This window comes from Protomyctophum parallelum (assembly GCF_964188405.1).
Source record: "Protomyctophum parallelum genome assembly, chromosome: 6".
In the NCBI taxonomy this organism is placed as follows: Eukaryota; Metazoa; Chordata; class Actinopteri; order Myctophiformes; family Myctophidae; genus Protomyctophum; species Protomyctophum parallelum.
Window position 1 is genome coordinate 47,018,812 of NC_139701.1, and position 72,089 is coordinate 47,090,900.

The following is a 72,089-nucleotide window of genomic DNA, read 5'->3' on the forward strand; positions in this document are numbered from 1 at the left end:
CACATGATGACTCATACAGGTGAAAAACCCTTTACATGTACAGTTTGTGGCAAAGGGTGTAGTCGAAAGGATCAACTAAAATTGCATATGAGGACTCATACCTGAAGCCCATGACCATTGGCCAAATGGTGGCGCTATAGCACTTAATTGAAAATGCAAACTTTGCACGTGCATAGCTCATGAACCGTTTGGCCGTTGGCAATGACACTTCGATACACATATGTGTCTCCTCATGCCGAACAACTTTCGTCTTCTGACTTTTGACCTCTGAACCTTTAGATCACCCACCATTTTGAATTGTATGAAAAACAGTTAAAATGTATCTCCTCCCACGATCTTTGATGGAAATGCACAAAAACGTCTACACTTATACAACCTATAGGCCTAGTTTTTATAAGCCAATGAAAATTGCTTTGTTTTGTGAAACTTCTTCTGCCCCTAATACCTACTGTACATCATACTGTAGCGTCATTTGCTTATGACACTTTACAGTATGGTAGAGGGTCATGGTAGAGGGTCATGCACTGAAAGGCTTTGGCCTTTCAGTGCTATTTGGCATGACCAGCGATTAGAATTTCTGCATCCCGCGTTGTTTAATAAAAAGCATCTTTATCCGAGCTGTTATTTTGCCATTGGCTTTCAACTACACGCCCCTATCGGTCGGGAGGAGGGTGGCACTCGGTGTGTTCGATATAGGTACGCTGACCGCCCTGCCAATACAGACTAATAGGCGAGTGCGCTCCCGGTGTGCAACTGTGGATTTCCCAAATGAACCCCGTTTGAAAAAAGTAGCCGGGGAGCTCGGACAAAAATGCTTTTTATTAAACAACGCGGGACGCAGCAATTCTAATCGCTGGCGCTGCTACTAACTAACACCCGTGGGATAAAAAGTGAGTACTTTATTTTTGAAATCTGAATGTTTATATATATGGAAATCTTGTAAATGCAGCGAACGCAAAAAAAACAGGGCAAAGTTTCTGCATGACTGTCATGATAATCATCATGGCAGTCATGTTCCAGGGCTAGGTTTTCAGGAGAGTTTTAAATGAGGATACTAATTTTGCACCTCTTAGGATAAAGACATCCCCAAAACCAGGACACACAATTATGATCAAAAACATTGAATAATGTTACTGTTTAAAATGCAGTCACTGATTGTCTCTGTGTGGCTCAGTCAGTAGAGCTCTTGCCTCCAGACCACAAGGTTGTGTGTTCAAATCCGAGTACCGACAACTCAGCTCGTCAGTCTTATTTGTTGTTATATTGTTCTCATTGCATATTGTCTCCTATCTTGGTCCCGCCTTATCGCTGCTTGCAGCTATATTCTTACTTTGTTTTTGTTTTGTCAGTAACTAATGTTACTCTTAAAAAAGGGTAGGCATAATCAGCTTTGGCTTCAGCCTACACCTCGATGTTGGGTGCAAAACCTGATCATGTAACACAACTGTCTTTTAAACATGAAACTGTAAAAGTAGGGGAGAGCCGCCACGGTAGTAACGTGTCATGGTTGCAACATGAACGTTATCTCTTGATTGGTCAACGCCATCATGACGCCATCGCGTCAGTATGTGTACAGCAACGTACTCTACGTGCCCAGGAAGTTTGAAGTGTTTACCTTCATCCTACGGGGAGTTATTGGTGAAAAACTGACTTTTCTCAAAAAGCGTAACATTTTACTATTTGTTTTGTTTGATGTTGGTGAATAAAAATCCACATGGATGTCTTCATGCCTTTGTTCTTCATTAGTTTGCATCGTGTTTAGACAGAATGCACGTTCATTCAGGTCAATAAGCAACGCCAAAGAACAACTTGCAAAAGTGGGCCATTTGTAACATGTTACAAATGGCCCACTTTCCATTCAATACCATTATATGTATGTAATATTTACATATTTGACATATTGGCCAATATTATATGTTCAGTCAGCTGTCTTTCATTACAGAGTGTATTCTAAATTAGTTTAGGGTTGTATAACATTGTACAACTCAATCAATCAAACGTTTGTTTAATCAATGTATTTTCCCATTGAACTGACTCAAACGCCCAAACTGGTACACCCGGTAGGCTACTATTTAATATTTCCCTTATGTTTGATACATTTTCTTATCACATCCATGGTATGAAAACAATGTTAAGGAGTTGCTTCAATTAAATATAATTGCTTTAAGCTGAAAACGATATGTTTAATGGTGTTTTTTAGCGTACATTTATCACGCATGCCGTTACAATTAATCCGATATGCGCAGCAAATGTAACACTGGAACAGCGCCCACGTTCGGTTTAATAACTCCCGACCTGTTTTATCAATGTAAAAACTTTAAGTGGTTTATGGTAGCAAACATGTGTAGGTCTGTTGCCTGAAAATATTACATGTGTAGATAAACGGATCTCTGAGTAAAAAAATGAAACGTGCAAAGTGTTACAACCTTGGCGGCTCTCCCCTACTGAAATAAACTATTCATTCATTCATGAATGTGCAAGCAGAGCGTGCACGTAATGTTATCAGTCAGGTGCTACGATGCGTATGTCCGGGGCCAGCATATGTTATGACGTCACCACTGCCATAACAGGCATAAGTAATCATTACCATACTTCAAAATACTGCTTTTTCTCCTCCAAAAGCAAGGTACGTAGCAAATAGCTAAACCTAATAATTCAATATTGCAAACGTTCTTTCACAGAGAGGCTGAGATTTGAAAGTTTGTAGCGGTCTACAGTACTTGCACGCTCTGCTTGCGCACTAGTAGGCCATTTATGGCCTACTTGTGTGCAAGAGCAAGTAGGCACTGGACAGAGTGCAGTTCTAGTTCATTCATACATCTCGTCATTGTTCAACTACAGTGAATATGTCAACACCAACTTTGATGAGGCAGTATTGCTTTGTTGAAAATATAGGGTTTTCTTAATTTCCTGAAATATATGAATATTTTTCATTTTCTGAAAAATTGGGGGCCTGGCGCCATGGGGGTGCCAGAGGGGGCTTCATGGCACTCTCAGTTGCAAATTCTGCCCCCTCAGTTTTAGGTTTCTATGTACAATATTGTTTATGATGTGTGCCCCTCGCCATTTTCAACTGCCTTGGAATGTGTTCTGAGGGCAAAGATTCAATTTCATTGGCCCTCGCGAGCGTCCAATCAGCAAGAGTGAGAGTGGCTAAGTTTCATATGCATAGTGTTTACTATATAATAATTTAGTTTATTTAGCACATACAGTTATTTAAAATAAAATAATAGACAATAGGCCTACATATCAATGAACAATAATACTGTGCAAGGAAAGGACGAAGCCGGCTGCCTTATTATTTGGAATCCTTAATTCCTGTATGGAAGAGGTCATTATTTAAACAGATTAAAAGTTGAATAAGAACAATACAAAAGACTACAAATTGACAAAGGGAGAAACTGTGCAATAGAGAAATAAGAAGACAGACACTGCACAAAAAGGGGCATAAAAAATTCAACAACACAAAATAAATGATAACACATCAAATTAAATCATGTAAACTACAGCAAGGAAGAAATAAGATATTGCTTTAGACGTTTCTTGAATATTGGCAAGGATAATGAAGACTTATAAGTGATGCATCTAGACGATTCCACAACTTTTGACAACTTTTGATTTAACAAATTTGATGAATGATTGATGTTTTTATGTATGACAAAAAGTTCATTAAAAATGAATACCAAACGAATCGCCCCTTTACCAACTCGTCCCCGCAAAATGTTTTAATGTAGTTAACAGTTCATTTAGTTATTTTAGTATTTCCCTCCCTCTCTGAAATCTGAAATTATCTTGTATACAGATTTATTTGATTGTATAGTAGTCGATCTCTATACTCTGTAAAATTAAGAAAGAATAACATAAGACAGAGACGGTGACTTCTTAATTTAAGTTAATTTAGGACCTTCTAGCAGTTAATTTCGTTTTATTAAACACATTTCTTCCATGTAGCCCATGTTGTGTAATGGCATCATCATGCTATTATGCCCATGGATATACAGAGTGAACTTAACAATGATAAATTAATATATTTTATATAATCACCAACATGAATTATGTTTGTTATTTACAGCTAGGTAGAGTAGTGTGGCGAGATGGAAAAGGGGCGACCGTACCTGTTATTTACAGCTATAGGTAGAGTAGTGAGGCGAGGTGGAAAAGGGGCGACCATACCTGTTATTTACAGCTATAGGTAGAGTATTGAGGCGAGATGGAAAAGGGGCGACCGTACCTGTTATTTACAGCTAGGTAGAGTAGTGGGGCGAGATGGAAAAGGGGCGACCATACCTGTTATTTACAGCTATAGGTAGAGTAGTGGGGCGAGATGGAAAAGGGGAGACCGTACCTGTTATTTACAGCTATAGGTAGAGTAGTGTGGAGAGATGTAAAAGGGGCGACCGTACCTGTTATTTACAGCTATAGGTAGAGTAGTGGGGTGAGATGGAAAAGGGGCGACCGTACCTGTTATTTACAGCTATAGGTAGAGTAGTGGGGCGAGATGGAAAAGGGGCGACCGTACCTGTTATTTACAGCTAGGTAGAGTAGTGGGGCGAGATGGAAAAGGGGCGACGGTACCTGTTATTTACAGCTATAGGTAGATTAGTGGGGCGAGATGGAAAAGGGGCGACCGTACCTGTTATTTACAGCTATAGGTAGAGTAGTGTGGCGAGATGGAAAAGGGGCGACCGTACCTGTTATTTACAGCTATAGGTAGAGTAGTGGGGTGAGATGGAAAAGGGGCGACCGTACCTGTTATTTACAGCTATAGGTAGAGTAGTGTGGCGAGATGGAAAAGGGGCGACCGTACCTGTTATTTACAGCTATAGGTAGAGTAGTGAGGCGAGGTGGAAAAGGGGCGACCATACCTGTTATTTACAGCTATAGGTAGAGTATTGAGGCGAGATGGAAAAGGGGCGACCGTACCTGTTATTTACAGCTAGGTAGAGTAGTGGGGCGAGATGGAAAAGGGGCGACCATACCTGTTATTTACAGCTATAGGTAGAGTAGTGGGGCGAGATGGAAAAGGGGAGACCGTACCTGTTATTTACAGCTATAGGTAGAGTAGTGTGGAGAGATGTAAAAGGGGCGACCGTACCTGTTATTTACAGCTATAGGTAGAGTAGTGGGGTGAGATGGAAAAGGGGCGACCGTACCTGTTATTTACAGCTAGGTAGAGTAGTGGGGCGAGATGGAAAAGGGGCGACCGTACCTGTTATTTACAGCTATAGGTAGAGTAGTGGGGCGAGATGGAAAAGTGGCGACCGTACCTGTTATTTACAGCTATAGGTAGAGTAGTGTGGCGAGATGGAAAAGGGGCGACCGTACCTGTTATTTACAGCTATAGGTAGAGTAGTGGGGTGAGATGGAAAAGGGGCGACCGTACCTGTTATTTACAGCTATAGGTAGAGTAGTGGGGCGAGATGGAAAAGGGGCGACCCGCGACCGTATGCATGTGCTGCTGTGAATTTTACACCTCTCCCGCTTAGCGGAGAGTGGGGTGTGGTAGAGGACATCTCCCCGAACGCGTGGGTATGTCCAGATAGTTGCCTCGCAGAACCGTCTTTTGTCCAGTGTCCATTCTGGGTCCGGAAACTGTACTTTTTTGAGCATTGACCCCAGTAGAAGGTCTGCTGCTGTGAATTTTACACCTCTCCCGCTTAGCGGAGAGTGGGTTGTGGTACAGGACATCTCCCCGAACGGTATGTCCAGATAGTTGCCTCGCGGAGCCGTCTTTTGTCCAGTGTCCATTCTGGGTCCGGAAACGGTACTTTTTTGAGCATTGACCCCAGTAGAAGGTCTGCTGCTGTGAATTTTACACCTCTCCCGCTTAGCGGAGAGTGGAGTGTGGTAGAGGACATCTCCCCGAACGCGTGCGTATGTCCAGATAGTTGCCTCGCGGAGCCGTCTTTTGTCCAGTGTCCATTCTGGGTCCGGAAACGGTACTTTTTTGAGCATTGACCCCAGTAGAAGGTTTGCTGCTGTGCATTTTACACCTCTCCCGCTTAGCGAAGAGTGGAGTGTGGTAGAGGACATCTCCCTGAACACGTGGGTATGTCCAGATAGTTGCCTCGCGGAGCCGTCTTTTGTCCAGTGTCCACTTTATAAAGTCCATGCACTCCAGTGAATAGCATTTATCCATTTAGATAACTTTATTATTATTATTATTATTATTATTATTATTATTATTATTATTATTATTATTATTATTATTTAATTACTTATTTTTACACAGAAACATAATGTGTGTCTTATAGCATCATTTAAATGCTTAATTTGTAGTTTTAATGTGCAAATTTTTTCAATACTCTAGAGGGTACTCTTATTTTGAAGAGATCGTCCACCGGAAGTCTTAAATTAGCTCACTAGATTAGCTCACTAGACAGTGCCCTTATCCTAGCTCACTGTACACTGGTCTACCCCCCTGCCTTCCCCCCCTTTGTCTCAGCGTTCATGTTTTCGTGACAGAGACAGATCTACAGCCACGTCCTAAACACTGCTACTGTATAATTACTTTGATAATAAGTCACCGAACTTCCTCCTTTGGAATATGTTCGTATGATGTAGTCTTTCAGGTAAGTGTCTTTGCTTCATACTAGTCTGTAAACACTATCATTGTGTTTGTATGACATTATAGTCCAGTGCGCTAGCAGCATCGGGCTATATTCATGCTAACGTTGCCTTGCTATAGCTAGCCTTTCAGGCCTCGGCCTGGTAGTGAATCAACAGCCCCGTTCAGCCTCTGTCAGCTCAGAGAAGAGGTTCCGTGGAAAGGTATCGGGAGAAACTGTTTACCTTCCAAACAGTGACGGGGGGGGGGGGGACCTTTTCACAGTATCGTACCCAAAAGTTAAATGTATTTCTAAAGAGCTACAGATGGTAAACTTGTGCCTCTTATCCTGAAGACCGGACGTCGTATAAATAAATAATAAACTGCCTAATAAACAGTAAACCCAGAGTTAACTTACAGGGAGTCCCGTCCCCCAAATAGTTGTGATGTTGGAACGTGAGCCGAATAGCTGATCTACAACTACAAGCTTACAACGAGGCATTTAGCAGACGCTCTTAATCCAGAGCGATTTACATTAAGCAAGAACAAAAAGCATGGGAATACATCACAAAAAAAGCATTCATCATGAAACATGCGTAAGCTAAGAAAGTAACAGTGGAATATCTATATAATGAAGCTATACATATAAACTATACATCTATACTACTATGCTATACATATGTACTATGACGTGCTATGACTACATACAATGCAATTATAGTGCTGTCTACATAACATGCTAAGTCTGTATCAAATGCTATCTAAGTCTACAGAAATGCTATCTAAGGGGCTAGGGTAAGTGCTGGCACACTGTGAGCTTGTAGATCAGCTATTTACGGTCATGAAATAACTAGATTTTCTATTCCTTTTCAAGGTTTAGAATATATCATGGGCCCTGGGAAAATTGTTGGATATGCATTGTTTTTGCCTATTGATTTTGTTAATTGATTGATTTAAATATGTATTAACAGTTTGCAGAATTACAGTACATTTCAAGCACAAACTCAATACAAAGACTGTTAACTGTGAGTGGACGACCCAATTAAGCATTACACTTGTCTACAAGAGGGTCCACCTTGTTCAATTCATCAAAACATTTAGAGACGTACAGATAGACACTTCTGTAAATAAACGTATAGGCTATAACATTACACAAAATATTATTTGTTTTTCACCAAACTGGCAGTGTGATTGCAGCCTATTGAGGCTAATGTTTGTATGTGACGACAAAATGGCAGATCTGCAAGCTCACACTGTGCTACAGCGTGGATAGGTGGTGTAGCAAAACATTTGGCACAACATTTGGAATATAATTATGGTATTTTATATTCTATGCATTGTTGTTGCTACACAGTAACACTGCCTGCCTTTGGGCATTACACATATAGGACTAAGATACACATTTTTGTGCTGAATGATTATTATATAGGCCTGGAAATTGGGTTAAATATTCTGGAAAAGGTGTGTGTGTGTGTGTGTGTGTGTGTGTGTGTGTGTGTGTGTGTGTGTGTGTGTGTGTGTGTGTGTGTGTGTGTGTGCGTGTGCGTGTGCGCGCGCGCACTTTGGACTTTTTTTACTGTAACATAGCTTAATAGGCCTATTCATAGTTTCCAGTTGGCTTTATAGTTTGGGCTTATTTCTGCTTCCTTTCTTATTTCTGCTTATTTGGGCTTCTGGCTTCCCGATCACGTTTCTTTGCTCCCGATCATTGTCTCCACCAGGCCGAAGGCATGGGGGGAGAGTATGTTTTGCACTCCGTCCGTCCGTGTGTCCGTCTGTCTGTGAACAGTTAATCTCCGGCACCGTTAACCCGGTCGATGCCAAACTTTGCACACACACTCCCTGGATACCAACCAATGAGCCTCTGTCCAAAAATGCCCAGAGCAGCCTGTTATAGCGCCACCAGGAGGCCGGCTTTTGAGAAACACATTTTTGATATTACTGCTCCAAGATTCTGTCCAAAAATCCCACAAATCGTTACACAGTATCTCTATAGTCATGTGTTCAAGACGGATCTGTCCGATATTTCATATTCCATCCTGATTGGCTAACATTGGCTTTCAAAGTTTGCAGGATTGGACCTTTGTAAACAAAAAGCCTCAAATCATGAACGCAGCATGCAATTTACGTGAAATCTTTCACAGACTTTCCTACTAGGCTGAGGAATTATATCCCACCCTTTTCACATTGGCCTGTTATAGCGCCACCAACAGGTGGATTCTTGCAAAACACATTTGGGAACAAAATGCCTCAAATCATCCAATCCAAATCAATGGCGTAAGAACAAAATATGGCACCCTTTTCACATTGGCCTATTATAGCGCCAACAGGAGGCCACAACCTGACCTGGCCTGGTGGAGACCTGTACCCCGAGGGGCACTTTTTCTAGTTTGATTTTGAGACAGATTTCAAGATTCCAATGTTTATATTGTTCTACAACACTTATGCCATGTGAGAAATGTATGTCACTCTAGTCTAGTCTGTTGCCTTTCAATTATTCAAAGGCAAAAATATGTGACCACCTTTTTTAGAACTAGGACTGTCGTTTTGGATTTTTCTTTGCATGTCATATGAAAGCAGGGAATCATAATTAGATTGAGTGCAACTACAGCGTATGGAACTGAAGTCAAAGTTAAAGCTCTTTGGGATTGGGAGCCTGGCATTCCGTGCCAAACCACTAGATGGGGCTGTTGTTTTCGCGCCAGATCAGTCTCTATCTTTTTAATTCTCTGTGGTGAACACCAATCTATGTAAAGCGGATAGAGGCGCTATGTAAATGCACCATTTACCATTTTATTTACCAATGTTGCCAGAATTAATTTGCAAGAGAAATAAGCAACCAAGTCTACAGAAACAAGCTCAAAAGAAATGACTATTGGGCCACATGAGCACTTATTTGACCTTATAGGCCTATAAGGGGGGGGGGGGGGAAGGTGACATTTGTTATTTTTTAACAACACTAATCTGGGTAAGGAGGGGTTCCATACATCCATTGACAAATGCATATTCACAGTGGCGTGCACAGACATTTAGAGGGGCAGGTGCTCAAGTGAAAAAAAGGGCACCTTGTACAGCGCATTTTGGGGCGGGAACACATTTTGGTGCTTTAGCTATTGAAAAATAGCAGATCTACAAGCTCATAGCGTGCCACCGAGTGGCGTGCTATGAGCTTGTAGGTCTGCTATTATCTTTTTTGATCGAAGAACCACTGACATAGAAACATAGCTATAGATTGTGGGGGGCCTAAATAATATAGTAGAAGCGTTTTATCAAGAATTGATCAATGTCACCGCATGGTCCACACACTACAAATAACCTTTTCTTTTTTCCCTTTTTTTTAAGAGCACATTGCCAAAAGGGCAGGGGGTGCTAGAGCACCCCCAAGTGTCTATCTGTGCACGCCACTGCATATTCATTCGGGAGTCCTTGTCTCCTTGACATGGGGTTATGAAAATGTTTGAGAACTACTAGTTAGGAAGCAAGTCCAAATAAGCAACTATATCCAGAGAAAAGTAAGCAGATCTACAAAAAACGTTTAGGTGATGAACAAAAAGATACGTACAGAAGAAGGAGAAGTAGTCTGCATACTTTTTGTAGCTCCCACAGGAAATGTATTCATTTGGTAACTAAAGGCTCATACATAGTCTGGATTTCCGGTGGTGAGGTGACCGCCGAACTACAACATGACGTCACTGAGGTGACCACCGAACGACAACATGACGTCACTGAGGTGACCACCGAACTACAACATGACGTCACTGAGCCGCGGTGAAGAGCAAACCACCGCCACCGCTCCAGCCCTTCACTCTGTTTTTACTCACCACCGCTCAACGTTATTTCAGCTCCGGTGGTCAGCTCACCACCGAAAATCCAGACTATGAATAGGCCTTTAGGATGACAACGTTTCGACCTCTTATGGGTCTTCTGATCCTTAACCCAATAAATACATTTCCTGTGGGAGCTACAACAAGTGTGCGGACTACTTCTCCTTCTCAAATAAGCAACTACACCTTGGAAACGAGTGTAGTTGGCATTTGCCCAAAGTCACTCATGATAAGCAGACTTATAATAAGCAGACCTGGCAACTAGAGCTGCAACTAACGATTATTTTCATAAGCGATTCATCTGCCGATGATTTAAACGATGAATCAATTAATCAGATTATGACACTTATTTAGCTATCACCTTAAAATATATTTTAGGTTATTTTAGACATGTTCTAAAACATATAATTCATTCAAAAATGTATTTGATTAGCTGCTGATTAGGCTGCTATTCAAAGACAAACTCAATTCAAGACAAACTAAATTTAATTTAATTAAAGCAACTCATGGTGTCTGATAAATTGCAAAAAACTAGTGATTAGTTTCCGATTCGATTACTAAATTAGTTGACAACTAATTGAATAATCGATTCGATTACGATTAAGCGATGAATCGTTGCAGCCCTACTGGCAACACTGCTGGCATGGATAGTCCCTACTGTGAATAATCTGATGTCAAGGTTGGGTTTGACATGTTTTTGTTCCTGTCCTGCTATCCCAACAGGACCAGGCCACCGCACATCGACTGTCAATATGGATAGCCAGACCCAGGCAGTCTCCTCCTGCCAGACCGATAGTTCATCAATGGATGAGAACCGAATAAGAGGTAAAATAAGAGAAAGACTGCTTCCGGTATCTACTGTATATCTTGATATCTATTTGCTTTGCAGGTGGCAGGTCTGTGTGCGTGCATGTAGGGCTGGGTATCTATACCAGTGTTGTTTTTGGCAGCAAATTTCAATTTTAGTTTTAGTCATAGTCTTTGGACTGAAACTTAATTTAGTTTTAGTCACATTTTAGTCACCTGGAATGTCTTAGTGTTAGTCTAGTTTTAGTCGACTAAATGTCATAAGATTTTAGTCGACTAAATCTATGGTTGATTTAGTCGACTAAAATGTATTTTGGCGGGCCTTGATGCCGTCGTAATGAGTGTTTTTACACTTGCTGATATTAGCCTGCGACGCGTTGTGAGCTTGTAGATCAGCTATTTTCAGCATGCAACCAAAGTGTAAAATGACTTATACTGGATCTCTTGTCCACTAGTCTCTTCCTAACATTTTAGTCTAGTTTTTATTTGTCGACGAAATTGTCAGTGTATTTAGTCTTAGTTTTAGTCATCGTAGCTTAGTTTTCATTTAGTTTCCATTCGTTTTTGTCAGTGAAAATAGGTAGTCGACGAACATCTTTCATCTTAGTTTTAGTCGACGAAAACAACACTGGTGGGAAGCCCTATTGAAATAGCAATGATTATATATAAATTATGCAAAATTATGATTTTCAGGGGGATCATTCCTCTTCAAAATGAAATAGAATAGAAGTGACATGACAATGTCATTGTCTTGCAAAATATGTCCTCCAACCACCTCAAGCTGAACCCAGACAAGACTGAGCTTCTCTTCTTCCCAGCTAAGTCCTGCCCTATGCGGGAGCTAACTATTTCCGTAGACAACGCCCTGGTAACGTCTGTCCCAACAGCCAGGAATCTTGGTGTTGTCCTGGACAGTCAGCTCTCGTTCAAAGCTCACATCACAGCTGTCACTCGATCATGTAGGTTCACACTCTATAACATACGACGAATTAGACCGTTCCTCACCCAGGAATCAGCCCAGCTCCTAATCCAGACAACAGTCTTGTCAAAACTCGACTATTGTAACTCCCTCCTTACTGGCCTACCAGCATGTGCACTTAAGCCTCTCCAGCTGATCCAAAATGCAGCAGCTCGCTTGGTCTTCAACCAGCCAAAATTCTCACATGTCTCCCCCCTGCTCCGCTCCCTCCACTGGCTCCCGGTCGCTGCCCGCACAGAATACAAAACTCTGATGCTGGCATTCAAAGCAACCAAAGGTATGGCTCCCCCATATCTTACAAGTATGATTGAACCCTACAAACCCTCCCGCGCACTCAGATCAGCCAACGCAGGGAAACTGGAAGTACCCTCACTAAAAACGCCGGGACAACGCTCCACACGTCCCAAACTCTTCTCCCTTCTGGCTCCAAAACTGTGGAATGCACTTCCCATTGCAGTCAGAACTGCAGCATCACTCCCAATCTTCCGCCGTAGCCTGAAAACCCACCTTTTCAGACTCCATCATGGCCCATAGCACTTACCCTAACCCCTTAGATAGCATTTCTGTTGGCTTAGATAGCATTTGACACAGACTTATAGCATGTTATGTAGACAGCACTATAATTGTATTGTATATAGTCATAGCACGCCATAGTACATATGTATAGCATAGTAGTGAATATGTATAGTTTATTATGTATAGTGTATGTATAGTTTCATCATATAGATATTCCACTGTTACCTTCTTAGCTTACGCATGTTTCATGATAAATGCTTTTATGTGATGTATTCCCATGCTTTTGTTCTTGCTTAAATGTAAGTCGCTCTGGATTAAGAGCGTCTGCTAAATGCCTAAATTGTAAATTGTAAATTGTATGTGGGAGTGGCCTATTTAGTAGCAGGGGCCTATTTCTTAAAATCAACGCCATACGTAACGATTGCAAGATTCAATCGGCGCCGAATTTGAATCACAATTAAGTCACACGGCATTCGACGGTATTTCTCCCAGCGGAATTCCTCGTGCCACCGCGGTGCAACTAATTGAATTCTCCAAGAATTGCACCTTTCTAGTTATGATTATTATATTTCCGTAGGTCGCAGATTACTATGAAAACCTGTCAGTCCGTCATGCCACCATATATGGCCGTCAGTCCGTTACGCCTCGTGACGCCACCATATATGGCCGTCAGTCCGTCAAAGGGATGGAGCTCGATAATGGATACCCGGGAAAAAAATCGAATAAACTTATTGAGTACCCGTTATCAATAAGCTTTTTAGGCTTATCAAGCCTGTTATCGAGCATAGCGGCCCATGACGTCATGTTTAAACAATCAAGACAAGAGGTGATCAAGAAATAAATGTAATTACCCACGCTGGCACAAACATGTGGGTCTAAAAGTGTATTGATACCTGCCAACCAGCACTGCCCGGGTAAACAAAATGACGCTACACATATTAACACCCTGAGCGGCATAAACGGAGGTTTCCGTTCTATCAAACGGTAACGCTCAACGCTCAGGACGGAGATTAATTACAGGATGGAACTTTATTGATATCGTAGCAGAGTGCAACGCTCCACAGGCTGGGAGTGCCTGTGGGGTAACATAATCAGGGATGTTGAAAAAAGTCGAAAATTGACTTGATCTTTCGTCTCGAGTCGATTTTTTTTTTTTTTTTTTGCAATGGCTTATTATAAAACACTAGCCCTTACCCGTTGTGAGATATTTGCCCCCCCTTGTGGCCGTGGGGGGTACTGCTCCCGGGTGCGTTTGTAATTGACTAATAAATTCATTAATAATCATTAATGTGTCAAATCGAAAAAAGGGCTTCGTTACGCCCTCCATATTCATATGGTCAATGCTTGTGTGAAAAGCAGGCAGTGAGGAGCTACGGCAGTCACAGTGACACACAGACAGACACACACGCAGACAGACATTGTTAGAATTATAGTATGATGATGATGATGATGATGATTATAAACGTTGCTGTTTCAAATGTTTTCTACTACTGAGCGCTGCGGAATAGACCCCATCGTCCAAGGTTGTGGGGTTGAGGGGGGGGTTGTATCTTAGCAACACTCTGTCCCATTGGTCGTGTGCTCGTGTCATGAGCCAATGGCTGCAGCTCTGAGCTTCCCAGACGCCAGGTTCACATCTCATTGGTCACACTCACAGACAGTGTTGCCGTGCCGTTTTATTATAAGTGACTTTGGGACTGTTTTACTGTAAAGTTGTTTGTAAAAAACTTGCAGGTTGCATTTTTTGGGGGGCTTGTGTAGTTGTTTATTTGGGCTTAGCCTTAGCCTTGTTTCTAAAGTGTAGTTGCTTATTTGGGCTTGTTTCATAATTGTTGTTTAAACCAGTGATTCCCACATATTTTCATGTCAAGGACCTGGCTCCATATTTGTCCAACTACAACCTAGATCTAGACCAGGAACCAGGAACCCCCATACAAGATTTGTGTTGTTGGTAAAATGTTTCAAAGAATTTTCCACATTATATAAAAGAAAATAATAATAATTCCATGATTGTTTTGAAAACAGCAGCTGAGCTTGTCGATCGGCTATTTTCAAATAGCCCATTAGTCGATTATTTTAGACCTGAATACTTATTTATCTCACGAATTGGCAACTCACACATGCCGTAAAGTAAATTGACAGCCACAGGTCTGCTCTGTTCTGAGCTGTGAGCGCTCTTCTCTTCTTGTTGTGAAGAAGAAAGCAGGACAGAGTTGTCAAACAAATCCTGCCGTCATTCATACTGTATTTATTCCCCGACCCGACATTAAAATACGGAACAACGTGCGTGCCGTATCAGCTCATTACGGGACTCGTGACAGGCTGCAGACATTGAGAGTTGTTGTTATTGGGCTTTGTTCATTGATGCAAATTCCAAACATAATAGATGCAGCTGCGGACGTTGTGTTGCTTAAAGGAATGCATAGTTGCGTTCAGAACAGAAAATAAATAAAAAAGAATGAAAAAGAAAATGGGAAAAAAATCGATCGCGGCCTCGAATTATCGATTTGCCAAATATGAGTTGATTGGCATTGTTAATGCAATCTTTCGGTGAGCACTTATAACACAGTTGAACAACATAATGAGACAGACACAATTCAGAGTTTCAGAGTATTGGAATAAATGTATTCTTATATGGAGACAGTAGTGAAGCGTTACAATGGAACACCGTACGGACTCCCCACATCTCAGTTAGACTTCAGCTTAAATACATTCCTACCCCCCCCCCCCCTCAGGGAGTAGGTGGGTCTTAACACATGCCAATGAGAAGACCCCTCCAGACCACACAAGTCACAGAAAACAGCTTCTCATGGTTTGGTTTATGATGTCCTTAAATGTACAACTTAGGTATTCCACATTTCCTTGACAGCATCCCTAATTCTAATCAAAGATGATGTTTTTGATGGCCCATCATCGCAGTCCCGTCGCTAGTCCCATTAGAACCAATCATAGCTCCCGTTGTTGTCGATCGCCTCAGGGGTTGTTTTGGCTACATCTAGCTACTTCAGCTACACCCAAGATGGCGCCTGGTGCACCTCGAAATATGCTCCGTTGCTGCGAATCGCTGGGCGCTCTGATTTAATGGTCCTAAATACGCCCCGGGCATTCGGGGTGTTAAAGGACCACTTCACCGCTTTTCAACCCATCTTCATATAATAGGTCCTCACTAATAATCATGATTGTAACATACTGCATGTATTTACCACCACACTGTGGCACTGTAGCACAGACTACCTGTTACCTGTTGCACACTGGTATAGTCCCGCGAGACTTCGGGACGGGAATTCATGCTTGGATGAGATCCAAGATGGCGGAATAAACAAACCTATGCTGTTACACACGTCTTGTGTATATTGATTTAAAAGGTTTACAAACCAACCAAAGGGTAAACTAATACATGGTGTCAGAGTAGCGGACAATCTGCTAACCCATCGCTGAAAAAATGGATTCCTACGGTGTTCCTGCTCCACGGATGGACTGGGATTCCACAAACCTGCCTGAAGCATGGAGACGCTTCAAGCAGCATGCCCAGCTGATGTTCACCGGCCCGCTCAGAGAGAAGGAAGAGGCGGACAAATGCAGCTATCTCCTTCTATGGATCGGGGAAAAAGGTCGTGATGTTTTCAACACTTGGACACTCACAGCAGATGACGCCAAGAAGTTACAGACCTATTATGATAAGTATACGGCCTACATCACTCCCAAAGCCAACCCCATCTATGCTAGATACAAGTTTCAAGAAAGGATGCAGGGTGAACATGAATCAGTTGAAAAGTTTGTGACTGAGCTAAAACTGCTTGTAAATGACTGTGGCTACCGAGATGGTGATGAAATGGTCAGAGACCGCATTGTTTTCGCAACAAATTCACCACATGTACGTGAGAAACTACTCAGCCAGGGAGCAGAGCTCACACTAGAGAAAGCCATTGACATTACAAGGTCCCATGAGCTGGCAAAGCAGCAGCTGAAGACAATGGGTAATGCCAGAGATCACGATACTGTGCATGCTGTAAACAGAAAGCCATACAGGCAGGAGAGACCGCAGAAAGCTGCAAGACCAAGAGAATATGATTCAACTCAGAGAACCTGTGGCTACTGTGCAGGGCAACACAGCAGCAAGGATGTTTGTCCAGCAAAAGGAAAACAATGCATGAAATGCAAAAAGTTTAATCATTTCGCCAGAGCATGTAAATCAAAGGGCCCAGCACAGTCAGGTTCTCACCGCAAGACAGTGCATACTGTCAGAGAGAACACAGATGCATACGAAGAGGACATCGATGAAGAGGAGTCAGGGCTCTACATCGACAGCATCACTATAGAGAATGAAGGGAAAAGCAGTGAGCAAGCTTACGCAGATGTTGAGCTTGGCTCTCCCCCACAAAAGGTCAGATTCAAGGTGGACACCGGTGCACAGGCCAACACCATTCCAGTCAACATCTTCCAGACGCTCTTCCAGGACGTTCCACTGAAACCAGTGACGCGCAAGCTCACAGACTATGGAGGACATGCACTGACTGTGGATGGAAAATGTAAGTTGAAGTGCAGACACAAAAACAATACACTGCTGCTAGACTTCCACATTGTTGACACTAGCTCCCCACCTGTTCTTGCTATGAAAGCATGCCGTGACCTAAACCTAGTCAAGATAGTGATGGCCTTGTCTGAAGACAAAGAAAAAATGGACACTGACTGTCAGAGCATATTGGAGGAGTACGCCGATGTATTCCAGGGCATAGGTGAATTCCCAGGTTAATGCAACTTTCGTGTTGACCCTGACATCACACCAGTAGTCTGCCCACCACGCAGGATCCCTATAGCTCTACGAAAACGCCTTAAAGGTGATATAGACAAGTTTCCAGTGTTTGTACACAGAAGTGAGTGAGTGTTTCCAAACAAATGCATATCTAGCTCCACCCCCCTCCCCCCCTCATTCTATTGGCTGAGCCAGGTCACTTCAGGCTATGGGATTGTTGTTGCTGCTGGGACGGACGCTATGGATATTGCGCTCGTATGGCTAAATATGACATTACAAAATGATGAATTTCTATCGATATCTTAGTTACAACAATGACATTGAGTTGACATGTTTTTTTAAGGGTAACTGTAGCATAATCGCAATATCACACCGAGTCCCGCAAATGAGGAAGTAGGAAGTAGAGGAGACTCACTGGCTCTCAATTCAATTCTCTTTTATTTGTAATCGTGCATATAAAACATATTGCCCCTCAAATGCCCCATGCCACTACAGCATCGTTCATTCATGTGAACTACTCTGTCCACGGTTATTCATTGCAATGAAGAAAAAACGCTATGATGATCCGCAACGGCCTGTCACCGTTAGGGTTGGGATTCGTTAGGATTTTAACGGTTCCGGATCCTTCCCGGATCCCTCTTAACGGTTCCGGTTCCTAACGGTTCCCTTAACGGATCGTAATATTATTTTTTCCCCTTTTTTTCTGACATAAATGATGCTTATATTATAACTAACCTAACCAAGTACATAATAAAAACAAATTAATTAATTAAATTATTGAAAATGCACTTTACAAGTATGAGGTGGCACTATTATTTAAACTTCACCACCACCAGCTAGCCACCACAACAATATCATTTTTACGTTAGTAGCCTGGGGAAAGTGAACCAGCCTTGCATCATCCTCATCCCCCGCCGGCTGTGGTGGAGCTGCGGGGAGTGTGAGCTTTCCGCATGGCTCTCAAACGCGATTTGCCTAGATTATTCTCGTGAGTTGTGGACGCGTATTGATTTTGAGTTGTTTCATCAATGTGGACGTGCAACTGGTACAAGTTGCAACAACCTTTGCAGGGAACTATAGCATAACATTTATTCCACTTTGCGTGCTCAGCCTCAGAGTCATTTCCCTCTCTGTTAACCACACTTTGAAGATCTCTTCGACATCACTCGCTCCGCGGTGGTGAGCGGTCGCTGAATGCACAGAACAGTGGGCGTATCCTCCCCGACCCCACACACTCCTTTAGGTGGGGTGACGTCACCTCAGGCTCTGCTTGCATGCATGCACATTGCACAGACACAGCGGAGCTAAATGACGACTGATGAGAACCGTTTGGGGAACCGTTAATAAAAAAACGATGGAACCGGCTCCGGATCCGCAATGTCGGAACCGGGTCTGAAATGGACCCGGTTCCGAATCCCAACCCTAGTCAACGTTGGCGAGCACGGGTTGAATGCATGCTTCAAGCCGGCCGGCAGGCAGGCAGTCGCCGCGGCGGTGCAGGGTGAAATACTATTACTCACTTCCCCTTCCACCATTTCAACAAAAGCACATACAACCCACTCCACATGAACGAGAACGATATTGATGTAGGCCTAAACAGGAGATTTTATTGGGGTCTGAGTTGTTCTGTGACTAAGGATCCTGAGTTCTGTGGGGTGCTTATTGCTGCTGGTGTTGTTCAGTTTCACACCACCCAACCATGCACTATACATAGCGATTCTCATAATTTCAATAGGCTTACATATTAAATCATAAACATACTATTTCACATGAACAATGTTAGTGAAACTAAGATATGGGGATAATATTATACATTGCAATAGAAATCGCATCGCGTTTTCATTATAATACTGCAGTGCTGGGTTGAACACACCGTCACAGCCTCGCGCTGCAATTGGCTAAAAGTTTAAATCCCCTCCAACGTCCCGAGTAGTAAACTGTAGTGGATATAAACAGCGCATTCAGCCACAGGGGGGGAAAGGGGGAGTGTGCTGTTGCAGGAGAACACCTCAGCATCATAATATAGGGAAAGATACAGGGGGAAAAGGCCAAAAGAATACATTTATATATATTTAAAATTTTGGCTGAAAACTTGTCTATATCACCTTTAAAGATGAGCTCGACAGTATGGAAAACAATAACATTATCTGTAAGGTCACAGAACCCACAGACTGGGTGAACGCACTCGTCGTCGTGGAGAAGCCAAAGACAGGAAAGTTGAGGGTGTGCCTAGACCCCAGGCCCCTCAACAAGGCCATACTGAGGCCTCACTACCCCCTACCTACTTTGGAGGACGTCATCACAAAGCTCGCCGGAGCAAAATACTTCAGCGTTCTAGACGCTAGGTCAGGCTATTGGGCCATAAAGTTGAGCAATGAGTCTTCAATGTTAACCACGTTTAACACAGTGTTTGGCAGGTATCGCTTCCTCAGACTGCCATTCGGGATCATCTCAGCACAGGACGAGTTCCAGCGGCGTGTAGACGAGACATACGAGGGCCTCAGCGGCGTGGCAGCCATCGTCGATGATGTATTGGTGTTCGGTAAAACCAAGCTGGAACACGACCGACACCTCAGAGCCATGCTGCAGCGCACCAGAGAGAGAGGTGTGAGACTGAACCCTGACAAATGCCACATCTGCGTGTCAGAGGTCAGTTATTTTGGCCACACACTGTCACATGAAGGCATAAAGCCTGATCCACAGAAGGTGAACGCTGTGAAGGAGATGCAGCCACCACGGAACAAGGCAGAATTGGAGACAGTCCTGGGGATGATAAACTATCTGGCCAGATTCGCTCCACATCTGTCAGAGATCAACTCACCACTGCGACAACTACTAAAACGCGACAGTGAGTTTGTGTGGGATGCCAACCACGACAAAGCATTCAAACAGATGAAAGACCTGATAACTCAGCAGCCAGGCCCAGTACTGTCGTACTTTGACCCTGAGAAAGAGCTACGGCTCCAAGTGGACGCTTCTAAGAGTGGCCTTGGTGCAGTCATGCTTCAAGACAGCAAGCCAGTTGCCTATGCATCAAAATCTCTCAACAGCACAGAAGAGAATTATGCACAGATAGAAAAGGAACTGTATGCTGTGCTGTTCGGCTGCAAACGTTTCCACGAGTACATGTATGGCCGCAAGGTAGTTGTAGAGTCAGACCACAAGCCTTTGGAGGCTATACTCAAGAAGCCACTGGCAGCAGCGCCACCAAGTCTGCAGAGGATGATACTGCAACTCCAGAGGTACGACATCACAATCATTCACAGGCCTGGAAAAGACATACCTGTGGCTGACACGCTGTCACGGAAGTCCATAGAGTACCATGACAGAACCCTGCATGAAGGAATGGAGTCCCAGGTGCACACAGTTATCAGCAGCGTTCCTGTGAGTGACAAGAGACTGTCAGAAATAAGAGAGGCTAGAGCCAAGACTCACAGCTCGCTACACTGAGAAAAGCTACACTGGATGGCTGGCCTGACACAAGGTCACACTGCCCGCTTAGCATTCAAGACTTTTGGAACCACAGAGATGAAATCTCAGAAATCAACGGTATCATGTTCAAGAGTGAAAAGATCATCGTTCCCCGTAAGCTCAGGGAGACCATGATAGAGCGGATACACTCCAGCCACATGGGTGTGGAAAAGAGCAAAAACAGAGCTAGAGACCTTCTATTCTGGCCCGGCATGGGAAAAGAGATCGAGGCAGCAGTGGAAGGCTGCAGCATATGTCAAGAGCGACGCAGCGCAAATCCCAGAGAGCCCCTGCTGTCACATGCCATCCCAGAAAGGCCGTGGCAGGTGATAGGCACCGACCTATTCACCTGGAACTCAAGAGACTATCTCATCGTTGTAGATTACTACAGCAGATTCTTTGAGCTGGAAAGACTGTACAGCTGTACTTCAGCAGCTGTTATCTCCAAACTCAAGTCCATCATGTCCAGGCAAGGCATCGCAGAGGTCTGGGTCAGCGACAATGGACCTTGTTACAGCTCGAGTGAGTTTCAACGCTTTGCAGAATCATGGGGTTTCACAAACACCACCACTAGCCCCCACTACCCACAGAGCAATGGTCTCGCAGAGAAGTATGTCCAGATAGCCAAGCGCATACTGGACAAGGCCAAAGCTGAAAACAAAGACCCCTACCTCAGTCTACTATCGCAACGCGCCTGTAGACAACCTGAAATCACCAGCACAACTTCTCATGAGTCGGAGACTACGCTCGATTCTTCCTGCAACAGCAAAACACCTGCAACCTCAAGTCGTCTGTCAGCGGTCAGTACGTGAGAGGAGAGAGATCTGTCAGCAGCGGCAGCAGTCGTATTTCAACAGATCTGCCAGACCTCTACCCCAGCTAGCTGCTGGTACGCCTGTCCGTTTTCGCCAGCAGGACGGTTCCTGGAAACCTGCAACAGTGACACGACCTGCACACACAGACAGGAGCTACCACATCACCACCAGCAGAGGTCAGACCTATCGACGCAACCGCCGACACCTCAGAGAGAGCCGAGAGAGACACGACAACGGAGACGGTGCGACAGCAGAGGTCATCCAACGGCTGGAGCCCAGCACCAGCAACACACAGATCCGTCACCGTGATCCTGTGGTACCTCCAGACCTGAACTGTCAGCCGGATAGCCCTCGGCAAGAATACGTCACACGATCAGGTCGTGCTGTCAAGCCGAGACAAGTTCTTGACTTGTGAATCATTGTAAAGGGTGCAAGCCAAGCGCTGCCCTAATACAAAAAAAACAAACATTGATTGTACATTGTATTATTTTCTATGATTTTGCCTGTGCCTTCCTGAGAAAAAGAAAAAGAAGGAAAAAAGGAGAAATTGTATTTGAAGAAATTTACACTGATTATTTTGTTTACATAACAACATTTTGCACTTTGCTCAGGTTTAAGTACGTATAATGCACTGTCCTAGTGATTTATGCCATGTGCCTATTTTGCTATTTCACTTTGCTATTTTGAGCACATATATTTTCCAGCCAATGATTGTGCCTTTTGGACTTTGCCTTACAAGCCATGCTACCTCAAATATATGGAACAACTGTCTTTTATTTAAGAAGGGAGATGTAACATACTGCATGTATTTACCACCACACGGTGGCACTGTAGCACAGACTACCTGTTACACACTGGTATAGTCCCGCGAGACTTCAGGACGGGAGTTCATGCTAGGATGAGATCCAAGATGGCGGAATAAACAAACCTATGCTGTTACACACGTCTTGTATATATTGATTTAAAAGGTTTACAAACCAACCAAAGGGTAAACTAATACAATGATAAAATGGCACGATTTTTTTCTACTCAGTCTGTGGGCAGTTCAGAAACCGTCTTCCAGTGACATCATCATTAGGCAGATTGTTTTTTAAACAAGATTCTTTTTACAAAAATGTTTAGATTTTCATTATCGTGAGAACGATGGCTTCCATTTTCGCATTACAACTTTTCAGGACTAGAAATCCTGCAGTTTCTATTCGCTTGTATTCCCCAGCGATGATATCACTGGAAGACGGTTTCTGAACTGCCCACAGCCCTCCTATGAGACACAGACAGAGTAGAAAGAAATTGCGCCATTTCTTTCATGATTATTAGTGAGGACCTATTATATGAAGATAGGTTGAAAAGTGGTTAAGTGGTCCTTTAACCAGTTAAGAATTTCTTTAATATGTTTGTGTTGGTAACCCTGGATAGCCATACATCTGCATATATGGAGTTTTTTTTTTTTAACAGATATTATTTTTAACAGAAGTAACGCTACACTGCATAGACAGTAATAAACTTTAACGTTTCATTTTATTTCTTTCATGTTTTATTTCCCCCCTCTAGACTTCCTGCACCTCCCTGAGTGTAAAGAGGAGGTTTCCCCTGAAGAGGAGAGGAGCTCCAGTCTGGTCCAGGAGGAACCACAACCTCCACAGATTAAAGAGGAACAAGAGGAGCTACTACTAGGACCAGAAGAGGCTGGTGGGTCAATGTTGACATTTCTAGCAGTGAAAAGTGAAGAAGATGAAAACACAGAGACAGAGCCTCTAGCCAGTACCTCAGCTGAACACATGAAAACACAAGCTTACATAGAGTACTGGGTACCATCACAACCAAATATCGACCAGCCTCTCTCTTCACGCTGTTCTGAATCTGACACAGATGACGGTGAAGAAGAATATGATGACGACGACAACACAGATGCAGAGCCTCTAGCCAGTACCTCAGCTCTGACGCTCAACGCTCTTCTAGAAAGACACATGAAGAGTCATACAGGGGAGAAACCCTATGTTTGTACAGTTTGTGGCAAAGGCTGTAGTCAAAAAACTCATCTAAAAGAACACATGATGACTCATACAGGTGAAAAGCCTTTTTTGTGTACAGTATGTGGCAAAGGCTGTAGTCAAAAGGGTATACTCAATAGACACATGAGGACTCATACAGGGGAGAAACCCTTTACATGTACAGTTTGTGGCAAAGGCTGTAGACAAAAAACTCATCTAAAATCACACATGATGACTCATACAGGGGAGAAAGCCTTTACATGTACAGTTTGTGGTAAATGCTGTGCAAACGCAAGTAATCTCAAATTACATATTATGACTCATACAGGGGAGAAAGCCTTTACATGTACAGTTTGTGGTAAATGCTGTGCAAACGCAAGTAATCTCAAATTACATATTATGACTCATACAGGTGAAAAGCCTTTTACATGTACAGTTTGTGGAAAAGGCTTTAGGGGAATGTCTGATCTAAAGTTACACATGAGGACTCATACAGGAGAGAAACCCTTTAAATGTACAGTCTGTGGCAAAGGCTGTAGTAAAAAAGCTCATCTAAAATTGCATATGAGGACTCATACAGGTGAAAAACCCTTTACATGTACAGTTTGTGGCAAAGGGTGTAGTCGGAAGGATGAACTGAAAACACACATGATCACTCATACAGGTGAAAAGCCCTTTATGTGTACAGTATGTGGAAAAGGCTGTGCAAACACGAGTGATCTAAAATTACATATGAGGACTCATACAGGTGAAAAGCCCTTTATGTGTACAGTATGTGGCAAAGGCTGTAGTCAGAAGGGTGAACTCAATAGACACATGAGGACTCATACAGGAGAAAAGCCCTTTTCTTGTACAGTATGTGGTAAATGCTGGGCAAACACGAGTAATCTAAAATTACATATGCTGACTCATACAGGCGAAAAGCCTTTTACATGTACAGTTTGTGGCAAAGGCTGTAGTATAAAATCTAATCTAAAATCGCATATGAGGACTCATACAGGTGAAAAACCCTTTACATGTACTGTTTGTGGCAAAGGGTGTAGTCGGAAGGATGAACTGAAAACACACATGATGACTCATACAGGTGAAAAACCCTTTACATGTACAGTTTGAGGCAAAGGCTGTGCAAACACGAGTGATCTAAAATTACATATGATGACTCATACAGGTGAAAAGCCCTTTATGTGTACAGTATGTGGCAAAGGCTGTAGTCAGAAGGGTGAACTCAATAGACACATGAGGACTCATACAGGAGAAAAGCCCTTTTCTTGTACAGTATGTGGTAAATGCTGTGCAAACACGAGTAATCTAAAATTACATATGAGGACTCATACAGGTGAAAACCCCTTTACATGTACAGTTTGTGGCAAAGGGTGTAGTCGGAAGGATGAACTGAAAACACGCATGATGACTCATACAGGTGAAAAACCCTTTACATGTACAGTTTGTGGCAAAGGGTGTAGTCGAAAGGATCGACAAAAAATGCATATGAGGACTCATACCTGCGGTAAACCAGATGGCTGATGATATTTACAGACAATGTAAGTTGTATGCTCAAGCAAACGCTTCTGCCTTTAAATGTAGTCATTGTTCAACTACAGTGCATGTCATTATTTTATCCATATTGCACACTACTTTATACTGCCCACCTGTGGTCATTTTATAAGAAATCTAGTATGCAAAGGTTGCACAATATATAGCCACAACACTTGATTAGGCAGTATTGCTTTGTTTTCTAAATGTAACTAGGTTTTCTTCATTTCCTGATTTGGATTTAGGTGGTTTATTCCCGACAGCAGAGATGCAATGAGAATACTCCTTCTCATTGCATCATTTTAAAGCACTTGTAAGAATTTGAATGTTCAAGTTCTGAAAACAGCATCGCTGTGGCTCTCAAACCCCACTATGAGCTGTTCACGCTATACATCCAGACTAAGGCCTCTAAGGCCTTCATCTCCAGATAAAACGTCAAAGTCCCGTTGCTTTATACGCTATAATGTCGCTAGGTGGCGGTAACAGGCTGCTAAATAGACCAGTCACCAGGGCCGGATCTACCATATGGACACTTTAAGCACGTGTCCAGGGGCCCTTGGGCACCAGGGGCCCCTCAAAAAAATTAAAAATAATATATATATATATATATATATATATATATATATATATATATTAGTTTCACAGAACATTTCCCTGCTAATCGGAATGAAATAAATGGTGTCTAAAAAGATTAGTGTTTTATTGTTGGTGAGAAATATTATTACAGTTTACAGTTATTGTAAAGACACACATTATGTTTCTGTGTAAAAATAAGTAATTAAATAACAGAAACATAATGTGTGTCTTATAGCATCATTTAAATGCTTACATTGTACTTTTAATGTGCAAATGAAACTTTTTTCAATACTCTAGGGTACTCTTATTTTGAAGAGATCGTCTTAAATTTGCAAGCTTTAATTTGCAAAAAAAACAGTGCCGCGCAACACTGCTCTGGGCTGACAGCCAGGCAGGCAAAGCGCGCCACAGGATGGTTATATATTTTATTATACATTAGGCTACATAAACGCTGCTGCCGCGGCTGCCGCCTATCACAAGGCTTTTTATTTACATCATGGTTTTACATTCACCATCGCTGATGAGCAGCGCTTTGTAGGCGAGGAGGGAGGCTTGTTCAGGAACTCCATTATATCATATATATGGCTCTGCATCAATGTAATAAACATATGCGCTGTGAGCCAACGTGAGCCATGATGTCATAAGTTTTGCGGATTCACCGTTTTGCCTGTTTACACGGAGAAGGGATAAAACGGCATTCTCAAAGATTTCCACTCTGGAAGGTGGTTTCACTTTGTTGCGTTTTCACCACCTGAAAACACCATTCTCGTCTAAACGGACACCAGCAAACGATACTTTATTTAGCCGTTTTCTATGAACACCGTTCTCGTCTAAAGACCACCTAAGGGTGCACTGGTTGAAATGACTGGTTTGTACTACTTTACATCCTTTTACTGACTTATTGCCTGTCGTGTTATGTCTTATTTATTTGTACATTGTGTATGGACCTGAGTCAGCTAATAAAGTGAATTGAATAAGCTCTCAACTTGTGACAAAGGTTTTTGTCAAATGTGTCATCTACAAACGCACATTGACTCATACAGGTGAGAAACCCCTTAACATTTGGCGGCAAAGGGTCTAGTCGGAAAAGGATCAGATACTGGTTCTGTTCAGACTGTATTGTCTGCGTTCTTTCCACAAAATTATATAAAATGCCTGATAGTGGGCTCGATAAGAACAAGGCTCGATAAGCCCGATTGATGAGGTGCTCGTTATCAATGGAAAATAAGGCACGGCCCTAACTGGCCTTCCTAATTAGCACACATTTAATGCCCTACCCGGCCCCAAGACGTCAATTAAAAATAGTTCCATATCTGGGCTTTCCCAGACCTGTAGTTTCAGCGTGACCTCGCCCGCTTCTCGCCCTCAGGGCGTCTTACTGGTTATATTAAAACTCATTACTATCCTATTCGTCCTAGTCCTATTTCCCAATCGCGCTCCTTGCCGAAGGGGGTTCTATTGATTCAGAACGTCAAATTGGCGCTCCCTCACGGCTACAATATTAACGCTTCCGATTACTTTTAAAGTTACGATCGCAATACTAGTTATAATAAGGCAATTTGCTTCCGGTTCATTTGGGGTGAATTTCGGGATTTTCAAAATAAAATGCCCCGCTGTTACAGGCAGCGGTGAGGGACATTAGACTGAATCACGGGTGGCAGTGAATGAGTTTTATGGAGTTGATGAGTTTTTCTAATTATTAAATTATGTTTTTTTAAGACAAATGTACATTTGTCACATTTTTGCTAAAGACATGTATAGACGTCCATTTTAATCAAACCACAGGTGGCCTTGGACGTGTATACTCGTCTTATGGCTATTTTACTGTATGTATATATATATATATATATATAATTGTTTGTAGCCTTTCCTTCTTCACCGTACTCCTTGTGTTTCGCGCATCCGCGCTGCCGTTCACTTCCTTGTTTACGGCTCCAAAAGAATGGCGCGTAACTCCTAATCTAGGGAGCTCTCCATGGTTTGGACGAAAAGGACAATGTTCTGTCTTCATTTCTGACTTCAGCATGCACATCTCGTTGGGAATATAAACACTTCTAAAGAGACTTTAGCGTGACCAGCGTGAGGTAAGAACGGAAGACACTCTAACGCCTTTATTTTGAAAGATGCTGGCGGCATCGGTTGTGTTAATTTTAACAGAAGTAACCCTGCACTTCATTGACAATAATACACTTCAAACTTTTCATTATATTTCTTTCATGTTTTCTTTTTTCCCTCTAGACTTCCTGCACCTCCCTGAGTGTAAAGAGGAGGTTTCCCCTGAAGAGGAGAGGAGCTCCAGTCTGGTCCAGGAGGAACCACAACCTCCACAGATTAAAGAGGAACAAGAGGAGCTGCTACTAGGACCAGGAGAGGCTGGTGGGTCAATGTTGACATTTCTAGCAGTGAAAAGTGAAGAAGATAAAATCACAGAGACAGAGCCCCTAGCCAGTACCTCAGCTGAACACATGAAAACACAAGCTTACATAGAGTCCTGGGTATCATCACAACCCAAAATGATCGACCAGCCCCTCTCTTCACGCTGTTCTGAATCTGACACAGATGACCGTGAAGAAGAAGATGACGATGACGACGACAACACAGAGGCAGAGCCTCTAGCCAGTACCTCAGCTGAACACATGAAAACACAGGCTTACATACAGCACTGGGTATCGTCACAACCAATGGATATTGACCTGCCCCTCTCTTCACACTGTTCTAAATCTGATGAACCCTATGCTTGTGAGGTTTGTGGCAAAGGTTTCAGTCGTATAAGTCATCTAAAAATACACATGATGACTCATACAGGTGAAAAACCCTTTACATGTACAGTTTGTGGTAAAGCCTTTAGTCAAAAGTCGGGTGTAGAAAGACACCTGATGAGTCATACAGGTGAAAGACCCTTTACATGTACAGTATGTGGAAAAGGCTGTATTAAAAAGTCAGATCTAGAGAGACACATGACTCATATGACTCGTACACGAGATAAGCCCTTTTATTGTACAGTATGTGGTAAAGGCTGTATAAACACAATTAATCTAAAAACACACATGAGGACTCATACAGGTGAAAAGCCCTTTGCATGTACAGTTTGTGGCAAAGGCTGTAGTCAAAAGTGTCAACTAAAAAGACACATGATGACTCATACTGAGGAAAAACCCTTTACGTGTACAGTCTGTGGTAAAGGGTGTAGTCGGAAGGATGAACTGAAATCACACATGAGGACTCATACAGGTGAAAAACCCTTTACATGTACAGTTTGTGGCAAAGGGCTTAGTCGAAAGGTTCGACTAAAAATGCATATGAGGACTCATACTGAGGAAAAACCCTTTACGTGTACAGTCTGTGGTAAAGGCTGTGCAAACACAAGTAATCTCAAAACACATATGATGACTCATACAGTTGAAAAGCCTTTCACATGTACAGTTTGTGGCAAAGGCATTATTGGAAACTTTCTTCTAGAAAGACACATGAGGAGTCATACAGGGGAGAAACCCTATGTTTGTACAGTTTGTGGCAAAGGCTGTAGTCAAAAGGGTGATCTCAATAAACACATGAGGACTCATACAGGAGAGAAACCCTTTACTTGTACAGTTTGTGGTAAGGGCTGTAATAATCAGAGTGATCTAAAGAAGCATATACGGACTCATACAGGTGAAAAACCCTTTACATGTACAGTTTGTGGCAAAGGGTGTAGTCGGAAGGATGAACTGAAAACACACATGAGGACTCATACAGGTGAAAAACCCTTTACATGTACAGTTTGTGGCAAAGGGTGTAGTCGAAAGGATCGACTAAAAATGCATATGAGGACTCATACCTGCGGTAAACCAGATGGCTGATGATATTTACAGACAATGTAAGTTGTATGCTCAAGCAAACGCTTCTGCCTTTAAATGTAGTCATTGTTCAACTACAGTGCATGTCATTATTTTATCCATATTGCACACTACTTTATACTGCCCACCTGTGGTCATTTTATAAGAAATCTAGTATGCAAAGGTTGCACAATATATAGCCACAACACCTTGATTAGGCAGTATTGCTTTGTTTTCTAAATGTAACTAGGTTTTCTTCATTTCCTGATTTGGATTTAGGTGGTTTATTCCCGACAGCAGAGAAGCGATGAGAATACTCCTTCTCATTGCATAATTTTAAAGCACTTGTAAGAATTTGAATGTTCAAGTTCTGAAAACCGCATCGTTGTGGCTCTCAAACCCCACTATGAGCTGTTCACGCTATACATCCAGACTAAGGGTGCACTGGTTGAAATGACTGTTTTGTACTACTTTACATCCTTTTACTGACTTGTTATTGCCTGTCGTGTTATGTCTATTTCTTTGTGCATTGTGTATGGACCTGAGTCAGCTAATAAAGTTAATTGAATAAGCTCTCAACTTGTGAAATGTGACAAAGGTTTTTGTCAAATGTGTCATCTACAAATGCACAATGACTCATACAGGTGAGAATCCCTTTAACATTTGGAGGCAAAGGGTCTAGTCGAAAGGATCAGATACTGGTTATTTTAAGACTGTATTGTTTGCGTTCTTTCCACAAAATGATAGAAAACGCCTTATAGTGGGCTCGATAAGAACAAGGCTCGATAAGCCCGATTGATGAGGTGCTCGTTATCACTAGAAAATAAGGCACGGCCCTAACTAGGCGGGCCTGAGGCCCAGCCTGGCCTTCCTAATTAGCACACATTTAACACCCTACCCGGCTCGAAGACGTCGATTAAAGAAAGTTCCAATATCTGGGCTTTCCCAGACCTGTAGTTTCAGTGCGACCTCGCCCGCTTCTCGCCCTCAGGGTGTCTTACTGGTTATATTAAAACTCAATACTATCCTATTCGTCCTAGTCCTATTTCCCAATCGCGCTCCTTGCCGAAGGGGGTTCTATTGATTCAGAACGTCGATGTTGGGGCTCATAAAAAAATCGGCGCTCCCTCACGGCTACGATATTAACACTTCTGATGACTTTTAAAGTTACGATCGCCACACTAGTTATAATAAGGCAATTTGCTTCCGGTTAATTTGAGGTGAATTTCAGGATTTTCACAATAAAATGCCCCGCTGTTACAGGCAGCGGTGAGGGACATTAGACTGAATCACGGGTGGCAGTGAATGAGTTTTATGGAGTTGATGAGTTTTTCAAATTATTATATATATATTTTTAAGACAAATGTGTCACATTTTTGCTAAAGACATGTAGGCCTATAGACGTACATTTTAATCAAACCACAGGTGGCCTTGGACGTGTATACACGTCTTATGGCTATTTTACTGTATATATATATATATATATATATATATCTTTTGTAGCCTTTCCTTCTTCACCGTACTCCTTGTGTTTCGCGCATCCGCGCTGCCGTTCACTTCCTTGTTTACGGCTCCAAAAGAATAACTCCTAATCTAGGGAGCTCTCCATGGTTTGGACGAAAAGGACAATGTTCTGTCTTCATTTCTGACTTCAGCATGCACATCTCGTTGGGAATATAAACATTTCTAAAGAGACTTTAGCCTGACCAGCGTGAGGTAAAAACGAAAGATTATGCCTCCCAGTTTTATGGAGGGAACGGAAGGGTGGACCTTTCAGAGTAAAATCTGCCATAGCTGCTGACACTCTAACGCCTTTATTTTGAAAGATGCTGGTGGCATCGGTTGTGTTAATTTTAACAGAAGTAACTCTACACTTCATGGACAATAATACACTTCAAACTTTTCATTATATTTCTTTCATGTTTAATTTTTTCCCTCTAGACTTCCTGCACCTCCCTGAGTGTGAAGAGGAGGTTTCCCCTGAAGAGGAGAGGAGCTCCAGTCTGGTCCAGGATGAACCACAACCTCCACAGATTAAAGAGGAACAAGAGGACCTACTACTAGGACCCGAAGAGGCTGGTGGGTCAATGTTGACATTTCTAGCAGTGAAAAGTGAAGAAGATAAAATCACAGAGACAGAGCCTCTAGCCAGTACCTCAGTTGAACACATGAAAACACAAGCTTACATAGAGTCCTGGGTACCATCACACCCCAAAATGATCGACCAGCCCCTCTCATCACGCTGTTCTGAATCTGACACAGATGACAGTGAAGAAGAAGAAGAAGAAGAAGAAGAAGAAGAAGAAGGTGATGACAACACAGAGGCAGAGCCTCTAGCCAGTACCTCAGCTGAACACATGAAAACACAGGCTTACATAGAGTTCTGGGTACCATCACAACCAATGGATATTGACCTGCCCCTCTCTTCACACTGTTCTGAATCTGATGAACCCTATGCTTGTGAGGTTTGTGGCAAAGGTTTCAGTCGTATAAGTCATCTAAAAATACACATGATGACTCATACAGGTGAAAAACCCTTTACATGTACAGTTTGTGGTAAAGCCTTTAGTCAAAAGTCGGGTGTAGAAAGACACCTGATGAGTCATACAGGTGAAAGACCCTTTACATGTACAGTATGTGGAAAAGGCTGTATTAAAAAGTCAGATCTAGAGAGACACATGATGACTCATATGACTCGTACACGAGATAAGCCCTTTTATTGTACAGTATGTGGTAAAGGCTGTATAAACACAATTCATCTAAAAACACACATGAGGACTCATACAGGTGAAAAGCCTTTTGCATGTACAGTTTGTGGCAAAGGCTGTAGTCAAAAGTGTCAACTAAAAAGACACATGATGACTCATACTGAGGAAAAACCCTTTACGTGTACAGTCTGTGGTAAAGGCTGTGCATACACAAGTCATCTCAAAACACATATGATGAGTCATACAGTTGAAAAGCCTTTTACATGTGCAGTTTGTGGCAAAGGCATTATGGGAAATGCTCTTCTAGAAAGACACATGAGGAGTCATACAGGGGAGAAACCCTATGTTTGTACAGTTTGTGGCAAAGGCTGTAGTCAAAAATCTCATCTAAAATCACACATGATGACTCATACAGGTGAAAAGCCCTTTACATGTACAGTATGTGGCAAAGGCTGTAGTCAAAAGAGTGAACTAAAAAGACACATGAGGACTCATACAGGGGAGAAACCCTTTACTTGTACAGTTTGTGGTAAGGGCTGTAATAATCAGGGTGATCTAAAGAAGCATATAAGGACTCATACAGGTGAGAAACCCTTTACATGTACAGTTTGTGGCAAAGGGTGTAGTCGAAAGGATGAACTGACAATACACATGAGGACTCATACAGGGGAGAAACCCTATGCCTGTACAGTTTGTGGCAAAGGCTTTAGTCTAAAAAGTCATTTAAAATCACACATGATGACTCATACAGGTGAAAAGCCCTTTATGTGTACAGTATGTGGAAAAGGCTGTAGTCAGAAGGGTGAACTCAATAGACACATGAGGACTCATACAGGAGAAAAGCCCTTTTCTTGTACAGTATGTGGTAAATGCTGTGCCAACACGAGTAATCTAAAATTACATATCATGACTCATACAGGCGAAAAGCCTTTTACATGTACAGTTTGTGGCAAAGGCTTTAGTGGAATGTCTGATCTAAAGTTACACGTGAGGAGTCATACAGGGGAGAAACCCTATTCTTGTACAGTCTGTGGCAAAGGCTGTAGTAAAAAAACTCATCTAAAATCACATATGATGACTCATACAGGTGAAAAGCCCTTTATGTGTACAGTATGTGGCAAAGGTTGTCGTCAAAAGGGTGAACTCAATGTACACATGAGGACTCATACAGGAGAAAAGCCCTTTTCTTGTACATCATGTGGCAAATGCTGTGCAAACACGAGTAATCTAAAATCACATATGATGACTCATACAGGTGAAAAGCCTTTTACATGTACAGTTTGTGGCAAAGGCTTTGGTGGAATGTCTGATCTAAAGTTACACGTGAGGAGTCATACAGGGGAGAAACCCTATGCTTGTACAATCTGTGGCAAAGGCTGTAGTAAAAAAACTCATCTAAAATCGCATATGATGACTCATACAGGTGAAAAACCCTTTACATGTACAGTTTGTGGCAAAGGCTGTAGTCGAAAGGATCAACTAAAAATGCATATGAGGACTCATACCTGCGGAAAACCAGATGACTGATGATGATATTTATGGACAATGTTGCAAGTTGTATGCTCAAGTAAACACATCTGCCTTTAAATGTAGTCATTGTTCAACTACAGTGTATGTCATTATTGTATCCATATTGCACACTACTTTATACTGCCCACCTGTGGTCATTTTATAAGAAATCTAGTATGCAAAGGTTGCACAATATATAGCTACAACACCTTGATTAGGCAGTATTGCTTTGTTTTCTAAATGTAACTGGGTTTCCTGAGAAATGGACATTTTGGAGTTAGGTGGTTTATTCCTGACAGCAAATATATAATGATGCAATGAGAATACTCTTCTCATTTGCACTTTTTACATGCTTTTACGGACTTTTTATTGCCTGTCGTGTTCTGTCTATTTATTTGTACATTGTGTATGGACCTGAGTCAGCTAATAAAGTTAATTGAATAAGCTCTCAAACTTGTGAAATGTGACAAAGGTTTTTGTCAAATGTGTCATCTACAAACGGAAATTGACTCATACAGGTGAGAAACCCTTTAACATTTGGAGGCAAAGGGTGTAGTCGAAAGGATCAGATACTGGTTCTGTTCAGACTATTGTCTGCGTTCTTTCCACAAAATGATAGAAAATGCCCGATAGTGGGCTCGATAAGAACCTGGCTCGATAAGCCTGATCGATAAGGTGCTCGTTATCAATAGAAATTAACGAGCTCCATCCCTAGTCCCTTATCACATCTCGCATCTCGCTTATCGCATCTCCCTTATCGCATCTCGCTTATCGCATCTCCCTTATCGCATCTCGCTTATCGCATCTCTCTTATCGCAAAAAATAAATAAAATAAGTAATGAATTAAAATTAAAATGTTACCGAAAAGCAAAGCTGGGTCTTACAGGGTTAAAGAAAAATCAATCATATTGAACATGCAGATCTTAAACATTAGAATACAGATAAAATACAGGGACAGTGAAAGGACGGAAATGTACTGTATAACAAGGGGAAAAAAGCACAATAGACAGAAGTCAGACAATAAAACCGCTATAGGATAACATTGAGGGTGTTCAATAGCACAGATTTACGGAATGAAATCAAAAACCTGAAAAATTGAGTTATGAGGTTTCCCCTGGACAGCGACATTTCTGAATTATTGATATGTTAGCAAGCCCAAGACGTAAAAGTAAGATGGAAGCAACTTTGGGTGGTTTCACAAAAACGATTGGCGATGTACTGTAAACTGGAAAAAATATTTGTTTTACTACAGATGCAAGCCGCACAGCACAAACATGAGATGTCCATGATACATACATATTACATACATACATACATACATACATACATACATACATGTATACATACATACATACATACATACATACATACATACACATACATACATACATACATACATACATACATACATACATACATATCTGAATCCACCACCCACCTTTTTTCCCCATCTCTGTATATGTTTCTTAAATTCTTTTCATTTTTTACCTCCTTTATGATTAATTCCTGTTCTGTTCTTGACTACCGGTATATAGAAGTGTCTATTTGTACGTCTGAAGAATTGAACATGGTGGACCCTCTTGTAAACAGTGCAATGCTTAATTGGGTCGTCCACTCACAGTTATCAGTCTTTGTATTGAGTTTGTGCTTGAAATGTTCTGTAATTCTGCAAACTGTTAATAAATATTTCAATCAATACATACATACATACATACATACATACATATTCTAGTTTATTTTGCTAGATTTAGTTATAATAATAATTTCTTCTTCTGTTTTCTACATGAATAACGACATTATAACCATATCAAATGAAATGGGAGTTATGCTGCAATTTTATTTAAATGGCAAAACATGACTCCTAATGTCGTTGAAGTGGGACTCATAAAATGTCCTAAAAGACCATCCCTGCATCCCGAGACTCATTCCATTGAAAACCTATTTACGTCGCTGTATATACATGATACATACATACATAGATACATAGATACATACATATATACATACATACATACATACACACATACCTACATGGGAAAAGCTGGATAGCTGTCTGTGCAGTATTACCTCGTTTAATAATGCAATACTGCCCCCTTGGGGTTGAACTTCAGCTCTGCTCATCTGCTCAGATCAACTGCACATCACAAGTTTTACAGTAACTACAAGTGAACATGTGACAAAGTTGAGTTGTGAGCTGAGAGCAGAGTTCATGTTTTAAGGTCGAGGAGGTTATGTCCGGTCTGATTCCTAATAATTTGCAGACATGTTAGTTTAATACAATGTGACATATTTGATTTAAATATAGGTCCAGGACTACCTGAGTGAGTGCACAGTCCCTTGTTTGTGCAACCCAAACACGGGACTAAATTAATTTCGCTCCTATGCCACCAAAAGGGGTAACGCCCTACCAACTGTCATTAAGACATGCAAATCCCTTGACTTCTTCAAAACCGCTCTCAAAGGGCACTTGAAGACCCTAACAGGAGCCCTCGTACAAGGTTTCTTCGACTATGCATGCACCACTTGGTACCACAGCACCTCAAAGGCCCTTAAAACAAGGCTCCATGACTTCCCAAAACACACTTGTCACAGGCTCCTACTTGGCCTCACCCCCCGAACCCACCTCACCCCTGCCCACTTTGACAGGCTGGAATGGCTTAGGGTCGACGACAGAGTACAGCATCTTGCAATGGGTCTGGTCCAGTCAGGTACCTGTCTAAATACTTCCTTAATGTTAACAAAGTCCACACCCACAACACCAGAGGGAGTGCAACAAACCATGTACAACCCAGATTCGGCACAAACAAGGGACTAAATTATTTTCGCTCCTATGCCACCAAAATGTGGAACGCCCTACCAACAGTCATTAAGACATGCAAATCCCTTGACTCCTTCAAATCCGCAAAAAAAACAAGGTGGACCCTCTTGTAAACAATTAAGTGTAATGCTTTATTGGGTCGTCGACTCACAGTTAACAGTCTTTGTTGAGTTGTGCTTGAAATGTACTGTAATTCTGCAAACTGTTGATAAATATTTCAATCAATCAATCAATCAATCAATCAATCAAACCATAGCCTACGGCTGCAATTTGAAACTGGCACCCGTAAAATCGGAATCCCCCACCCACCACCTTTCTCCCTCACTGTATTATTATTATTTTTAATAATAATAATAATAATAATAATAATAATAATGTGTTTTCCCTCCTTTTATGATGAATTGAAAACGGTGGACCCTCTTGTAAACAAGTGTAATGCTTTATGGCATGTCGTGTCGTCCACTTCACAGTTTTTGTATTGAATATTTCAATCAATCAATTGATTGATTGATTGAAATATTTATTAACAGTTTGCAGAATTACAGTACATTTCAAGCACAAACTCAATACAGGACACTGTGAGTGGACGACCCAATTAAGCATTACACTTGTTTACAACAGGGTCCACATTGTTCAATTCATCAAAACATTTAGAGACGTACAAATAGACATTTCTATGTAGCTAAAGTACAGAACAGGAATTCATCATAAAGGAAGCAAAAAAAAAAGAAAGCAAAAAAAAAGCAAAACAAGTTCCATCTCTGACCACTAGGCCTCGCGGCTTCAACGTTATAGCCAGCCGTTCTGGGGGCTTGGAGGAGGAGGAGGAGGAGGAGGAGGAGGAGGAGGAGGAGGCGACTGGGACAGAGATAGAGATACAGTCAGCCACTTCTACTGTATTTATTAATTACTTTGATAATACGTCACCGAACTCCTTGTTCTTTGGAATAATGTTTGTATGATGTAGTCTTTCAGGTAAGCGTCTTTGCTTCATACTAGTCTGTAACCCTATATCGTTGTGTTTGTATGACATTAGCATCGTGTCTTTAACCAGAACCAGTGTGTGTCCAGTGGAAACCCTCGTATGAATCTGATCTCAGGTCAGAATGGGCTAGTATGCTATCATCGGGCTACTGTAGCTCTGGTCCATATAGTTCTAATGCGAATGCATTAGAGCTATGGGAGCAGAGCTAGCATCGGGCTAACGGCCTCGGCCTTGCAGTGAATCAACAGCCCCGTTCAGCCTCTGTTAGCTCACAGAAGAGGTTTGATTGATTGATTGATTGAAATATTTATTAACAGTTTGTAGAATTTACAGTACATTTTAAGCACAAACTCAATACAAAGACTGTCAACTGTGAGTGGACGACCCAATTAAGCATTACACTTGTTTACAACAGGGTCCACATTGTTCAATTCATCAAAAAGGTTCCGTGGAAAGGTATCCCTGCCAGTGTTGTTTTCGTCGACTAAAACTAAGACGAAAAATGTTCGTCGACTACCTTTTTTCCACTGAAGAAAACTAAATGTAAACTAAATTAAAACTGTGCTATGGTGACTACAACTAAGACTAAATATACTGACAATTTCGTCGACAAATAAAAACTAGACTAAAATGTTAGGAAGGGACTAGTGGACAAGAGATCCAGTATAAGTCATTTTACACTTGGTTGCATGCTGAAAATAGCAGATCTACAAGCTCACAACGCGTTGTGAGCTTGTAGATCGGCTATTTTCAGCAAGTGTGAAATAAGTCATTATGACGGCAACAAGGCCCGCAAAAATACATTTTAGTCGACTAAATCACCTGTAGATTTAGTCGACTAAAATCTTATGACATTTAGTCGACTAAAACTAGACTAACACTAATACATTCCAGGTGACTAAAATGTGACTAAGACTAAGTGAAAACTATTCAAGAGACTATGACTAAAACTAAAATAGAAATGTGCTGCCAAAAACAACACTGTTAGGGAGAAATGGCCTTTATGGGCCGAACCTTCCAGAAGCGGTGGCGAAAAAAAAAACCTTTTCACAGTAACGAACCTAAAAGTAAAAATGCATTTCTAAAGAGCTATATACTGATAGTAAACCTGTGCTCTTATTCTGAAGACGGAAATCATATTGTTTGTTGTTCCTTGTTGCTGCTGACGGAACACACACATAGTTTCTCATGGCGTTGAAACTGGACGAGAAACAACGAGCGGCTGAAAACCCTCTCCTAAATACAAAGTAAAAACGCGTCAAATGGAGTCTGTTTTACAGCAGAGTTACTGAATGAACATGTTTAATGAGTCAGAATTAAGGTCTGTGGATGGAGGTAAGTCGGGAGTAAGGTCACATCCAATGCTGGCTATATGTATGTAGGAGTCCTACATGGACTACTGAATATGATGATGATGTTGTTGAAATCATGATAACATCTCAAAGGAAAGGTACTATGTTTACCCTGCAGGGTAACTAGACTAAGGAAAGGAAAGGTACTATGTTTACCCTGCAGGGTAACTGGACTAAGGAAAGGAAAGGTACTATGTTTACCCTGCAGGGTAACTGGACTAAGGAAAGGAAAGGTACTATGTTTACCCTGCAGGGTAACTGGACTAAGGAAAGGAAAGGTACTATGTTTACCCAGGGTAACTGGACTAAGGAAAGGAAAGGTACTATGTTTACCCAGGGTAACTGGACTAAGGAAAGGAAAGGTACTATGTTTACCCAGGGTAACTGGACTAAGGAAAGGAAAGGTACTATGTTTACCCAGGGTAACTGGACTAAGGAAAGGAAAGGTACTATGTTTACCCAGGGTAACTGGACTAAGGAAAGGAAAGGTACTATGTTTACCCAGGGTAACTGGACTAAGGAAAGGAAAGGTACTATGTTTACCCAGGGTAACTGGACTAAGGAAAGGGAAGGTACTATGTTTACCCAGGGTAACTGGACTAAGGAAAGGAAAGGTACTATGTTTACCCAGGGTAACTGGACTAAGGAAAGGAAAGGTACTATGTTTACCCAGGGTAACTGGACTAAGGAAAGGAAAGGTACTATGTTTACCCAGGGTAACTGGACTAAGCTCAAGAACTTGTTTACAGCCAGGCCCTGCTCATAGAACATTTCATGGTAGGTGTTCAATGCCTTGCTCAAGGGCACTTCAGCGGTGGTAATTTTAACGTGCCGGTCCGGGGATACGAACTATAGCGACCTTCCGATATCAAGACCGCTCCGCAGGGGTCTTCAACAGGGGGGGTCCCGGGAGCCAGAGTTATCTTACAGCCAGGGGGTCCCCCAAATAGTTGTATGATGATGATGGTGGGGTTTGACTGATTGATTGAAGCATTTATTAACAGTCTGCAGAATTACAGTACATTTCAAGAACAACTCAATACAAAGACTGTTAACTGTGAGTTAGCCCCTCTCGGGACCCCCTGGGTGAGCTCATTCCTTCGCGACCCATATGGGGTCCCCATTCAGAAGTTTGTTTCCTTATGCAAACGATTGTACACGGACATAAATACCTTCGGAAACGTCATCTCTGTGGCGTTTGGGTGATTGTGATCACGTTTCAAACGAAGCATATGAGTGCTATAGGATACAACGGAAAACGCTGCGAATTTTCCTTTGCCGCAGAAGCCGTTAAGTATTTTGAATCTGTGTTTGACCGTTTTCGTAGCTTTGATTCCTCTCTTCCTTCCTTCCTTGACTTCCTTGTTGACATCCCATTGTACCGCCTAGCTACAGTGGCGTGCAAAGACATTTAGAGGGGCAGGTGCTCAAGTGAAAAAAGGGCACCTTGTGCAGCGCATTTTGGGGCGGGAACCCATTTTGGTGCTTTAGCTATTGAAAAATAGCAGATCTACAAGCTCATAGCGCGCCACCGAGTGGCGCGCTACGAGCTTGTAGGTCTGCTATTTTTCTTTAATCGAAGAACCACTGACATATAGAAACATAGCTTTAGATTGTGGGGGGGCCTAAATAATATGGTAGTTTTTTATCAAGAATTGATCAATGTCACCGCATGGTCCACACACTACAAATTAAGAAAAAAAATAAACTTTTTTTTTTCTTTTTCTTTTTTAAGACCAAAATTGCCAAAAGGGCAGGGTGTGCTCTAGCACCCCCTAGTGTCTATCTGTGCACGCCACTGCCTAGCTGGCTGGCGCAGATCAGAGGCAGGAACGTAGGGACGGTAGCTAGCCACTAGCTAGCTGCCAGACACCATAAAGCATTACACTTGTTTACAATAGGGTCCACCTTGTTCAATTCATCATAACATTTAGAGACGTACAAATATACGGACCCTCAGCCGAATAGCTGATCTCACAACGAGGCACTGTGAGCTTGCAGATCGGCTATTTTAGGAAATAGTTGGTGTAGAGGTAGCTCTGGTCCATAACTCCTTCTTGATTGATTGATTTATTCACAGTTTGCAGAATTACAGTACATTTCAAGTACAACTCAATACAAAAACTGTTAACTGTGAGTGGACAACACCATAAAGGATTACACTTGTTTACAAGAGGGCCCACCATTTTCCAGCTCAGTGGCCTTGTGGTTAGAGTGTCCGCCCTGAGACTGGGAGGTTGGGGTTCAATCCCCGGCCGGGTCATACCAAAGACTCTAAAAATGGGACCCATCCCTGCTTGACACTCAGCATCAAGGGTTGGATTGGGGGTAAGTCCCTGCTTGACACTCAGCATCAAGGGTTGGATTGGGGGGGTAAGTCCCTGCGACATACTAGCGTCATGTCCAGGGGGTGTACTTGTACATCAAGCTGCCTCACGCTACAGAAACAGGAGATAGGCTCGGCAAGGCTACTTACCACCATTTTCAAGTCATCAAAACATTTAGAGACGTACGAATATACACTTCTGTAGTAGCCAAAAACAGGAAATCATCATGAGGAGGTAAAAACGCCCAGCTAGTGTAGGCCTATCGGGCAAAAGGGCAGACAAAGTACAGAGCCAAGTTCAGCCAACATCCAAGTTGAATCAGAATCAGTATTTATTGTCATCATATAATTATACAATGACATGTTAACTAAGTTGACTAAATAATTGAGGGTTCAGATAATGTGTGTCAAACAAATCTAAAACAGTTTAGCCCATTTTGACCTGAGATCAGATTCTAAAAATGTCTTCTACATCCTGACAGTTTTCTGAAAAAGCTATGTTTCTATGTCAGTCGTTCTTTGATTTTTCAAAAATAGCAGACCTGCACAGTTGGTAGTGCTGTCGCCTCACAGCTAGAAGGTCCTGGGTTCGATTCCCGCTGGGGACGCTGTGGGCACTGGCGGCGTGTTCCCTCCTCCGCGTCATCAGTGCCCATACCCGAGGCGGGGGTTGGCGATAGGGCCTTTCTGTGTGGAGTTTGCATGTTCTCCCCGTGTCCCCTAGGGTAGATACCCTCACAAAAACATGCCGTAATCCTGGTCTCTAAAACTACCTCCCCCTGGCCAGCTGGGGCGCCTGATGGAGGGGAAAGGAACTGGTCGGAATAACGTGTCCCTTCCACGCGCTACGTCCGGCCGGGGAAATTCCCCTCTGTCAGGTGAAAAGAAGCAGCTTGGACTCCTCATGCATAGAAGGAGGCATAAGGTCAGTCCGCTGCCCCCCCAGGTTGGCAGAGGAAGTGTAGCGCCCAGGATTACATAGATAATTGGCACTGGGTGATAAGAAAACTGGGTTACAAAATTGTGGGATAAAAATGTAGAATAAAAAGAAATGGGGATAGGGATGCTTAAACCCTATTATGTGAGGAATCAATTTTTTATTAGTTAATGCTAGGAAGAAAAAACATAAAAAATAAACTCTGCACACAAAGTTCGGAAAACTTAACTGCATGTGGTCCATTATTACTCCATTTTAATAATGCCAATTGGCATTGTATCTTATATCATTTTAATCGTTTATTAGTCACCTTTACAACGAGATATAGCATGTAGGGATCGGACATTTCTGGAATGCGTTACACTGCTAAATGTGTAGGTTGTACCCCCCCCCAAAAAAAGGCAAATGTCTGGTATTCAACTCTTGCTTTACAATTTACAATTTACAATTTAGGCATTTAGCAGACGCTCTTAATCCAGAGCGACTTACATTTAGGCAAGAACAAAAGCATGGGAATACATCACATAAAAGCATTTATCATGAAACATGCGTAAGCTAAGAAGGTAACAGTGGAATATCTATATGATGAAACTATACATACACTATACATAATAAACTATACATATTCACTACTATGCTATACATATGTACTATGGCGTGCTATGACTATATACAATACAATTATAGTGCTGTCTACATAACATGCTATAAGTCTAAGTCAAATGCTATCTAAGCCAACAGAAATTCTATCTAAGGGGTTAGGGTAAGTGCTATGGGCCATGATGGAGTCTGAAAAGGTGGGTTTTCAGGCTACGGCGGAAGATTGGGAGTGATGCTGCAGTTCTGACTGCAATGGGAAGTGCATTCCACAGTTTTGGAGCCAGAAGGGAGAAGAGTTTGGGACGTGTGGAGCGTTGTCCCGGCGTTTTTAGTGAGGGTACTTCCAGTTTCCCTGCGTTGGCTGATCTGAGTGCGCGGGAGGGTTTGTAGGGTTCAATCATACTTGTAAGATATGGGGGAGCCATACCTTTGGTTGCTTTGAATGCCAGCATCAGAGTTTTGTATTCTGTGCGGGCAGCGACCGGGAGCCAGTGGAGGGAGCGGAGCAGGGGGGAGACATGTGAGAATTTTGGCTGGTTGAAGACCAAGCGAGCTGCTGCATTTTGGATCAGCTGGAGAGGCTTAAGTGCACATGCTGGTAGGCCAGTAAGGAGGGAGTTACAATAGTCGAGTTTTGACAAGACTGTTGTCTGGATTAGGAGCTGGGCTGATTCCTGGGTGAGGAACGGTCTAATTCGTCGTATGTTATAGAGTGTGAACCTACATGATCGAGTGACAGCTGTGATGTGAGCTTTGAACGAGAGCTGACTGTCCAGGACAACACCAAGATTCCTGGCTGTTGGGACAGACGTTACCAGGGCGTTGTCTACGGAAATAGTTAGCTCCTGCATAGGGCAGGACTTAGCTGGGAAGAAGAGAAGCTCAGTCTTGTCTGGGTTCAGCTTGAGGTGGTTGGAGGACATCCACTGTGATATGTCAGCCAGGCATGCAGTGATGCGCTCTTCCACCTGAGTGGCAGAGGGGGGGAAGGATAGGAACAGTTGTGTGTCATCGGCGTAGCAGTGATAGGATATATTGTGAGCAGAGATGATAGTGCCAAGGGATTTAGTGTACAGTGAGAAAAGGAGGGGACCAAGTACAGATCCCTGTGGGACCCCAGTTTGGAGGGTTCGGGGGGATGATAGCAGACCTTTCCAGGAAACCTGGTAGGTCCGATCGGTGAGGTAGGAGGAGAACCACTTTAGTGCCGTTCCACCGATGCCTAGCTCCGCTAGGGTTTCTAGGAGCAGCTGGTGGTTCACTGTGTCAAATGCTGCTGATAGGTCTAGGAGAATCAGTACTGCAGAGTGGGAAGCAGCTTGGGCAGCATGTAGTGCTTCTGTGACTGCCAGCAGGGCAGTTTCTGTGGAGTGGGCCTTCTTGAATCCGGACTGGTTGGGATCCAGCAGGTTGTTCTGTGAGAGATGGAGAGAGAGCTGGTTGGAGACGACACGTTCAATGGTTTTAGAAATAAATGAAAGGAGTGATACCGGTCTGTAGTTCTTGACATCTGAGGGGTCAAGGGTTGGTTTTTTGAGGAGTGGTGTTACTCTGGCTGACTTGAGGGCAGATGGGACGCAGCCTGAGGTTACTGAGGTGTTGATGATGGAGGTGATGAAGGGGAGCAGATCAGGTGCTTTGAGTTGCATAGTGAATTGGATGATCGCACTCTCCCACTGGAAAAAACAACACCTATTGACCATTTTTATGTTATACCTTAGCTATTGAAAAATAGAAGATCTACAAGCTCACAGAGTGCTGCGCTACGGGCTTGTAGATCTGCTTTTTTATCTTGAAATTGTGGCGCAAATCTTTGAAGAATATATTGACTCAAATCTTTGCTTCTGGGGGGGTCCCTGGAACAGCATAGTTTCAGATGGGGGTTGGCGTTTAATTACATATAATTCTTGGGGGGAAATAATGGACCAAAGTTGTGCTCATCTTAAATGTTGTTTTGTTCCTGTCCTGTCCTATCCCAACAGGACCAGAGGCCACTGCACATCGACTGTCAATCAGGATATCCAGACCCTGCAGTCTCTTCAAACTGATGTCATCCTGCCAGACGGACAGTTCAGCAATGAATGAGAACCCAATAAGAGGTAAAAGATAAAAGAAAAGACAGACGGCTTCCTTGGTGGATATCTATTTGCTTTGCAGGTGGCAGCTCTGTGTGTGTGTGTGTGTGTGTGTGTGTGTGTGTGTGTGTGTGTGTGTGTGTGTGTGTGTGTGTGTGTGTGTGTGTGTGTGTGTGTGTGTGTGTGTGTGTGTGTGTGTGTGTGTGTGTGTGTGTGTGTGTGTGTGTGTGTAGGGCTGGGTATCGTAACTCTGTCTGTGTGATCTGCGTTGTGTTGTGGAATAATGAAGTTCCGGACGACTTATCTCTTTGTTGACAGTTTAATCTGGTAAATACACAGACGTACTGTATGTTGTCAGTTTCTGTCTGTGTAACACACCCAATCCTCAGCACGTCTATAACAGAATTAACGGTGTGACAAGGAGCATGTTTTTGTAAACAGTTTACAGTTTAGTATGTCAAAATAATGTACAAAACAGCACCACTTCATGTTGGTACATTTAGCATGTTTAGAACAACTAGTATTCATCACAGTAAATATACAGACTCTAGTGTGCTGAGGAACACATCTTACCTCATGGACATGTCTCTGTTAGACTGAGGAAAACATCTTACCTCATGGACATGTCTCTGTTAGACTGAGGAACACATCTTACCTCATGGACATGTCTCATGTTAGACTGAGGAACACATCTTACCTCATGGGCATGTCTCTGTTAGACTGAGGAACACATCTTACCTCATGGGCATGTCTCATGTTAGACTGAGGAACACATCTTACCTCATGGGCATGTCTCATGTTAGACTGAGGAACACATCTTACCTCATGGCCATGTCTCTGTTAGACTGAGGAACACATCTTACCTCATGGGCATGTCTCATGTTAGACTGAGGAACACATCTTACCTCATGGGCATGTCTCTGTTAGACTGAGGAACACATCTTACCTCATGGACATGTCTCTGTTAGACTGACACCACTCTAAACGTGGACACCCTTGTTATTCAATGGGTGCCGCCCAGTAGCCAATAAGAAATGTCATTACTGATGGAGCAAGTGGAACCCACTAAACTCTGTTACACATGCATGTATGGCTGGGTATTGTAGCTCTGTGTGTGTGTGTGTGTGTGTAGGGCTGGGTATCGTAGGTGTGTGTGTGTGTGTAAATAAAAATAAATCACGGAAAATCACGAGCCCATGGCTGGTTCCGACTAATTAGCATACATTTTGGGCCCGGCTCGGCCCGAAAACGTTGTGTCGGTTTGTGTGTGTGTGTGTGTGTGTGTGTGTGTGTGTGTAGGGCTGGGTATCGTAGCTCTGTGTGTGTGTGTGTAGGGCTGGGTATCGTTCAGCTCTGTCTGTGTGCATGCATGCATGTAATAATAATAATAATAATAATAAAACTTTATTTGTAGAGCACCTTTCATGACATGAAATGCAGCTCAAAGTGCTTTACAGAGCAATGGAGAAAAAAGAAAAGCAAGACATAAACATTAAAAAACAAGCAGTAATACAATACAGTGAGGACATGAATAACAAAAAAATTAAAGGTCAATTAAAAGCAAGGGGTGTAGAAGTGGGTCTTGAGCTGAGCTTTAAAAATGTCTACAGAGGCTGCCTGTCGAAGGTACAGTGGGAGCTTGTTCCATGCCGTCGGCCCCTAGAAGCAAAAAGCTGCTTCCCCTAGGGCTGGGTAATAATAATAATAATAATCTTTATTGTCCCGAAGGATATTCATCTTCACAGGTCTGTTCAACACCAACAACAAAAGCAGCACATAGTACAGAAAAACATTACACTAAGACAAAAATACAAAAACATGAGTTCCCCACTGTGTACAGAAACCCTCCTATCGGCGGGGCAGTTTGTTTAATGCCGTGATGGCTGAGGGGACAAAACTCCTACTGAAACGAACCTTTTTCCAGGGTAAGGTTCTGTATCTTTGTCCTGATGGCATGATGTTGAAGAAGCGATACAAGGGATGATCAGTGTCACGTGATATTGAGAGTGCTAGCCGTGTGATGGCATTATTGTTCATATCAGAAAGTGTTGGTGTGGGAAGTCCTTTAATCTTGGAAGCAATACGGGTAATGCTGAAAAGTTTGTTTCTGTTAGGCATGGGTAGTATGTTGTAAAAACATGCGGAACAGTACAACAGAATAGGTTGGATAATGCTTTTGTACAATAATAAAAGAAGATGAGGAGCAACTGTGTATGTCGTAGCTCTGTGTATGTGCATCCATGTAGGGCTGGGCATCGTAGCTCTGTGTGTGTGTATGTAGGGCTGGGCATCGTAGCTGTGTGTGTGTGTGTGTGTGTGTGTGTGTAGGGCTGGGCATCGTAGCTGTGTGTGTGTGTGTGTGTGTGTGTAGGGCTGGGCATCGTAGCTGTGTGTGTGTGTGTGTGTGTGTGTAGGGCTGGGCATCGTAGCTGTGTGTGTGTGTGTGTGTGTGTGTGTAGGGCTGGGCATCGTAGCTCTGTGTGTGTGTGTGTGTGTAGGGCTGGGCATCGTAGCGCAGTGCAAAGTAGAGTTCTCAAACTCTGCCCGAGCCCCAAACCTGACCTAACCCGATCTGGCCCGAAACCGACACGACGTTTTCGGGCCGAGCCGGGCCCAAAATGTATGCTAATTAGTCGGAACCAGCCATGGGCTCGTGATTTTCCGTGATTTATTTTTATTTATTTTTAAGAATGTTATATTACAAATAGCAATTTTGTTATTTGTGTAATGTGTATGTAATGTATTTATTATGAAGAGAGCTGCGCTGGTGAATCTTGGCGATTTCACTTGTGACTGGAGGAGGATGTTTTTATACGATCAATCGGATAAGAACACGATAGCTTGTTTTGGAAGCGGCAGGTTTTCGTCATGTTTCACTGAGCTATCTTGTTAAACCCAGCTGGGTGCGGTGAATTTAACATAATCATTAACCAACGTCACCGGTCACAGAGCGATTCATATAAGTGATTTATAACTCTGTAATGATGTATGATGACGATGACCACGCAATGTTACAGTACACTGTAGGCTACAGGCTATTTCATTTCCAAAATGCTTATTATTATAGCCGCCTGTCGGCGCGCCTCGTTATTAGTCTTATGTGCCCAAAATAACAGATCTGTAAGCTGTCGAGACACGCCACGAGGGGTGGGTGGATGGTTTGTAAGTTTGTTATTTTGGACACCGTCTGTGATGCACATTACGCGTGTAGGTATTTGGGTTAAATGGCAATGATTGATGTAAAGTACTAGTGTTGTAGCGACTACTTCTTCAAATCAAATCAAATAGAAGTATTAGTGCTATGAGGCTGAGCTATTATAGTATAGTTTAGTATAGTATAGTATAGTATAGTATAGTATAGTATTAGTGCTATGAGGCTGAGCTATTATAGTAGAGTATAGTATAGTATTAGTGCTATGAGGCTGAGCTAGTATAGTATAGTATAGTATAGTATAGTATAGTATAGTATAGTATAGTATAGTATAGTATAGTATAGTATAGTATTAGTGCTATGAGGCTGAGCTATTATAGTATAGTATAGTATAGTATAGTATAGTATTAGTGCTATGAGGCTGAGCTATTATAGTATAGTATAGTATAGTATAGTATAGTATTAGTGCGATGAGGCTGAGCTGTCGGCAGGAACTGTATGGCGCGTTTCTTTCAGCCTGCCGAAATATGTCCCAAACCGCCCCCTAAGGTCTTCCACTGCTGGCCTGCTCGCTTTGCCTAAAGAAAATGGCAACTAAAAAATACGGGGAAGCAGCTTTTTGCTTCTAGGGGCCGACGGCATGGAACAAGCTCCCACTGTACCTTCGACAGGCAGCCTCTGTAGTTTAACAAACTCCCACTGTACCTTCGTCAGGCAGCCTCTGTAGTTTAACAAGCTCCCACTGTACCTTCGACAGGCAGCCTCTGTAGTTTAATAAACTCCCACTGTACCTTCGACAGGCAGCCTCTGTAGACATTTTTAAAGCACAGCTCAAGACCCACTTCTACAACATTGCTTTTAATTGATCTTTTATTTTTTTGTTATTCATGTCCTCACTGTATTGCATTACTGCTTGTTTTTTTAATGTCGTTGCCTTGCTTTTCTTTTATTCTCCATTGCTCTGTAAAGCACTTTGAGCTGCATTTCATGTCATGAAAGGTGCTATACAAATAAAGTGTTATTATTATTATTATTATTATTAATCAAATCCAGAAAAGTTCTTATTGTAGTTAAGGTGATTTATTGACAAATAAACAAGGTCCAAAAATGTACTGAACTGTTGATAAATGAAAACGTGGGTATAAACGATCAAACGGGGGACAATCCTTGGACATAACTGCGTCACTTCAGAGGAAACTAGAAAAAGTGCCCTTCAGGGCACAGGTCTCCACCAGGCCAGGTCAGGTTGCGGCCTCCTGGTGGCGCTATAATAGGCCAATGTGAAAAGGGTGCCATTTCTTCTCATGCCTTTTAATGGCAATCGGATGATTTGAGGCATTTTGTTCCACAAATGTGTTTTGCAATAATCCATTGTGAAAAGGGTGGGATATATTCCTCAGCCTAGTAGGAAAGTCTGTGAAAGATTTCACGTAAATTGCACACTGCGTTCATGGTTTGAGGCTTTTTGTTAAAAACGGGCCAATCATGCAAACTTTGAAAGCCAATGTTAGCCAATTAAGATGGAATATGAACTATCGGACAGATCCGTCTTGAACACATGACTATAGAGATACGGTGTAACGAGTTGCAGGATTTTTGGACAGAATCTGGAGGAGTACTCTCTCCCCATGCCTTCGGCCTGGTGGAGACAACTAAAGGGAGCTGCAGCTGCTATTCATGTTTACTCACCACTGGAATCCATTAGAATGATGGAAATGGAACATTAATAGCCTAACGTGAGTTACAAATCCTTTATTTTACCACGACGCTAGCCTGGCTAATAAGCCAGACCGAATCAGCCGTTGGCAAAAAAGAATTGCCTGCCGGCGGCTTACGGTCTGGAGAGGCTCAATTGTATACGCCCATTTCCTACACCAGAGAACTGGTGTGGCCAATCGGGACACGGTATGCAATATGGGCGGGCTTTGGTACAGTGACGTTCAATGCTTGAGACCTTTGACTGACAGTAGCTCTGACCAATTGCGTCAAGGAGAAACTGTTTGAACCCGCCCCCCCGGGAAACAAGATCCATACACAGCATCTCCATGCTCAAATACCACACGACAGTGTGATTTGAGTCTGGCTTATTAGCCAGGCTACCACGGCGCCACCGTTTTACCACGCGCTATTTTGTGATGTTTTTTTGGGGCTTCGGGCCGAACGTTCTGGTAATTATTAGCGTCGGGCCGAGCTTCGGGTCCACTGGGAACTCTAGTGCAAAGCCCTATTGAAATAACAATGATTATTCCCCAGAATTAATTGCGTTTTTCAGGCACTGAAACTTTGCACACGCATCACAAGGGGTGAATGATTTTGTATTTTAATCGTCTCAAAAAGGGTGTGGCCTAATGGCTCAATAGCACCCCCTACAAAGGTTTGTGCTTGAAGCCCCACAATATGGTTTCACATACATAATGCTAATTGGTACACACCTGTATCATGTCCACACCTGGTACACACCTGTATCATGTCCCGACTTAAAAAAAGTATCTTTGCGCCATGACCTAAACCTAACAGGAAGTCAGCCATTTTGAATTTATTTTAGCGTGTTGGCGCAATTTATGCCATTTTCACGTTTTGCACTTTAGCTAACTCCTCGTGGCAGGACAGTCCATTCCAAATCAAACTCGCTCAGCGTACACAAAATACCTTAACGATGAAACGTTATTGAAAACGTGAGGTTTCGTAAAATGGTGTGACCACGTCAAACAGGAAGTGAAAATAGCAGATCTACAATATCAAGTTATCTTTTAAGTATTGAACTTTGGACTTGGTTCAGAGTCCTTGTCCTTCATTGGTGTAACATAGCCCCGCCCCCTCTTCTGATTGATTCTGGTTGATCTTTGATAGTTCCTATTTTTTGCTATAACCTTTCAACGGCTTGTTGGAGTTACAATATTAACGCTTCTGATGGATTTTAAAGTTACGATCACCACATTAGTTATAGGCGATCTTTCTTCCGATTCATTTGGGGTGTATTTTGGGCTTTTCAAATTAAAAGACCCAGCTGTTACAGGCAGCGGCAAGGGACATTAGACTGAATCATGGGTGGCAGTCAATGAGTATAATCAAATGATTAAATTCAAATTTTTAAGACAAATGGAATTTAATTAAAACAGAAGTAACATTTCATTATTTTTCTATCGTATTTTATTTTTTCCTCCCCTAGACCTGCACCTCCCTGAGTGTAAATGGGAGGTTTCCCCTGAAGAGGAGAGGAGCTCCAGTCTGGTCCAGGAGGAACCACAACCTCCACAGATTAAAGAGGAACAAGAGGAGCTACTACTAGGACCAGAAGAGGCTGGTGGGTCAATGTTAACATTACTGGGTGGTGTCATGGACTTGGTTCACGCCTCCGCTCTAAGGTCCTTTTTAGGAGCGTCTGTAGATGACGTATTGGCCGAACATTGGCGTAAACATTGACATATTGGCGAACATTGACATATTGGCGTGAACATGACGTATTGGCGAACATTGACGTATTCTGACGAAAGGCAAACTCTGACTCTTAAAGTATGGTGGCACCTGGATTTTTGCTAACAGCTAGCTGCAATAAAAGAGTTAAGCGTCAAAAAACGCCTAGTCCAAGCATCTCTTTGGGGTTTATAAACTGCTGATGGATGGAAAATGACGCTTGCGAATGGCTGCAACTAGCAGCGACGGCAAAAAAAACCCAGAAATGCTTTGCCGTGCTGCAAGTTGAAGCTGCACGCGAGCTGCATTTCACTTCCATCCACCAGCTATTTCAACACCAGGAAGAGACGCCTGGTCTAGGCGCTTCCTTGACACGTATATGTGCCAGCGCCCTTTGTCATGAAGACTGGTGGGTGATGTCATTAGACCTGGTTCAGAGTCCTTATCCTTCATTGGTGTAATGTAGCCCTGCCCCCTCTTCTGATTGGATAATATTCGGATACTTCCTATTTATTGCTATAACTCAGACTTTTGATTCACGTCACTTGATTAGATTGAAAGTCCTGGTCCATGATTGGAGTGAATTATCCCCTCCACCTCTTCTGATTGGTCGATAGTAATAGTTTCTATCATTTGCCATAACTGTTGAACAGTTTGTCGTAGAGAGTCATGAGTCGCCTCACTGGACTCTGTTGAAAATCCCTGTCCTTCATTAGAGTTACTTAGCATTTCTCCCAGTTTTCATTGGTCGATATTTGCCCCTAGCGTGCACAGACGTGCGAGGGCCCGGTAATCGCTGCTTGCAGCTTTAATTTCTTTAATTTCAACATTTTAAGACCAAAATGGGCATTTAATTAAAACTGAGGTAACACTACACTGCATGGACAATGATAAACTTCCAAACATTTCGTTTATTTTTCTTTGTTTTAAACATTTCATTATTCGTTTTGTTTTTCCTAGACTTCCTGCACCTCCCTGAGTGTAAAGAGGAGGTTTCCCCTGAAGAGGAGAGGAGCTCCAGGCTGGTCCAGGAGGAACCACAACCTCCACAGATTAAAGAGGAACAAGAGGAGCTGCTACTAGGACCAGAAGAGGCTGGTGGGTCAATGTTGACATTACTAGCAGTGAAAAGTGAAGAAGATGAAAACACAGAGACAGAGCCTCTAGCTAGTAGCTCAACTGACCACGTGAAATCACAAGCTTACACACAGCACTCGGTACCGTCACAACCAATGGATATTGACCTGCCCCTCTCTTCACACTGTTCTGAATCCGAGGAACCCTATGCTTGTACAGTTTGTGGAAAAGGTTTCACTTATAAAGGTAATCTAACTTTTCACATGAGGACTCATACAGGCAAAAAGCCCTTCACATGTACAGTTTGTGGCAAAGGTTGCACTCATAAAGGCGACCTAAATTATCACATGAGGACTCATACAGGTGAAAAGCCCTTTACATGTACAGTTTGTAGCAAACCTTTCAGTAATAAAGGTAGTCTAAATGCTCACATTAGGACTCATACAGAAGAAAAACCCTTTTATTGTACAGTATGTGGTAAAGGCTGTGTAAACGGGATTCATCTACAAACACATATGAGGACTCATACGGGTGAAAGGCCCTTTACATGTACAGTTTGTGGCAAATGTTGCATTCGTAAAAGTCAACTGCAATTACACATGGTGGCTCATACAGGTGATGTAAAGCCCTTTACATGTACAGTTTGTGGCAAAGGTTGCAATCGTAAAGGTGATCTAAAATCACACATGATGACTCATACAGGTGGAAAGCCATGTACAGTTTGTGGCAAAGTTTTCAGTCAGAAAAGTGGTCTAAATGATCACATGAGGACTCATACAGGTGAAAAGCCCTTTACATGTACAGTTTGTAGCAAGCCTTTCAGTAATAAATGTACATAATCAGGACTCATACAGAAGAAAAACCCTTTTTATTGTACAGTATGTGGTAAAGGCTGTGTAAATGGGATTCATCTACAAACACATATGAGGACTCATACAGGTGAAAGGCCCTTTACATGTACAGTTTGTGGCAAAGGTTGCTATCGTAAAGGTGATCTAAAATCACACATGATGGCTCATTCAGGTGAAAAGCCCTTTACGTGTACCGTTTCTGGCAAAGGTTGCACTCGTAAAAGTCATCTAAAATCACACATGATGACTCATACAGGTGAAAAGCCCTTTACTTGTACAGTATGAGGTAAGGGCTGTACTAATCTGGGTGATCCAAAACAATAAATAAAAGCATGTAAGGACGCATACAGGTGAAACGCCATTTACGTGTACAGTATGTGGCAAAGGCTGTAGTCAAAAGACTCAACAAAAAAGTTCACAGAAGTACTCAACACAGTGGAAGAAAACCTTTAGTTGTATTGTGTGGAGAAAATGCTTGGGTCACAATGCACATCTGAAGTTATGACGATTCATACAGGGGAAAAGCTGTGAATAGTAGGTAATGATTATTTCACATAAGCAGTCCGAGTCAACAATCTGACAATATCTACATGATTACATTTACAATGTAGGCATTTAGCAGACGCTGTTAATCCAGAGCGACTAACATTAACCCATTCTGAACGGGAACCCATTTTGGTGTTGGCATCATGTCATGCTTTAGCTATTGAAAAATAGCAGACCTACAAGCTCATAGCGCGCCACCGAGTGGCGAGCTACGAGCTTGTAGTTTCTGCTATTTTTGAAAAATCGAAGAACGACTGACATTTTTAGAATCTGATCTCAGGTCAGAATGGCTTAATCAGACCAGTGTGTGTCCAGTGGAAACCTCGTATGAATCTGATCTCAGGTCAGAATGGGTTAAGCAATAACAAAAAGCATGCCATACATCACATATATAAAAAGTAGTTATCATGAAACATGCGTGAGCTAAGAACGTAACAGTGGAGTATCTATATCATGAAACTATACATGTAAACTATACATGCTAAATAAATTGAGCACAGGATGTTAGCGATTGAGAGGATGCCTGAGGTGTGCTGAAATATCGATATTGCGATATATATCGATACTTCCTTCCGGCGATAAATAATCGATATGCCGCCGGCAAATATCGATTAAAATCTGGGAGTAAAAAACGGGTCGCGTCCGTAACTGGGGAGAATTCTGGTAGGAAAAACGGGTCGCGTATCGTCCGTAAAACATGACGAAGTTACTTATTACTAGTTGACTAGTAGCCTTTGATGCATAAAAGGCAGAGCTGCTAGCAGCATGGGGCTGCTGTCTGCGGTCACAGCAGCCCCATGTTGCTAGCAGATCTACCTTTTATGCAACAAAGATCTATCTCTCTCTCATTGTGAATGCACCCCGTTGAAGTTCCACGAGTTAGATCACTGCAGTGTTGCACTATAAGCTGCTTTGATATTATAGGAAAATAGCCTACCATATAATTTATTTTAATTTTATGTCATTAGCCTAACTGGAAGCCGGACCACAGTACTGTTGTAGTATATCTCAGTTGAAGTTAGGCTATATATATATATATATAGTGACCAGATGTGAGGGAATGCCATTGGATTTTCTTTTTTTTTTCATGTCAATTGAAATCATAGCTTCAAATTGACACATTGGTTGTTCAAGTTAAATTGATGTTGATGTTATTACCATAAGCAATATTGTTATGAAAAATTGTTATTAGTGACCAGTGAGCACCTGCAACTGCACTGTTTAATATTTCAGGAGGACTTGGTTTCAATAGGCTACATGAGCCCAGCACATTTTACTGGGTTCTAACTGACACAAAATGTGATTAATTCATTATGATCAGTTTAAAAAGTAGAAATATAGGCCTCTTTATAGCTGCCTCCTTCCAATAAAAGCCCAGATTCATAATTGAAGATTTTCGGTAGTAATTCCTGATTTTAGTTTTTTAATTTTCAGTTTCAGATATCGTGATATATCATTGATGAAAGCTCTTGCAATATATTGAGATATTGCAAATATCTCAATATATCGAATATCATGTTATCATTATCGAGGGCCTAATATCGCCACACATATATCGTATCGTGAGGTACCCATATCATCCCACCCCCTGGTGGAGAAGTGTGGTGGCGTCGATCTTTAAGAACAAGGTTGACGTGCAGACTGCAGAGTTGTGGAAACCACAGAGGAATAAAGCTGATGAAACAAACGATGAAGATATGGGAATGAGATTAAGGGCAAAGTAAGGGCCGATTCATACTCCTATTTTACGGCTGTTTCGGCGCTGTAGTGCCGAAATGATTTCGGCTCGTCAGAGGTTTTCAGTAGCACCGAAGAGCCGACTTTAGGACGGTACCCCCCCCCCCCCCGAACCTCAAATGACGTCACATTGTAGGCTCTACAGCGCCAAACCGACTTTTATTCGGCTCTAAAATAGGAGTATGAATCGGCCCCAACAGGGCAATCCCACCCCAACAATCCCACCCCGATCGCTTTTGGGGTGGGATTTTTAACCCATTTAGGCCTGACGTCGAAATTAAAAAATATATGTCTTCAAAATCCTGACAGTGTTTTTGAAAAACCTTATGTTTCTGTATCAGTGTTGCTCAATATTTCATGTCAAGGACCCCAAAAATGATATGTAATATGCCTCCACCCCCCCCATCTGAAAATATGTTGTTCCAGGAACCCTCTCAGTAGCAAAGATTTGAGTTAAAATGTTCACTTTGTATTAATATATATTCAAAAATTTGAGGCACATTTTCAATTTGTAGGTCTGCTATTTTTCAATAGCTAGAGTATAACATTATGCTTTAAAACACCAAAAGGGGTTCCTGTCCGAAATGGGTTAACAAAGACGAATAACAGTTTTATGTCCACATTTTATTCTGACCCCTCCACGAAAAGGCCTCGTTGTCCTATCCATCATTTATGCATGATGGATATAGTTAGTGTGGACTTAAACTGTTATGTGTCTATAGCATGCAACTGTCTATTAATATGTATCTTGCTTGATTTATGTCAATGCCGTAATGTACGTGTATTCATTATTCCTCTACTTGTTTTATTGTATTTATGCCCATCAATTTAATTATGTTTAGGGCCATTTACATTTTTGCACGGACCGTTTACAGTTTTCTGCCACAGAATCTGCCAATGCCCAGCCTACTGTACTGTACTGTACTGTACTGTACTGTACTGTACTGTACTGTACTGTACTGTACTGTACTGTACTGTACTGTACTGTACTGTACTGTACTGTCAGGTGTTCTGTATTACTCTTTATTTGTTTCATTCAATTTCATTCTGGGTTCTACTCTTTATTTCCTCATTCAATTTGATTCTGGTGTTTTGTAAATAAAATGTGAGGTCGTCAGTTGATCCACTCCTATTTGTGTGTGATTTTGTGTCATTTGGCTCCACTTGAATGTAAGTTTTAACCTATTGTTAATTATAGCCTAATTAGGCTTTACTTTTTTTAACTCCCTACATAATATATATTCCAGACAGATGTGTTAATACTATTATACTAAATAAATGTTATAGGTGCAATGTTTATTCTGTTTAGTAATATGCCTCGGGGGAAGCCAAACGGGTAATTAATTGGTACTGAGCGCTCCCAGACGAAAGGTTCCTGACTCCAGAGATACCTCGATATTAAAAGTTGCTATTTGGTCCAAAATGTAAAAAGAAAAAAAAAATCACTGGCCAGTGGCCACTGCGTCATTCAAAACCCTGGTAGGGTTGTGTAATAGGTACGTAATGGGTCTACCGATAATGCTGGTCTTTGCTCCGTGGTTACCAGACCGTCCTCCGAGGTGGAAAGTCTGGTGACACTGACTGACACCAGGTTACTATACGAGTCTGGTGACACTGACTGACGCCAGGTTACTATACGAGTCTGGTGACACTGACTGACGCCAGGTTACTATACGAGTCTGGTGACACTGACTGACGCCCAGGTTACTATACGAGTCTGGTGACACTGACTGACACCAGGTTACTATACGAGTCTGGTGACACTGACTGACGCCAGGTTACTATACGAGTCTGGTGACAATGACTGACACCAGGTTACTATACGAGTCTGGTGACACTGACTGACGCCAGGTTACTATACGAGTCTGGTGACATTGACTGACGCCAGGTTACTATACGAGTCTGGTGACACTGACTGACGCCAGGTTACTATACGAGTCTGGTGACACTGACTGACGCCAGGTTACTATACGAGTCTGGTGACACTGACTGACGCCAGGTCACTATACGAGTCTGGTGACACTGACTGACGTCAGGTTACTACGTGTCCGTGGGTGGGAAATGTCTATGGTGGCAGGAGCTGAACTATCGCTCCTACCATTTGGCGGTAATCAAAGAAAATAAGGCTAAATGGGGCAACACAAAGAAAGCTCCCATACTTAAATTAGGGCTGGGTATCGTTAAAAATGTTTATACAGATACAAATTCCAGTTTTAAGACCAAAATGTGAATTTAAGGTAACACTACACTGCATGGATTGGACAATAATTAACTTCAAACATTTCATTATTTTTCTCATGTTTTTTTTGTTTGTTTTACATTTCATTATTTATCTCGTGGTTTTTTTTCTATTTTTTTTCTAGACTTCCTGCACCTCCCCGAGTGTGAAGAGGAGGGTTCCCCTGAAGAGGAGAGGAGCTCCAGTCTGGTCCAGGAGGAACCACAACCTCCACAGATTAAAGAGGAACAAGAGGAGCTGCTACTAGGACCAGAAGAGGCTGGTGGGTCAATGTTGACATTTCTAGCAGTGAAAAGTGAAGAAGATGAAAACACAGAGACAGAGACTCTAGCCAGTACCTCAGCTGAACACATGAAAACACAAGCTTACACACAGCACTGTATACCATCACAACCAACTGATATCGACCAGTTCCTCTCTTCACACTGTTCTGAATCTGAGGATTTGTGTACAGTTTGTGGCAAAGGTTTCAGTAAAGGTTATCTAAATGCTCACATGATGACTCATACAGGTGAAAAGCCCTTTACATGTACAGTCTGTGGCAAAGGTTGCACTCATAAAACTGGACTCAATTATCATATGAGGACTCATACAGGTGAAAAGCCCTTTACATGTACAGTTTGTGGCAAATGTTTCATTACAAAAGGTGATCTAAATGCTCACATTAGGACTCATACCGAAGAAAAACCCTTTCATTGTACAGTATGTGGTAAAGGCTGTTTAAACGGGATTCATCTCAAAACACACATGAGGACTCATACAGGTGAAAAGCCTTTTACATGTACAGTTTGTGGCAAAGGTTGGAGTCGTACATATCAACTACAATTACACATGATGGCTCATACAGGTGAAAAGCCCTTTACATGTACAGTTTGTGGCAAAGGTTGCAATCGTAAAAGTCATCTAAAATCACACATGATGACTCATACAGGTGAAAAGCGCTTTACGTGTACAGTGTGTGGCAAAGGTTGCAATCAACAGAGTAAACTACAAATACATATGAGGACTCATACAAGGGGGAAACCCTTTACTTGTACAGTATGAGGTAAGGGCAGCATGTGGCAAAGGTTGTAGTCAAAAGATTAAAATAAAAAGTAACATAAGAACTCTCAGTGAAAGATATATTTTCTTCAACAAATGGATTGGATAAGTTCGTGTGGCGGGTTGACACCTTGTATGTCCAACACTTTTCACTTATTGTTAGTGGCAAAAAATAGCAGATCTACAAGCTCACAATGCTTAATCAAATTTTTGACTAGGCCATACAACAGGATCTTAGAGAATGAGAGGATGCATGAGGTATGAAGAAGTGTGGCGGTGTCGATCTTTAAGAACAAGGGTGACGTGCAGAGTTGTGGAAACTACAGAGGAATAAGGGCCGATTCATACTCCTATTTTACCGCTGTTTCGGCCGCTGTAGTGCCGAAATGTTTTCGGCTCGTCAGAAATTTTCAGTAGCACCGAAGAGCCGACATTAGGAGGGTTTTGCCCATCAGAGATGGGCAGTATTTGAAATACATGTATTTGAAATACTTTTTCTGTATTTTGTAATTTGTATTTCGCTGGGATGGAAGATGTATTTTGTATTTTGTATTTAGATACATTTTTTGACCCAGTATTTGTATTTTGTATCAAAATAAAATTTCAATGTATTTTGCCCATCTCTGGTTATTGAGTACCGGAAGCTAGACTAAGGGCACAGGTGAGCATTTCTGAGCACCACTATGGCTTCATGTCAAGGAAGAGTACTACAGATGTTGAGAATGTTGACCGAGAAGTTCAGAGGGAGCCGCATTGTGTCTTTGTAGATCTGGAGAAAGCATAATGATTGGGTGCCGAGAGGAGCTGTGGTATTCAGTGTTGTTTTTTACAGCAAATTTGTATTTTAGTTTTAGTCATAGTCTCTTGAATAGTTTTCATCTAGTTTTAGTCACATTTTAGTCACCTGGAATGTGTTAGTGTTAGTCTAGTTTTAGTCGACTAAATGTCATGAGATTTTAGTCGACTAAATCTACAGTTGATTTAGTCTTTTTAGTCTTATTTTGGTGGGCATTGATGCCGTAGTAAGGACTATTTTTACACTTGCTGAGAATAGCCGATCTACAAGCTTGTAGATCGGCTATTTTCAGCATGCAACCAAGTGTAAAATGACTTATACTGGATCTCTTGTCCACTAGTCCCTTCCTAACATTTTAGTCTAGTTTTTATTTGTTGACGAAATTGTCAGTATATTTAGTCTTAGTTTTAGTCATCATAGCACAGTTTTCATTTAGTTTCCATGTAGTTTTCGTCAGTGAAAAAAGGTATAGTCGACGAAAAAATGTTGTCTTAGTTTTAGTCGACGAAAACAACACTGGTGGTATTGTATGAGGAGCACTTCTTACATATTCATATTTGCTGGCTGCTGCCACAATGTAGGCATATTACTTCCATGCAGGCAGCACACTTTATGTATTTTTTTTATTTCCTTCATTGACTTATATTTTTTTACTGTTTTAACGTTAGTTTTACCCTCTATCAAAATATTTAGTACAGTTATTTTTTTTTTCTTTTTTACAATTGTAGTTGTGCTGTTACAATTTGACAAATAAAGGGTGATTGTGAATTTGTTGACTGCCTTTTCTGTCATCAGTTTAACCCATTCTGACCTGAGATCAGATTCATACGAGGTTTCCACTGGACACACACTGGTCTGATTAACCCATTCTGACCTGAGATCAGATTCATACGAGGTTTCCACTGGACACACACTGGTCTGATTAACTTGTCACCGAGTCCAGCGTGTGTCTCGTTTTAGCGGCGCAGAATGAAACATTGAAACAACATAAGCGGGAGAGGTGTAAAATTCACAGCAGCAGACCTTCTACTGGGGTCAATGCTGAAAAAAGTACAGTTTCCGGACCCAGAATGGACACTGGACAAAAGACGGCTCCGCGAGGCAACTATCTGGACATACCCACGCGTTCGGGGAGATGTCCTCTACCACACCCCACTCTCCGCTAAGCGGGAGAGGTGTAAAATTCACAGCAGCAGACCTTCTACTGGGGTCAATGCTGAAAATCCATTAGAACAACATCTAAGATTATGCTATCACCCTCCACTGTCTTTTTAGAGAAATCTATGACAATTGCTCCCCAATGAGTCTTTTGGAGGTTGACTGGCAATATTACCAACTCATAGCTCCACCAATTCTGTGATGTTCTTGGTACATCTGGTAGTATGCTGATGTCACCACAATAAAGACTCATTAACTGTTGGCTTACAAAAATGCTGGGACAAATATATGCCCTTTTGTCAACAACAACAGATAGCAAGAGCTGATGGTACTGATCGATTGTCTTATCACACAGCCACCCGTTAGCTTTCTCTACGCAAGCTAAGTCAGGTGAAGGAGTTACCTCTAGTTTTGGAATGGGTGTCACTTGTGTGCGGTGATTGCATCTGTCTGTGCATTTATGCATTTGTTTGTCCTGACGAAACTTGATTATTTCTTGACTGTTTATTTTCTCGTATGACACGACATAGAAACTACTTGTGACTACTGTCTTTGTGTGCTGTCGAGCGGATTCTATTTGCATCAGCTCAAAGGTATAGCCTGCTGTGTCATTCGATTCATTTGTCCAGATATGCCATTTATTATCTTTACGGATGTACAATGACACATATGGTGGCCTGTCGTAAAATACACACATACTGGTCAAAGCATACTCATTTTGGTGGTACAGACAGGATAAATTGAACGTGTTTGGAATTTTTGTGCCAGCTCTTAACAGGAGAAGTAAGGTCTGTGGGCTGTTAATTACTTCATATGTTGATAAGCTCTTTTCCTGCTGACATGTTTCACATTGTTCAGATTGAGCAGGTAATATTTGTGCAATTGTGTCTAAGATTCCTTTTTGTGACACGTCAAGTGGCTGCACTATGAATTGTGACATGTTCTTTGTAGATGGTAAGGCCTTGTCACCACATTGAGTACATATACAGACTAAGACTTTTCAGGCAAAGCAGGTCATCTCCAAGGAAAGGAGACCGAAGTGTGTATTCTACAAAGCTGTTTAATATGGTGCATACTTCTGTCCTAGAAAATTGCTGAGACACTAATGACACTGATGTGTTGGCTAGATTGAATTTCTCAAGTTTCCGTCTAAATGTTGAGTCCTGCGACGCTGCTTCTTCAAGCCGTGTGTGACATTTTTTGAAAGCAGATGTCTGTTGTAGAAATGTTAGAATTGGTAATGGTATGGCTTCACACATATTGTCATTTAGACTTTCATTGCATAAAACCACATCATCATCATCTTTTTCCCAATTGTCCTCCGTTATTGTTCTATTATTATCCTTGTCTATTGTGATGCCAGCATCACCACATTTCACATAGAAATATAAGCACCCATTTACTTTTGACTCTCGCACAGCATTTGCTGCTGGTAAGATTTCTATCATTGTGTCATTTGCTTTAATTACAACATTGTCATAAATCAAGTCTGCCCAAAAGTGTCCAGTTTTGGCCATAGCGCCTATATGACAAATGATTGAGGCCAATTTATACTTAATTTTACCGCTGTCACAAATAGGAATTTCGATTACACCAGATGGTTCTACATGCTTGCGGCTCACCGACCCACGATCAGTAACACGCGACAGAGAAAGAGTAATGAAATCAGGAGAGTCATTCCAACATATTTGTCGCTTCATATCACAACCACATGCTGTACACTTGTCTGGACTTACACCTTCCATGATTGAGTGTTCGAAAAGAGCATTTTCTGTGGCAGCGGTAATGCAAAAATATTAGTAATAGAAGAATTGCTTTCAACTGTCCAGGCACAGAATGTACAGATGTCTGTATGTTTTGCTTGAACAACTGTGTGGACACCACACATACTCAACCAAACTACTAGTTTGTGTATAAAATCTAATGGGTCATTGTGCATTCCTAAGGCCAAGTCTGGGATGCTATTCACTAGTTGTTGAGTGACACCACGGATTGTTTTGCAATCAAATGTGTGACCTGGATTTTGAAAAAACGCTTGAATGAGAGCTGCTAAATTCCCCGGCATATACTGAACCATCAAAGTAGGTGTCAATGGTTTCAATTTATCTTGTACTACTTGTAGATGCAGTATAGATTGTAGAGTTGTATTTAGCCAACAATTATTTTCATTATTTGCAAACCTGCATATACTATTGCAAAATCCTGTCTCTGTGCCTCTGATTTGTGGTTTTGTTTTGTCTGGCACACTTGCTGAGCTTTGATTTTGTAAGAACATCTTTGAATGTGGGGATGGCCGGTGTTGATAAGAGCCCCTAAGATGTTTTGGCAATTTTCGTTTTTTGTTCCAATTTTCTACAGGTGCTGGGTTTACCTGTGTTGTTCTGTATGCTGCTTTGTCACAGAAATCTATGGCTGACTGGTTGTAAAATAAGCGCATGTGCTGTACACATTCGTCAAGTCTGTGTTTCTCATTTCGTTAAAGCAACACTTTTGTGTTTTTGAATGTGGCCTCAGAAATAGCTGTGCTTTTCTTACACAGGTTTATTTGTGCAGCATAGGCTCCAGAGAATCTCTGCAAATCACCTGAGAGGAGATCTGACCATATTGGAATAGTTGGGAGCATCTTGAACAGCTTGTTTAAAATCAGTTCCCCATGGTAGGTATTTTCACCTGTGTCATTGGTGGTTTTCATTGCTTTATTGGCTTCAGTCCTTACTGTGTCAAAATGTTCTTTGAAGGGAGATGTACTTTCACTGACATCCTCAAAATCACCAAAGAAGTCATGATCAATCACAGTGTCATATGGACTGTCTTATTGATCATGCTTTGTATCAACATTTTCTTTCTGTGGCGCTAGATTCTGTGTCTCAGACATGATGGTGTCAAGACTGGCTTGCACCACGCTGGAGGTCCGGAAACGGTACTTTTTTCAGCATTGACCCCAGTAGAAGGTCTGCTGCTGTGAATTTTACACCTCTCCCGCTTAGCGGAGAGTGGGGTGTGGTAGAGGACATCTCCCCGAACGCGTGGGTATGTCCAGATAGTTGCCTCGCGGAGGCCTCTTTGTCCAGTGTCCATTCTGGGTCCGGAAACGGTACTTTTTTCAGCATTGACCCCAGTAGAAGGTCTGCTGCTGTGAATTTTACACCTCTCCCGCTTAGCGGAGAGTGGGGTGTGGTAGAGGACATCTCCCCGAACGCGTGGGTATGTCCAGATAGTTGCCTCGCGGAGTCCTCTTTGTCCAGTGTCCATTATGGGTCCGGAAACGGTACTTTTTTCAGCATTGACCCCAGTAGAAGGTCTGCTGCTGTGAATTTTACACCTCTCCCGCTTAGCGGAGAGTGGGGTGTGGTACAGGACATCTCCCCGAACGCGTGGTTATGTCCAGATGGTTGCCTCGCGGAGGCCTCTTTGTCCAGTGTCCATTCTGGGTCCGGAAACGGTACTTTTTTCAGCATTGACCCCAGTAGAAGGTCTGCTGCTGTGAATTTTACACCTCTCCCGCTTAGCGGAGAGTGGGGTGTGGTAGAGGACATCTCCCCGAACGCGTGGGTATGTCCAGATAGTTGCCTCGCGGAGCCGTCTTTTGTCCAGTGTCCATTCTGGGTCCGGAAACGGTACTTTTTTCAGCATTGACCCCAGTAGAAGGTCTGCTGCTGTGAATTTTACACCTCTCCCGCTTAGCAGAGAGTGGGGTGTGGTACAGGACATCTCCCCGAACGCGTGGATATGTCCAGATAGTTGCCTCGCAGAGGCCTCTTTGTCCAGTGTCCATTCTGGGTCCGGAAACGGTACTTTTTTCAGCATTGACCCCAGTAGAAGGTCTGCTGCTGTGAATTTTACACCTCTCCCCCTAACGGAGAGTGGGGTGTGGTAGAGGACATCTCCCCGAATGCGTGGGTATGTCCAGATAGTTGCCTCGCGGAGCCGTCTTTTGTCCAGTGTCCACTTTATAAAGTCCATGCACTCCAGTGAATAGCATTTATCCATTTAGATAACTTTATTATTATTATTATAATGATTTAATTACTTAATTTTACACAGAAACATAATGTGTGTCTTATAGCATCATATAGCATCATTTAAATGCTTAATTTGTAGTTTTAATGTGCAAATTAAACTTTTTTTCAATACTCTACAGGGTACTCTTATTTTGAAGAGATCGTCCACCGGAAGCCTTAAATCTGTTCATTAGATCTGCTCACTAGACGCTGCCGATTTGCCAAACAAAAGAAAAAAACACTGGTCGGATGGAGCTACTACTCCCGGCCGGGCCGAGGAGGTGAACTTGCAAGACGCGAAACGTCCGTAGTCTTTCAGGTAAGCGTCTTTGTTGCATACCGTAACACTATCATCATTGTATTTGTACGACATTAAACTATTGTGTCACGGTGGCTAAGATCGGGCTTATATATATGCATCTTTCAGGCCTCGGCCTGGTAGTGAATCAACAGCCCCGTTCAGCCTCTGTTAGCTCCGAGAAGAGGTTCCGTGGAAAGGTATCCCTGCTTAGAGGGAGAAATGGGTCCAGACCAGTGTTGTTTTCGTCGACTAAAACTAAGACGAAAAATGTCCGTCGACTACCTATTTTCACTGACAAAAACGAATGGAAACTAAATGAAAACTAAGCTACGATGACTAAAACTATAAGACTAAATATAGGCTGACAATTTCGTCGACAAATACAAACTAAACTAAAATGTTAGGAAGGGACTAGTGGACAAGAGATCCAGTATAAGTCATTTTACACTTGGTTGCATGCTGAAAATAGCCAATCTACAAGCTCACAACAACGCGACGTTGTGAGCTTGTAGATCGGCTATTTTCAGCAAGTGTAAAAACACTCATTACGATGGCATCAAGACCCGCCAAAATACATTTTAGTCGACTAAATCAACCGTAGATTTAGTCGACTAAAATCTCATGACATTTAGTCGACTAAAACTAGCACTAACACTAATACATTCCAGGTGACTAAAATGTGACTAAAACTAAATTAAGTTTCAGTCCAAAGACTATGACTAAAACTAAAATAGAAATTTGCTGCCAAAAACAACACTGGTCCAGATAGAAGCAGTGGCGAAAACCCCCTTTTCACAGTATCGAACCCAAAAGTAAAATGTATTTCTAAAGAGCTAACTCAGGGGTGGGCAACTTTGACGATGGCGAGGGCCAATATATTTGCACACTCACTCCAGAGGGGCCACAGTGCCACATGTTACTGTCGTAGCAAAAATAGCCGATCTACAAGCTCAAAACGTGTCGCGCTGCGACGCGTTTTGAGCTTGTAGATCGGCTATTTTTGCAATATTTGAATTGAAAACCTGAATATTTTTTTGCTATTTTTGAATTGGAATCCTGAAAAGTAACCTTTTTATTGCATTTCAAATGCATTTAGTTATAGTTATGTTAACTTTATGAACTGTTAACATATAACTACATTGGACACAAAAAGACAATAACATTTGAATAGTAGTCATTAATTACTAGTCATTTAATAATGAAGTAATTAAAGCAGGTTTGGAATTGTAAACAGCTGAAATCAATACTATATGCAGTATTCTGATATTAACATGCGGGCCGCATTAAGTGAAGGTGGGGGCCGCATGTGGCCCCCCAGGCCGCCAGTTTCCCACCCCTGAGCTAACTGATGGTAAACTTCATTGTGCTCGACCGGAGTCGTATTGCTGTTGCTTATTGCTGCTGAGGGAACAGATCGGCTTGAAAACCCTCTCCTAATAAACGGTAAAAATGGAGTCTGTTATACAGCAGAGTTACTATACATGAACATTTTCAATAAGTCAGAAGGTCTGTGGATGGAGGTAAGTCAAGCCACATCCTAGCCTAGCCCCTCTCGGAACCCTCCATAAAGCTTTTCTGAAATGTTGATGTCGCTTTGTGTAGGGTCCCTGTTCATATTTATATTTTCGTATGGGAATTTTGGAACGCGGACATAAATATGCTCACTAACATCATATCTGCGCCGTTTGACGGCCTGTTTTCCTTTGAGGGCTTCTGAAATCGTGAACTATTACAGTACCTAGTACCTATACAAACCGTTAAGTATGTTTGACCGATTTGGTCGCTTTATTTCTTCTTGTTTGTTTACCGTTTATTGTACCGCCTCCCGGTGTGCGGTTGGCTTGTGCGGCTACGTCCCTGCCTCTGATCTGCTCTGTCATAGCTATAGCGCCACTAGCTAGCCAGATAGGCGGTACAATGAGGTGTCAATAAACAAGGAAGGAAGAGAAGAATCAAAGCGACCAAATCGGTCAAACAAAATACTTAACGGCTTCCGCGCCACAGGAGATATTCGCAGCGGCATGTATTATGTTATTATATTATTATATTGTTATGTTATTATTATTATTATTATTATGTATGTATGTATGTATGTATGTACTTATAGTTCACAGATTCAGAAGCCCTCACATGAAAAAAAGTCGTCAAAGAGTGCAGACAGGCCGTAAACACGGTGTTTATGTTTTATTATGTCCGCGTACCAGGTGGCAGGATACTGCTGGAACAGGACCCCATGGTCTGTGTCGTCAAAAATGTCAGAAACTTCAGTACCATTGGGTTCTGCTTGGAGGGCTAATCCTAGCCCCTCTCAGGACCCTACGTAACGTTTGTTTACTTTACACTACACTTTACGTAGGGTCCCTTCCCATCTGTCCCAGGCTAAATGTTGTACAGACGTAGATACCTTCGGAAACGGCCGTGCTGCGCTTTTTTGATGGGGGTGAAATGTTTCAAAAGAAGCATAGGCCTTAGGGGCCAGGGCTGCACGGTTTTGCCTAAAAAAATAACCTTGATAATTGTCTCAAAATATGTTTTTTTTTAAATGCAAACGAATGTGAATTTTCCTATTGGAATAAATTCCAAACCTTAAGGATCCCTGGCTAATAAGACAAATATGCCTTAAAACATTATACTTGTCCTCTATGAATACATTTATTATTTTAAAACGCCATCAATATTTTATTTCTTTCATGAAGAGAGAATCTTTCAATGAATATGGACTGCTCCCATCGCAGGTTGATGTCGGGTCCATAGCCTTAACCCTCTAAGACCAAATTGATTTCAACCTTACTACTACTTTGTACTACTAGGACTAAGACTAAAAAAATGTTAATACATTTAAAAAAAGATTTAAATTTGTGTGAATTTCAGCCTCTGTGGGGGGTATTTATATGCAAATATCATGACCAATGGCATTGCAATGGACATCACTGATGACGTTTAGGTGAAAAAAGGACAGAAAAAAATAACGAATTAATTAAAATATAACTTGTTGCTATAAAGCAACACTGGGTCTTAGAGGGTTAAAGGAACCAAGGTTCATGTTTTAGGTTGTTATTAGAGAAAGTAAAAGATGAGTGTTAATTTTCTTTCATTTGCTGCTTTCTTTCGTTTTAGGGATTTTAGCTCTTTTTGACAGGGGGGCGGGGACATTCGAGCATGGGGCTAAATATTGTGTATTTTTTTACAAAATATTATGGCGATTTATTTTTTTATTATTTACTATAGTCCTAATAAACCCCAAGAAATTACATCTGGCCACAAAAGATCACAGGATCTATTGGATGTGTCAAACTGACATATTGAGCCTATACACACAGTATAAGCCTTCCTCCAGTAGGCTACCTTCACATTCAGTAGATCCTGTCTGTTTCTGTTGCTTGAATCTTATTGTTTTCGCTGTTTTGCTGTTGACTGTGTTTTTCTTGTTTTTATTTTTATTATTTTACTGTGTACAGCACCTTGTAACGATTGTTTTTTTCCGCTTTACAAATAAAATTACCTTACCTTACCTAAAACATTCCAAGGTGACAAAAATGTGACGGAAACTAAATGTGCAGCCAAAACAACGCAGTTTGACATGTTTTTCTGTTCCTGTCCTTGCTATCCCAACAGGACCAGAGGCCACTGCACATCGACTGTCAATCAGGATATCCAGATCCTGCAGTCTCTTCAAACTGATGTCATCCTGCCAGACGGACAGTTCAGCAATGAATGAGAACCCAATAAGAGGTAAAAGATAAAAGAAAAGACAGACAGCTTCCTTGGTGGATATCTAATTTGCTGTGTGTGTGTGTGTGTGTGTGTGTGTGTGTGTGTGTGTGTGTGTGTGTGTGTGTGTGTGTGTGTGTGTGTGTGTGTGTGTGTGTGTGTGTGTGTGTGTGTGTGTGTGTGTGTGTGTGTGTGTGTGTGTGTGTGTGTGTGTGTGTGTGTGTGTGTGTGGGGGCTGGGCATCGCTAACCCAGTCTGGGCGGGAACCCCTTTTTGGTGTTAGCATTATGTTATGCTTTAGCTATTGAAAAATAGCAGATCTACAAGCTCATAGCGCGCTACGAGCTTGTAGGTCTGCTGTTTTTGAAAAATCAAAGAACGACTGACATAGAAACATAGCTTTTTCAGAACACTGTCAGGATGTAGAAGACATTTTTAGAATCTGATCTCAGGTCAGAATGGAAAACTGTCAGGATGTAGAAGACATTTTTAGAATCTGATCTCAGGTCAGAATGGAAAACCATCAGGATGTAGAAGACATTTTTAGAATCTGATCTCAGGTCAGAATGGAAAACCGTCAGGATGCAGAAGACATTTTTAGAATCTGATCTCAGGTCAGAATGGAAAACCGTCAGGATGCAGAAGACATTTTTAGAATCTGATCTTGGGTCAGAATTGGTTAAAAAACCCTGACCCATTTTGGGGCGGGAACCCCTGTTGGTGTTGTAGTAAAGCATTATGCAATAGAGCGTCGCAGCCCCGCCCCCTTCGAGAGACCCGCAAAATAAATCCCCGTTCATTTTCCTCATAGACTTTTGAAAAAAGTGTTTTATTTAAAGACGTTTACGCCGCAGATACAAAGCCCACTCTTGTCGTGACAAATCATGACAATAAACACAATGTTTTGGGCCAAACAAAGAATTATAAAGTAGAAAAAAACGGCAGGTTACAACACTTTTTTTTGTTGTTTTTCTTCTTTGTTGTTATTTGTTTGGTCCAAAATATTGTGTGTGTTGTCATGATTTGTCACGACAAGAGTTGGCTTCGTACGACGCTTAAACGGTCTTTAAATAAATACGAAGAAAACTAAATGGAAACTAAATGAAAACTAAGCTATGGTGACTAAAACTAAGACTAAATTATACTGACAATTTCATCAACAAATAACAACTAGACTAAAATGTTAGGAAGGGACTAGTGGACAAGAGATCCAGTATAAGTCATTTTACACTTGGTTGCATGCTGAAAATAGCCGATCTACAAGCTCACAACGCGTCGCGCTGCGACACGTTGTGAGCTTGTAGATCGGCTATTTTCAGCAAGTGTAAAATAAGTAATTATGACGGCAACAAGGCCCGCAAAAATACATTTTATTCGACTAAATCACCTATAGATTTAGTTGACTAAAATCTTATGACATTTAGTCGACTAAAACTAGACTAACAGTACAGTACAGTACAGCAGACTACAGTACAGTACAGCAGACTACAGTACAGTACAGCAGACTACAGTACAGTACAGCAGACTACAGTACAGAGTACAATACAGCAGACTGCAGTACAGTACAGCAGACTACAGTACAGTACAGCAGACTACAGTACAGAGTACAATACAGCAGACTGCAGTACAGTACAGCAGACTACAGTACAGTACAGCAGACTACAGTACAGTACAGCAGACTACAGTACAGTACAGCAGACTACAGTACAGAGTACAATACAGCAGACTGCAGTACAGTACAGCAGACTACAGTACAGTACAGCAGACTACAGTACAGAGTACAATACAGCAGACTGCAGTACAGTACAGCAGACTACAGTACAGTACAGCAGACTACAGTACAGTACAGCAGACTGCAGTACAGTACAGCAGACTACAGTACAGTACAGCAGACTACAGTACAGTACAGCAGACTGCAGTACAGTACAGCAGACTACAGTACAGTACAGCAGACTACAGTACAGTACAGCAGACTACAGTACAGTACAGCAGACTACAGTACAGTACAGCAGACTACAGTACAGTACAGCAGACTGCAGTACAGTACAGCAGACTACAGTACAGTACAGCAGACTACAGTACAGTACAGCAGACTACAGTACAGTACAGCAGACTACAGTACAGTACAGCAGACTACAGTACAGAGTACAATACAGCAGACTGCAGTACAGTACAGCAGACTACAGTACAGTACAGCAGACTACAGTACAGAGTACAATACAGCAGACTGCAGTACAGTACAGCAGACTACAGTACAGTACAGCAGACTACAGTACAGTACAGCAGACTACAGTACAGTACAGCAGACTACAGTACAGTACAGCAGACTACAGTACAGTACAGCAGACTACAGTACAGTACAGCAGACTACAGTACAGAGTACAATACAGCAGACTGCAGTACAGTACAGCAGACTACAGTACAGTACAGCAGACTACAGTACAGAGTACAATACAGCAGACTGCAGTACAGTACAGCAGACTACAGTACAGTACAGCAGACTACAGTACAGTACAGCAGACTACAGTACAGTACAGCAGACTACAGTACAGTACAGCAGACTACAGTACAATACAGCAGACTACAGTACAGTACAGCAGACTACAGTACAGTACAGCAGACTACAGTACAGTACAGCAGACTGCAGTACAGTACAGCAGACTACAGTACAGTACAGCAGACTACAGTACAGTACAGCAGACTGCAGTACAGTACAGCAGACTACAGTACAGTACAGCAGACTACAGTACAGTACAGCAGACTACAGTACAGTACAGCAGACTACAGTACAGTACAGCAGACTACAGTACAGAGTACAATACAGCAGACTGCAGTACAGTACAGCAGACTACAGTACAGTACAGCAGACTACAGTACAGTACAGCAGACTACAGTACAGTACAGCAGACTACAGTACAGTACAGCAGACTACAGTACAATACAGCAGACTACAGTACAGTACAGCAGACTACAGTACAGTACAGCAGACTACAGTACAGTACAGCAGACTACAGTACAGTACAGCAGACTACAGTACAGTACAGCAGACTACAGTACAATACAGCAGACTACAGTACAGTACAGCAGACTACAGTACAGTACAGCAGACTACAGTACAGTACAGCAGAC

At 42.1% G+C, this 72,089-nt stretch overlaps 1 protein-coding gene and 1 long non-coding RNA gene across 2 annotated transcripts in view; both read left to right on the forward strand.

Moving 5' to 3' along the window:
- Positions 1–6,522: 6,522 nt before the first annotated feature.
- On the forward strand, positions 6,523–34,039 carry LOC310860034 (uncharacterized protein). Its single transcript, XM_083766796.1, has 5 exons — positions 6,523–6,572; positions 11,095–11,196; positions 23,264–23,713; positions 28,051–28,188; positions 31,569–34,039. Exons 2-5 carry the CDS (start codon positions 11,124–11,126, stop codon positions 33,860–33,862), a joined length of 2,955 nt encoding a protein of 984 aa, XP_083622922.1. The 5' UTR covers positions 6,523–6,572; positions 11,095–11,123; the 3' UTR covers positions 33,863–34,039.
- Positions 34,040–65,179: 31,140 nt separating this feature from the next.
- LOC310859645 overlaps positions 65,180–72,089 on the forward strand; it is a 21,131-nt gene continuing 14,221 nt past the window's right edge. Inside the window, exons 1-2 of the long non-coding RNA XR_014569322.1 lie at positions 65,180–65,267; positions 68,865–68,981. This is a non-coding gene — a long non-coding RNA (uncharacterized lncRNA). The remainder of the gene's footprint in view (positions 65,268–68,864; positions 68,982–72,089) is intronic.

Coding starts and splice junctions, on each gene's coding strand:
- LOC310860034 (XM_083766796.1), top strand. CDS start 11,124: ATGGATAGCCAGACCCAGGCAGTCTCCTCCTGCCAGACCGATAGTTCA. Junction 11,197..23,263: donor GGATGAGAACCGAATAAGAG/GTAAAATAAGAG, acceptor TCCCCCCTCTAG/ACTTCCTGCACCTCCCTGAG. Junction 28,189..31,568: donor ACTAGGACCAGGAGAGGCTG/GTGGGTCAATGT, acceptor TTTTCCCTCTAG/ACTTCCTGCACCTCCCTGAG.